The sequence below is a fragment of the Prionailurus bengalensis genome, chromosome B1 (genome assembly GCF_016509475.1).
Source record: "Prionailurus bengalensis isolate Pbe53 chromosome B1, Fcat_Pben_1.1_paternal_pri, whole genome shotgun sequence".
NCBI lineage: Eukaryota > Metazoa > Chordata > Mammalia > Carnivora > Felidae > Prionailurus > Prionailurus bengalensis.
This window is the reverse complement of record NC_057344.1, coordinates 149,140,895-149,212,983: the sequence shown is the minus strand read 5'-3', so window position 1 is coordinate 149,212,983 and position 72,089 is coordinate 149,140,895. Positions and strand designations below refer to the sequence as shown.

The 72,089-nt window shown below is 39.5% G+C and overlaps 3 protein-coding genes and 1 non-coding gene across 4 annotated transcripts in view; 2 read left to right on the top strand and 2 right to left on the bottom strand.

Moving 5' to 3' along the window:
* The window catches only part of AMBN (ameloblastin), a 16,831-nt gene extending 9,184 nt beyond the window's left edge, over positions 1-7,647 (top strand). Inside the window, exons 6-12 of the mRNA XM_043556483.1 lie at positions 445-555; positions 2,212-2,448; positions 3,572-3,610; positions 4,102-4,161; positions 4,257-4,301; positions 4,744-4,788; positions 7,027-7,647. Coding sequence (XP_043412418.1) covers positions 445-555; positions 2,212-2,448; positions 3,572-3,610; positions 4,102-4,161; positions 4,257-4,301; positions 4,744-4,788; positions 7,027-7,563 — 1,074 coding nt within the window. The 3' untranslated portion in view covers positions 7,564-7,647. The remainder of the gene's footprint in view (positions 1-444; positions 556-2,211; positions 2,449-3,571; positions 3,611-4,101; positions 4,162-4,256; positions 4,302-4,743; positions 4,789-7,026) is intronic.
* A 26,741-nt stretch (positions 7,648-34,388) lies between these two features.
* TRNAR-UCG lies at positions 34,389-34,473 on the bottom strand. Its single transcript has one exon. It is a non-coding gene; the product is annotated as a tRNA-Arg (tRNA).
* Positions 34,474-38,488: 4,015 nt separating this feature from the next.
* ENAM (enamelin) lies at positions 38,489-50,501 on the top strand. Its single transcript, XM_043554749.1, has 8 exons — positions 38,489-38,542; positions 40,346-40,414; positions 40,537-40,581; positions 41,295-41,336; positions 42,728-43,000; positions 44,110-44,172; positions 45,633-45,683; positions 47,643-50,501. The coding sequence occupies exons 1-8, from the start codon at positions 38,489-38,491 to the stop codon at positions 50,499-50,501; spliced, it is 3,456 nt and encodes a 1,151-aa protein (XP_043410684.1).
* A 10,938-nt stretch (positions 50,502-61,439) lies between these two features.
* Positions 61,440-70,448, bottom strand: JCHAIN (joining chain of multimeric IgA and IgM). Its single transcript, XM_043572531.1, has 4 exons — positions 70,309-70,448; positions 66,222-66,348; positions 64,044-64,124; positions 61,440-62,422 (listed from the first exon to the last, which is right to left on the bottom strand). The coding sequence occupies exons 1-4, from the start codon at positions 70,370-70,372 to the stop codon at positions 62,218-62,220; spliced, it is 477 nt and encodes a 158-aa protein (XP_043428466.1). The 5' UTR covers positions 70,373-70,448; the 3' UTR covers positions 61,440-62,217.
* Positions 70,449-72,089: the final 1,641 nt, after the last annotated feature.

Genomic DNA, 72,089 nt, shown 5'->3' with positions numbered 1-72,089 from the left:
GATATTATTAATAGCAACATTGTAATTCATAAAATTTGTTTGTGAATAGATATTATCCTAAGTATTGAAAGAACAAATGAGTAATTAAGATAACCTAAAACAAAATAAGACCCTTGGATGGGATGGTAGGTAAAACAATATTTAATGTTCTTGAGTAAGAAAAAAATCCTTTCTAGCACTTCAATTTTATTGAACAGCCCAAAATATGAGTGCTTAAAAAGCTAAATCTCAAGTAAGTTTATGGGAATCTTGCAGTCTGTCTTAGGATGGAAAGTATGTCTATTGGAAGAGAGCATTTACCTGTCCACATTAAATTCACCGATGTCACACTTTTGCTGTCTCCACACTTTCTATGGATTTTGTAGAAAATTAAAACCAAGTTTAAGTCACTACTGAAATAAAAACATGTGTTTTTTTTTCTTTTTTCCCCCTACATGTCTTTAGTATTCAAGATTTGGTTTTGGAAAGTCATTTAATTCTTTGTGGATGCATGGTCTCCTGCCACCACATTCTTCTTTCCCATGGATGAGACCAAGGGAACATGAAACTCAACAGGTAGGTTAATTGCATCAATGTGCTTGAAACTTCACGCTGAACAATATTTGCCTTCTCTAACTTATCATATACTAGCTACAGACAGATAATAATAATAATGAATAAAAAATTATCCAAGTATTAGCAAGTCAAAACCTATAATTGTTTTTAGTACTTAGGAAAAATTAAAATAAAGTGGTCCAAACTTTCAACTTATTTGTATATTTATTTCAAATAGGAAGATATGGCCTCCAAAATATAAGAGGCCTATGTTAATGACATGAGCCATAACAAGAGAGAAACTATCTTCAAGATGGAAGCAGGCTATATCCTGGACAATTCTCATCTTAGTCAAGAGTCCCAAATAATTATTCAAAGTCACATTTAAAATGATGCCAAAGGGGCGCCTGGGTGGCGCAGTCGGTTAAGCGTCCGACTTCAGCCAGGTCACGATCTCGCGGTCCGTGAGTTCGAGCCCCGCGTCGGGCTCTGGGCTGATGGCTCAGAGCCTGGAGCCTGTTTCCAATTCTGTGTCTCCCTCTCTCTCTGCCCCTCCCCCGTTCATGCTCTGTCTCTCTCTGTCCCAAAAATAAATAAATGTCGAAAAAAAAAAAAATTTTTTTTAAATAAATAAATAAAATGATGCCAAAGTCCTGGTTAAAATATCATGAACCCTACAGTAATCAATAAATACATCAATCAGTTAACCATTATTTTTTTGGTGCCTAATAAATGCATAAGCCAAATTATAGATTGGGAGTGAAAATGAAAACATTTAAAAATGGCTCCAAGGTTCATGAAGTTTCAGATCTGATTGGGAGATAAGATAAGACAATGTATTACAAGGTGTTAAATTATGAGGTATCGGTAATAAAAAGCCATAGAGTTTAGAGATGGGCAGTAGTTGAAGAGGCAAAGCAGAGCCAGATTGTTGTGAGATTTCCATACCACTTTGAGGAGCTTGCAAATGATTTAAAAATAACAGGAAGCCATCCACCACAGTTAATTTCAAAAAGGAGCAAATAAACATGGTTGTTTTAATAGGAACTTTTGATTCCAGTGCTCACAATAACATTATTCACCAAGCCACATTTAGTGGGACAATAAATAATGTTAGTAGTGACTATTTCTCCACTTGATTATTTCCAAAATGGACTCCATAATGCAGGAATTTGATTGGTATTTTACTTAATTATCACTTCTCTCCTTTCATTAACTCAAAACATATATTATTTACCAAGTGCCAGGCACGTGTTAGGAACCATGTTAAGTGTTAGGGCTATAAAGTCAAAGAAGACATATTATTGTCTCTCAGTTGATGGTGGGCAAAGATACCATTGTAATCCAGTGAAAAAGTGGTAAAAGAGACATACCTAGAGGCAGCTTTGGGAACTCAGAGGAGGAAACAACCATTCTACCAGGAAGTCCAATAGTTTTCCATATTCTTCAGCACAGATAGTTCCAAAGGAAGTGGAGGAGACAGCCACACAAAAGACTGCCCCAATAACATTGACTTTACATAAACTGGTGCTTCCTAAATGAACATAAGCTTCAGGCCAATTCCCCCAGACTCTCTTGCAAGTAGAAAGCTTCCCAAGCCCTTTTGTTTTAGAAATTCTAGACACCACAGTTCAGTGAGCTATCGCTTCCTGACACTCCTTTCAAATTTCTCTGCAGTATGAATATTCTTTGCCTGTACATCCCCCACCTCTCCCATCGCAGCCATCCCTGCAGCCTCAACAGCCAGGACAGAAACCTTTCCTCCAGCCTACTATTGTAACCGCCATCCAGGACGCAGCCCAGAAGGGAGGACCTCAGCCTCCAGTTTACCAGGGACAACCGCCCTTGCAGCAAGCAGAGGGGCCAATGCTTGAACAGCAGGTGGCACCATCAGATAAGCCACCAAAGGCCGAGGTAATTCTTTCTCAAAAGTCCAATCAGGATTGCCCACTAACTGGAAGGAAAACTGATTTGCAGAGCATATTTAAATAATCGGAATTTTCAGGCATAATTTATGACAATACAAATATGTTTTTTTTTTCAACGTTTATTTATTTTTGGGACAGAGAGAGACAGAGCATGAACGGGGGAGGGGCAGAGAGAGAGGGAGACACAGAATCGGAAACAGGCTCCAGGCTCTGAGCCATCAGCCCAGAGCCCGACGCGGGGCTCGAACTCACGGACCGCGAGATCGTGACCTGGCTGAAGTCGGACGCTTAACCGACTGCGCCACCCAGGCGCCCCAATACAAATATGTTTTTAAGCAGCTGACATATCTGTCCTTTGCCATCAGAAACAAGGCATGGATTCTAAAAAGATCCTGTGCCTCTTAGTTTCTTAGTCACATAAGATGAAAGCTTTCAGGGGAAATAGGACAGCCCAGAGAAGTCTATGCTTCCTATCATCAGGATCTTTTTCAGCGTTGGAAGGACTGAGAAGACTGATTATCCCACAGCATTGCATGTAGTATTTTGGATTATTATTTTTCTATCTGGTGGAGAAAAAACAATCATGCAATAATGTAGAGAAAAGAGCAGTAATAAGAAAAGGAAGCTACCATGTAACTAGCATGCTGCAGGCATTTGACATTCCCCCATGTCACCCTGATTAAAATCCTATAAAGATAGATATTATCATCCTTTTTAAAAAGAAGATAGACTGGGGCACCTGGGTGGCTCATTCAGTTAAGCATCCAACTTCGGCTCAGGTCATGATCTTGCGGCTCGTGAGTTTGAGCCCCGCATCAGGCTCTGTGCTGACAGCTCAGAGCTTGGAGCCTGCTTCAGATTCTGTGTCTCCCTCCCATGCTCATGCTCTGTCCTTCCCATGCTCATGCTCTGTCCTTCTCTGTCTCTCAATAATAAATAAACGTTAAAAAAATTAAAAAGAGAAGACAGACTTTGTGTCCTGCCTGACTAAATGAAAGCGAAAATCAGGAAATTCATTTTAGATTGCTTATTATAGTCATAAATAAGTTAAGAGTATGTCCAGTTCTACTTTTATAGTTTAGTAATTTTAATATTCATCTATGATGCAGCTACCAGGAATGGATTTTGCTGATCCACAAGGCCCATCAGTAAGTACAGATCTCAATGAGATACTTTATTAAGAAAAATATCTATACTTCAAGAAAGAAGAGGGGTGCCTGGGTGGCTCAGTGGGTTAAGCGTCTGACTTCAGCTCAGGTCATGATCTCACGGTTTGTAGGTTCAAGCCCTGTGTCAGGCTCTGTGCTGACAGCTCAGAGCCTGGAGCCTGCTTCAGATTCTGTGTCTCCCTCTCTCTTCCTGGCCCTTCCCCACTCGCACTCTGTCTCTCTCTCTCTCTCTTAAAAATAAACATTTTAAAAATAAAAAAAAAGAAGAGTGAAAATGTTTAATTGCCCCATTCATTCATGAATATGAAGTATAATGGGTTCCTTTGTTTTCTTAAATATTAAATACTTATTTGTTAGACTAATCCACCTGAAAATGCATTTCATATATCACTTAGAAATGGCTGTAATGGGAGGTTTGCCTGTATTATAGCAAAAATGAATTACTAATTCTGTTTTTCTATCACTTAAAGGTGTTCCAAATAGCTCGTTTGATATCTCGGGGACCAATGCCACAAAATAAACCTTCTCCAGTAAGCTTTTTAAAAAATATGCCTCTGCTTATAATTTACTTGAACATTTTTCCTTGGAAAATGCATTTTATGATGATTATTGTATTTATATTTAGCTTTATCCGGGAATATTTTACATGTCCTATGGAGCAAATCAATTGGTAAGTCTGTAACCTACAAAAAAATATCATTTTAAATTAAATATTATCTTAAGAGCTATAATTATAAAAATCTAGGCTTCACACAAAAGATTCCATATTCTCTGAGTGCCTAATAGCAAATGAAATGTCAAGGAGGCACACTTTCTATTTGAGTAACTCTAGCCAGACACACACACATACACACACACACACACACACACACACACACATATACAACAGCATTTAGGAAAGTTAAATTTTCTATCTGAATTATCCAACTTGGCTCCATGCATTTAATAATGACTCACCTCTACACTTTACCCTGCCGTTGGACATGGCATTAACTTTAAGGTTTAAGGAAAAAGTTAACTTTTTACTTTACTTTTAACTTTGTCTTGAGTAGCTAATGGGATAATAGGAACCTACTGACTGGTAATAAGATGCACTGTTTCTTTTTGAACAGAATGCTCCTGCCAGACTTGGCATCATGAGCTCAGAAGAAATGGCGGTGAGTAATGTCCTCAAACTGTTATGAAAATAGTGGTCAGGGCAGAACAGTCACAAAAGACTTGCTGCAAGAGGCATTGGCCATAAATGTCACTGAATATACAGCACAGGACTCAGATTGTTCCACTCAGAAACCAAAACCTTGATTCTTAGGCAACATGCAAAGATTTCGCCACATTTCCATCAGTCATTTCTGAGTCATGACCATTCTAGAACATAAGATTTTGCCCTGTTTCTCGAATATGAGCAGAGGAGAAACCTGTCCTGAAAGGCCATTATCATTGAATGCTTCAAACCAAAAAAAAGACACACATGATTTGTACAGAGTTCCCATTTCTTCTCGGACCAAATAAATTCAAAACAACAAATTCAACAGCTTTGCAAATAATTTAGACCTCGACATTGAGAGACAAAAAAGAAAAAGAAAACAACTCTATGTATTATGTTATCCTCACCCCAAGTGTAGCCACCATCTGTCACCGCACAACACTGTTACAATGTATACATGAACCTAACATGATGTTGTGTGTCAACTATATTCAGATAAGAAAAAGAAAACTAACCGAGTTTAAAAGGTGATTAGTGTAAAATTCAAAGTGCGTTAATAAGTTAATTTGAGCATATTCTTTTTCTATTATCCATGCATACGACAACTTTAAATTTTGAGACCAGTAGACTTGCACAATTTCATATTTTCCCCCAGAAATTTCCACCTGTTACCTGTTAGAGGACAAAACAAAATAAATACCATACTAAATTAAATTGTTATCAACTATAGATCCTATCAAATGAATAAATACTATAAATATGCTATCACCGAAAGAAAACTCTCATCCCAACATTCTTTTTTTTTTAATGTTTATCTATTTTTGAGGGAAAAAGAGAGGCAGAGTGAGAGCAGGGGAGGGGCAGAGAGAAAGACACGGAATCCAAAGCAGGCTCCAGGCTGTGAGCTGTCAGCACAGAGCCAGACATGGGGCTCAAGCTCACAAACTGCGAGATCGTGACCTGAGTCAAAGTCAGATGTTTAACTGACTGAGCCACCCAGGTGCCTTTCTCATCCCAACATTCTTGAGTGCCTTCTATGAACTAGATGCATAGGAAGACACTATAGAGGCAAGACAAATTATATAAGATTTCTGTTCTCAAGGAGTTTACTCTCTAATCAATGGGAAAGTTAGATACAAGGGCAGATAGTGTCAAAATGTTGTGATAAGGGCAAACAGACCTATAAGAGAGGTAAAGGGGAGAGGGAGTTAGCCCCGGCAAGGGGTTCGCAGTGCCATCCCTCAAGGAGATGATGTGAGAAGCTGAGATTTAGAGAGTGGAGAGCCAAGAGAAGGTAGGAGAAAAGAATGCGGTATCCACATACTACCAACACAACTGGCTGAAAATTCAAGTAAGCGTTAATTATCATCTTATCATTTTAATTATTTATATTCTGCCTCATGCTTAAAAGATTTTGTAGTAGCTTATGAAAAGCCCCCAATAAAGGTCACCAAAAAATTGAAGATAGAATTTAAAATGAGTAAAAACTGTAAGCAATTAATTAAATGAGATTACTAACATGCAAATTACAAAGCCATACAAACATTGTAAGTAGCCCAAAATTGGAGGTTGGATATTTTGGGGCAGCAAAGGCAGAAAAAAAGAGACCTGGTATGTTCTACAATTCTAACCGTCCACAGAAAGAAAATATTTCAGTTCCTCCAGAGAGATCAAGCTTCTTTTTCTGACACATGTTCTAAAAATAAAAAGAAAGAAAAAGAAAAGGAAAATCTTAGAGAGGGCTTTGTTCATTTGAGAAATGATGTTGAGGTGGTTTTCTAAAATATCCCTCAACAAACTCAGCAATGGACCAGTTTTTGTTTGTTTGTTCATTTGTTTTATGATGGCATTGCCTATTTTGGCTGCTTATTGTTTTCTTAACATTAAATTTGAACTTCCATTTGCCTGTAGACTTGGTTCTGCCCTGCTTCCCCACTTCTCTCCTTCCTGCTTTCATTCAGACTTGGCAAAGGGTCTCCACCTGCCTTCCACCTTTCCAGAAAAGTGCAAAATCCTCTCCTTTATATTTCAAAGCCAGTTTAGTGAGAAATGTGCTTACCCAAAGCTGTCAACTCACTCTTTGTTCCCTAACAGTTTTTTATGATTTCTAGGTGAATCTGACCAATTGTGATTGTGTGGTATACTTAATAGTAGGTGATAACGGTACCTTTGGTAAATGGTCTATTTCCAGGGAGGCAGAGGAGGCCCCATGGCCTATGGAGCCATGTTCCCAGGATTTGGAGGCATGAGGCCTAACCTTGGCGGGATACCCCACAATCCAGCCATGGGTGGGGATTTTACTCTGGAATTTGACACCCCAGTCGCCGGAACCAAAGGCCCTGAGAAGGGCGAAGGAGGTGCACAAGGCTCCCCTAGGCCGGATGTCAACCCGGCCGATCCGGAAAACCCAGCTCTCCTTCCAGAGGTAGCACCTGGTGCCCTGGGAGGGCTTCTTGCTCACCCAAAGGGCAACGACCCCAGCCTGGCAAGAGGTCCTGCAGGGCAGAGTGGGGGACCCCCCAGGGTCACCCCAGCAGAAGCTGACCCACTGATGACCCCTGGATTAGCAGATATTTATGAGACCTATGGTGCCGATGTGACCACACCCCTGGAAGAAACGCCCACGGATACCACAGCCATCCCAGATACTCAGCAAACATCCATGCCAGAAAACAAGGCCCAGCAGCCCCAGATCATGCATGATGTGTGGCATTTCCAAGAGCCCTGAGAGCTTTGAGATTATCAGCTACTTTCTGTATGCACAAGCTCCCCAGCTTTGTCCCTATAGTATATCTCTTTACTGAAACACTTACTACCCTGCCACAGCAAAGGCGTTAAAAATACTGAGCATATATTAATAAATACAAGTGGCTAGAAATAGTGTAGGTCCCCTTCGTGCTTTCATTCTCTTATTGAAATAAAATGTGTTGGCTTTCTCTGTGATTTAGAAATACTATTAATGTCATCAGAGCAAGTTTAAGGGTCTCTGCATGTGAAAATCACTGTTTCTTAGCTGTCTTGGCCACTATAGAATTTCTCTCTCCAGCATGACACCGTCATATCCAGGAAATGCGACATTGCTTTGGAAATTTTTCTCCAAGCAAAGGCACATATTCTCAGAATTATGAGAGACACCATTCAAACATTATTAAACAGGGATGGGTGAACAATCCCTGACTGGTATTAGTGGGTTTGGTAATATTGGATTTAAAATTCTCATTGTAGAGTATTTTATTTAATCTAGTAAAAACACTTAGCTTATTTTAAATAAAGAATTTTTCTCGTTGAAAATATCAGGAATTATATGTTTATTATTTACGTATATTCAAATGGTTAAGAAAGGCATGCTCATTCCCTACCTTTGCTATTCTTTAACCCATTTTATTTAATTTGTTCATTCTTTCATTGAAAGTTTATTGAGTATCTACCAATGTCCTAGGCACTGTGCTAGGCAACGGGCACACAGTCCCTTCCCTCACAGCTTACACTGGGCATGACTGACAAGAAGACAGACAACCACAGTTTTTGTTTTTATGACAAAAACAGCCATTCTGAACCAACTCAAGTATTTTACATACATTATCTCACAACAATACTGCAAAACCCACAACATACGTGAAAAGTGCTATGAAAATGCCAAGCACGGGGGGGAGGGGGGAGAAAAAAAAAAGAAAGAAAATGCCAAGCACAGGGTGCCACCGAAGCCACAGAGGAGATGGCCTCACCCAGCCGGAGAGGCATTGGAGGGGGCTGGGAGGGATCAGACAAGTTTTCTCAGAACCGTTTGCAGAATAAGGCCGCCAAGAGGAAGAAACACAAGAAGAGTCATGTGGGTGCCACGTGAGATTTAGCTCATTCCTGTGAAGTACACTGTGGTAAAAAAGGGAATCAGCAAATGATTGCTACTTGTCACCAAAGCTAGGTATTCAGTCAGGGCTATTTGCCTAACTTGACAGTTTCCGAGGCCAGTTCTGGTCACCTGTGAAAAGTAGCCTCCCACCCCATTCTGTCCACCCCCTCCCAGGTGGCCCAGCCAGGCCTTAGCCTCTCCAGGATCTAGATTCCCGTCCCTCCCCGGTGGAGATTCTGGGGATACAGCCCAGGAGATGAGCTCTGATGCCTCCGGACCTGGGATACTCCAGGAACCACAGCAGGACCGTGCAGCCACCCCTAACGTCTCCCCCTTTTCAGGCAGAGCTCCGCTCACCCCTACCCTATGGCTAGAGCCCGAGGAGACCTGCAGGAGATTAAAACTGTGTCCTGTAGCGGCTCTGGCAAAGGTGCGAGGGTTGGAAAATGAGCCCCACCGTAGCCAACAGGTGCCCACTGAGTCCCACCTTAGCAAGCCAGACAGTCTCCTAAAAAGCAGGATAGTAAAACACATCCAGACAGACACCACATGTTGTCATCTTTGAGTCTTTGGGAATGAGACCCAATCTCCCCGAACCTGAGTTTTCATCTCCATCATGGAGCTGCAAGCCAACTCACCCCACATGGTTGTTGTGAGGTCTATATGAGATGGATAGCGGTGGGATAAAATTGCTGAGTCATAGTGGTTTCCACCTTTTCCTGCTGATTCTTTCCAGAAAGAGAACCCTGCAAAACAATCAGTAAAGAATAGAATGGAATTGTTCCCATTATCTGAATGTGTGCTTTTCCATTCACACTCCACAGCTAGCCTTTTGACTTCTTCCTTATAATTCATAGCATGCATTTGTTTGTTTTTATTTTTTTAATGGTTTTTTTTTTATTTTTGAGAGAGACAGAGCATGAGTGGGGGAGGAGCAGAGAGAGAGGGAGACAGAATCCAAAGCAGGCTCCAGGCTCTGAGCTGTCAGCACAGAGCCCAACATGGGGCTTGAACTCACAAACTGTGAGACCGTGACTTGAGCTGAAGTTAGACGCTTAACCAACCGACTGAGCCACCCAGGTGTCCCCAGAGCATGCATTTGTGACATCACATATGCTGGTTTCCCTGGTGAATCATATCAAGGGCTCAGAGGTGGCCTCTCCATTTGTAGCCTGGGCACTGAACAGTGTTAATAGTTAGATCAGTTTGACAAAGCGGGGATACAGTGTTGTTGAGCCCTTGAATAACCTCTTTCCCTGCCACCATATCCACTTCAAACACTGCTCCAGTGAGCAAACACCAAAGTGGCCAAAGAGGCTAAATGTCACCCACAGGAAGAACCATCTTCATTATTGAGAATTTCCTCCGCCGTGGCTTCCCTCTATCGGGCATTTACATGAGAAACAAGTATGTTCATACTATAGCCCATCCTGAGAGTCCTATCCAAATAGCCTGCCTTCTAGACCTCCTTAATACTAATTTTCCAATTTTATTATCTTTAAGTCCCGGACCAGCTGACCAATCTGGTGCTGTGCTGAGTCAGTGTAAATCTGTAACTCGAGCCATCTCCTCTTCCAAACAAAATAGACGACCAGACACACCTCTTAAGGTCCTGCCCACCGAGTGGCATTGTGGTGCACTAACCGTGTACTTCCAGCTGATGCTGGAATACAGTACAGAAATGCACAAACCGGCAAACATTCTTTCCTCTCCATTAATTGATCATAGATGGGTGGTCACAGGACTGATTCCCCAAACTGGGACACTTTTGGCAACAAAAAGTGGTGTCATGAATGATAAATGAATGTTCACAACAGGTATAAACCAGTACTAGCTAGGGCAAACCTGGACATCTGGTTTGGGGAGGGGGGGGTATTTTGTTTTTGGCTTTTTTGGTCATATGGAACTCCCCATGAGGCTAACTGTGTGGATTGAGGAAAGGTATCAGAGTCATAAAGAGAAAGTACGTGGACGTCTGAACCAATCACTTGTGCAAGTTACTTGAGCCCTCCAGACCTGCTGAAACCTGGCGTCATATATATCGTTCCCACTTACAGTGGAATGCTGCTGTTTATACTCAGTTTTATGGTTTCAGTGGATCCTATACCACCTAGTTCAAGATAGGCAACTCAGCATAATCACTTGGCTCGCATAGCCCGGCATGCTGTCTCTACCAGGGTCCAGTAGCAAGGCAAGAACTTCTTTTCACAAAGAAAACCCTAAAGTTCTGTGCTGTTATTCTGCCAGCGCTTGCCAGAGGTTCCCTGCAGCCACAGATACTTCCCATCCATTTGAGTCCCTGCGTCCTAATGCACAAGTGACAGGGAAGCTTCTGTTACTGAATAGACACCTTTCTTGCCCTACGTTTCACTTAACACTGACAGCCATTCAAGTGATAACAGTTTGTGCTACATGTTATCTTCAAAACACAAAGAAGCCCCACATGTATTGTGCTTTTCTCTTCTTGTGGGGTACTGGGAGCTGCCACAGTTTGCCTTTCACTTTAGCTATCCTGACATGCCCAGGACTACCAAACGTCTAGAAATGTCAGCAGCCCTGTGGACTTTTGCAGTATTTATCTTCCACCTTCTGGCTTGCTATTCGTGCTAATCAAAACCTGTTGCACTGTGTCTTCAGCGTAATGGACTGGCATGGTTTCTTATGTGATATGAAGGTGATCCAGCACCCTTAGGACTGTATTATGACAGTAGGAAAAGTGACACAGCCCTGGGGCAAGACAGTTGAGGTTTGTAGTGTCCCTGTCTTTTAAAAGCAAACTGCTTCTGGTTTTTCTTACTGATTGGAATAGGATGCAAGTATATGGTGGATCAATAACTACATAATAGGCCCCAGGAGTTATGCTGATTGGCTCCAATAAGGGTGCCACACCTAGAACTACAGCTACAACTGGCATCATCAGCTGACTGATTTGCAGTAATCTACCATGATTTCCCAGGACCCATCCAGCTTTTGCATCAGCCAAACAAGTGAGTTAAATGAGGATGTGGAAAGACACCTTCCCTGTATCCCTCGAGACTTCAGTGGTGACACTAATCTCTGCAATTCCCCCTACAAGACTTACCATCTGGTGGGGGGGGGGAGGGGAGGGGAGGAGAAATTGCAAGAAGAGACACAGCTCCAGGAGCTTCCTTCCTACCATTACAGCTTGTGTTCCATTGGTGTAGGAATCTATGTAGGATTCTGCCAGTTATAAGATACATCTATTCTCACTATACATTCTGTGACTGGAAAATGAATTACAAGATAAATCCATTGGCTCCACTGTCAGATGGACATGGACCAAGATTCCATCTCTCATCTGATTTCTATAAGCTTTAATTGGTAAACTGTGAAGGCTTTGCCTGTTCAGGACCACCATCTAACAACCTGCTGGAAGTCTGGGTATTTCCCTTCCCCCACTCCCTCCCACATGCCCTAGAACACTGTGTCAGTTTCTTCTGGAGAAGGTTTAGGGACACTACAGCATACACACGTAGTCTTTTCTCACAGGAACCCGATGTCCCCTTGACTGGGGGGCTGTAGGTCTGGGAACTGGATAAGACACTGTGAGTCCCACTAGGTGACTTGAGTTAGGCTCAATGAACCTAGATTCTTTTTGTCTTCTCATGTCAGGCCACATCTTAACAGAATGTCCATCTATTTTTATCGAGAAACCCATGATCTACTAGGCATCATCACAGATCCTTGCTGGTCAAAGCACTGTGATTATTATTCCATCTTGTGGCCTACCATGGTAATCACATCCTCTTTATCTGAGGGATAAATACCACCATCGGGCCTCTCCTGTCACAGAATCCTATGTTTCCCATTGAGACCCCATCATCATATCTGCCCTACAGAGGAGAAAACCCCAGAGCTCATTATGCCCTAGTGAAGAAAGTATTTTCTGGACCTTTCTGGAGACAGGAGGGTGGAGAGCTAATCTGGAGCAGTAAACATAACAGACCTATTATGCCCATGTGTCTCAGGAGTAGCACATCTGCCACCAGTATAAAGACAATAGTTTGGGGGTGTCTGGGTGGCTCAGCTCACTGAGCAGCTGAATCTTTTTTTTTATTTTTACTGTCATTGAGCAGCTGCATCTTTTTTTATTTTTTTTTTCAACGTTTATTTATTTTTGGGACAGATAGAGACAGAGCATGAACACAGAATGGGAAGCAGGCTCCAGGCTCCGAGCCATCAGCCCAGAGCCCGACGCGGGGCTCGAACTCACGGACCGTGAGATCGTGACCTGGCTGAAGTCGGACGCTTAACCGACTGCACCACCCAGGTGCCCCTCTTTTTTTATTTTTACTGTAAGCAAGCTCTTATTAAACAAAATTCTAAGTGTATACTTTAAAACACTACATTATGCTTTAAATTATCTCCCAGAAGGAAGGTCTGAGGTACAGAAAGAATGAATAGTAAAACTGATAATGGCAGATATTGTTAAACAAACATTCAATGTAAAACAATAATAATAATGTCTAGGGGCGCCTGGGTGGCTCAGTTGTTTAAGCCTCTTACTTTGGCTCAGGTCATGACCTCACGTTTTGTGAGTTCAAGCCCCACATCAGGCTCTCTGCTGTCAGCACAGAGCCTGCTTCAGATCCCCTGCCCCCCCCACTTCCATCCCTCCCCCGCTCATGCTCTCTCTCTTTCTCTTTCAAAAATAAACTTTGAAAAACTTGGGGTGCCTGGGTGGCTCACTGAGCAGCTGAATCTTGATTTCAGTTCAGGTCATGATCTCACAGTTGTGGAATCGAGCCCCACATCGGGCTCCACACTGGGTGTGGAGCCTACTTAAGATTCTCTCTCCCTTGGGGCACCCAGGAGCACCGCACTCATTTGGTTGAGCATCTGACTTTGGCTCAGGTCATGATCTCTTCATTTGTGCCTTTGAGCCCCACATCTGGCTCTCTGCTGTCAGCCAGGAGCCTGCTTTGGATCCTCTGTCCCATCTCTCTCTACACCTCCCCTGCTTATGCTTTCTCACTCTCTCTCTCTCTCTCTCTCAAAAACAAATAAAAATTTTAAAAAAACAAATAAAAATTTAAAAAAAAGATTCTCTCCCTCTGCTCCTCCCACACACATGTATGAACACTCTCGCTCTTAGAGAAATAAATAAATAAATTCAATAATTTTTATGTAGTACAGGAATAATTTTATTTTTATGTATATTGAGTGATTCTGGTTTCCCACTAACAGATGCAAAAGTGAAGTTCCTTTTATTCTATTTTTTTAAATTTTTTTAATGTTTATCTTTGAGAGAGAGAGAGAGAGACAGAGCATGAGCAAGGGAGGTGCAGAGAGAGAGGGAGACACAGAATCTGAAGCAGGCTCCAGGCTCTGAGCTGTCAGCACAGAGCCGATCACGGGGCTCAAACTCAGAAGCCATGAGATCATCACCTGAAATGAAATCAAACACTTAACCAACTGAGCCACCCAAACACCCCAGAGGTTCTTTTTATTTTTTTTTTAAATTTTTTTTTCAACATTTATTTATTTTTGGGACAGAGAGAGACAGAGCATGAACGGGGGAGGGGCAGAGAGAGAGGGAGACACAGAATCGGAAACAGGCTCCAGGCTCTGAGCCATCAGCCCAGAGCCTGACGCGGGGCTCGAACTCCCCGACCACGAGATCGTGACCTGGCTGAAGTCGAACGCTTAACTGACTGCACCACCCAGGCGCCCCGGTTCTTTTTATTTTTAAGAGTGTATTTATTTTTGAGAGAAGAGAGAGAGAGAGAGAGCTAGCATGAGCAGAGGAGAGGCAGAGGGAGGCAGGGACAGAGGATCCAAAGCAGGCTCTGCACTGACAGCAGTGAGCCCCATGTGAAGCTTGAACCCACAAATCACAAGATGACCTGAACCAAAATCAGACACTCAACAGACTGAGCCACCCAGATGCCCCAAGGTTCCTTTTAAAATAAATGTCTTTTCGTGTTTAAATAAAAATATTAAGTAAATAGTACAGGTTATAATAAGATATGATAATCACAGGGGCAGTATAAATGACTATGTCGATGAATGAAGTTTAGGAAGACACTGATTTAATTCGATCTTCTCATTTATGGATGAGAAGATTCAATGCCCAGAGAGCAATTTGTTCTTCAAGTTCTAGTTGCTGTCAGAGGCCGAAAAACCAAGGCCTTCAGATGCCCCACTCAATGCTCTCCCACATGGACCCTTCATAGCAGTTGAACTTCCATTTGAGAATCTAGCAAAAGCTAGGAGTCATCTTTCCTTAGGAAGAAAAAGAAAGAAAGAAAGAAAGAAAGAAAGAAAGAAAGAAAGAAAGAAAGAGAAAAAAGTAAGTGGAGAGAACACAGAAAATTCTGCCAAAAATTTTCAGTGCTTACTCAGACGGCCTAAAAGTCTAATCATTCAAATACACACCAGTATATGGTAATGCATGAGCTGAAGCAAATATCCAAACTGACCCCGAGTCACAATCTGAATTTCATTAGGACTTGAATATACTCTCTTTGGGAAAATAAGTCTCAAACACATAGAAGCTCTGACTCCCTAATTGTGTTCCGCTTCCATCCATAGAACTCAGCACTGAAGGGTTGACTTGTAGAGACAGCCTGTGCGAGCAGCCAAATGACATTCACAGACAGACTATGCTGCATTTTGCAGACGAGACCAAACTAAAAGTTTAGACAATTCCTTTCTTCCATAAACATGAGAGACGGGAGGGAAAGTAGAAGCACTGGCAAGCACCCTGCACAGAAGGCAGACATTAGAAACAAACCCCCAGCTCTGAGAAACCGTCATTATGAGGCTGTTGGTCATAATACTTTTGCTGATGCCTCCAGCACTCTCCTGTACTTTCATCTTTCCCCGGGGGTCAGCAGCTTTCCACTCAGAGACCTGCCTAACAACCGGTTTGATAATGACTTAAAGATAAGCTGTAGTGAGCACAGGGAAGGAAATGACTGTGGGTTTTTCCAGAGTGGATGGGGATTTACATTCTAATTTATTCACAAACTAGAAATGCGCAGGTGATATTTAAAGATGTGTTTGAAAAAACTGACATAAAAGAGGTCAACCCTAGAGTTAAGTGTCTAGCATACTTTGAACATCACTCCAATATGACTGTCTAGGACTAGTCTATCCCTGCGAAGCAAGGAGGACTGAGTCCCAGATAACAGAATACAGGCAACAACCTAGGAAAGAAAGAAAGAAAGAAAGAAAGAAAGAAAGAAAGGGAGGGAGGAAAGAAGGAAGGAAGGAAGGAAGGAAGGAAGGAAGGAAGGAAGGAAGGAAGAAAAGAAGAAAGGAGGGAAGGAAGAAAGAGGGAAGGAGGGAGGAAAGAGAAAGAAAGAAAGAAAGAAGAAAGAAAGAGGGAGGGAGGAAGGAAAGAAGGCAGGAAGGAGGGAGGGAGGGAGGAAAAGAATAAAGGAAGGAAGGAAGGAAGGAGGAAGGGAAAGAAGAAAGGAGGGAAGGAAGGAGGGAAAGAAGAAAGGAGGGAAGGAAGAAAGAGGGAGGGAGAGAGGAGAAAGAGAGAAAGAGAGAAAGAAAGAAAGAAAGAGAAAGAGGGAGGGAGAGAGGGAGGGAGGAAGGAAAGAAGGAAGGAAGGAAGGAAGGAAGGAAGGAAGGAAGGAAGGAAGGAAAGAAGGAAGGAAGGAAGGAGGAAGGGAGGGAAAAAAAGGAGGGAAGGAAGGAGGGAAAGAAGGAGGGAAGCAAGAAAGAGGGAGGGAGGGAGGAAAGAGAAAGAAAGAAAGAAAGAAAGAAAGAAAGAAAGAAAGAAAGAAAGGAAGAAAGGAAGGAAGGAAGGAAGGAAGGAAGGAAGGAAGGAAGAAAGAAAGAAAGAAAGAAAGAAAGAAAGAAAGAAAGAAAGAAAGAAAGAAAGAGGGGCACCTGGGTGGCTCAGTCGGTAAGCATCTGACTTCAGCTCAGGTCATGATCTTGCAGCCCTGTGAGTTCCAGCCCCTCGTCAGGCTCTGTGCTGACAGCTAAGAGCCTGGAGCCTGCTTTGGATTCTGTGTCTCCCTCTCTCTTTGCTCTTCCACCACTCATGCTCTGTCTCTGAAAAATGAATACACCTTAAAAAATTGTTTAATATAAAAAAGAAAAAGAAAGAAAGAGAGGGGGAGGAAGGGAGGGAGAGAGGAAGGAAGGGGAGTAGGGAGGGAGGGAAGAAGGAAGAAAGAAAGAACAAAAGGAAGGAAGGAAGGAAGGAAGGAAGGAAGGAAGGAAGGAGGGAAGGAGGGAAGGAAGGAAGGAATCCTGATTGAGACTGTCTCTCTGTCTTGGATTTCTAAGGCTTTCTTTCATAGACACCCAGTGCCCAAATATGCCAAGCAAGCTACTTTCAAGCCAAGTTTATGAAATGTAGTTTTTCCTTTAACAGCAGATTCTTAAAAACGTATCATTTGTCTCTTTTTTTTTTTTTTTTTTTTTTTTTTTTGCGGTTTTAGAGACGTTAGCACAAAGCATACATTTTTATAGAAGATTCCATCCTGATTCTAAGGACTGTCACCTAGTCAGTCCCCTGGAAAACACACTTGTTCAACAAAGATCTGAGTGAACACCATGCATTAAACACTGTTCTAGGCGTTAGGAAAACAGCAGTGAACAGAGTGTCAAATCTGTGATACAGCATCAAGTGATGATAAGCCCTGTGAAGAACACTAAAGCAGGGTGAGGAAAGAAAGAGAAAGAAGGAATGATGGGGTGGTCACGGAGGGCTCCCTGAGGAGGTGACATTTGAATGCAATGATTTCAAAACTAAAATGTCCTTAGAGAAAAACTACTCATGCACACACTTGTAAATTTTTTAAAATAAAACGCTGAATGCTAATTAAGCTACATAACTTGCTCAAGGTTGCACAATTGCAACCACAATTGGAAGCCAGCCTGGATGCAACATTTCTAGTCTGCTATTCTCTGCCACCTTCTATCACAGACTGAGGCATCTTCTTGGTTTTGGTGTTATACAGATAAAAGAAAACACATAAATTAACCCTGACTCCGTGCCTGGATTTCATTAGAACTTGAGAACATCCTTTCATGCATAAATACTACACACCAGGGGCGCCTGGTTGGCTCAGTCGGTTAAGACTTCAGCTCAGGTCATGATCTCCCGGTTTGTGAGTTCAAGCCCCACATCCGGCTCAGCGCACTGCCATCAGCCTATCAGGGTAGAACCCTCTTGGGGTCATCTGTCCCCCTCTTTCTGCCCCTTCCCCACATGTGCTCTCCCCAAAATAAATAAATATTTAAATAAGAAAATAAATAAATACCACACAGCAGTATAACTTATTCAAATCCCAATTCTGCCCTTTCTGGCTATGAGCCCATTACTTAACCTGTGTGTGTCACAACTTCCTTATCTGAAAACAAAATAAAACACTCAACACTAAGAGAGGTAATGACTTGCATACTAAGCACTCAGTAAATGCTAGGTATCCTTTTAGAACTGCTGATGTAGATAATATCATCTATATTACAACTATAGCAATTATTTGTTTCCTATTTGTTTACAATCTGTCTCCCCCACCAGCCCTCTGCTAGCTAAGCTCTCTGATGGCAGGAATATGTTTGTCTTGTTTACCTCAGGGCTCCCAGACCCTGGAACAGTAACTGACTCAGAGTGTGTGCTCGGTAAGTATATACCAAATAAATTAGTGTATTTAAAATGCATAATTACCATAGTCATTGGAAAGGAAGCAAAGCTAAGGAGACTTTTTGCTGGTAAAAACTGCCAATGCCTACTTTGACTTAATGAGGCTTTAATCTAGAACTTGCTATTTGTTGTCACAAGTGAGGGCTCTAAGTAAGCCAATACCTGGCTTTACTTAATAGAAGCAGCTTCATCTATGTGGCCCCTACTTCATACCACTTATCATAAGAGGCAAGCTTAGGAGCACCTGAGTGGCTCAGTTGGTTAAGTGTCTGACTCTTGATTTGGGCTCAGGTCATGATCTCACAGTTCATGAGTTCAAGCCCCACACTGGGCTCAGCACTGATAGCACAGAGTCTGCTTGGGATTCTCTCTCTGCATCTCTCTCTCTCCCTCTCTCTCTTTCTCTCTCTCTCTCTCTCTCTCTCAAAATAAAAAAAATTAACTTAAAATAAAAAGCTTAGTTAAGCTGCTGCAATGTTCTTAATTGAGCTAACACATTTTGAGCACCTGCTAGGCTCTGGCACTGTGTTTAGTCCCTAGAAACACAACAGCACCAAGACGAATAGGTCACTCAGATGCTGTGGCAAACGCTCCTATCTAGATAAGCATTCAAAGGACAGAAAGCTGCCTCTGCCGGGAAAGAAGAGGGAAGTTTCAGAGATTCCGTTTCCAAGTGGAGGAAGGAAAGCAAGAACTCTAGGCTCAGTAAACCACACGTGTAGATGGACAAATACGAGGGAAGATCTGGCAAATCTAGGGAGGGGAAATGGAACAATATGGCAAAAGTGTCATGATGTCAGGGATAAAAACAGGAAAAGACAGATTATGGCTTGTATGCCAGGCTGAGGAGTTCACATTTGTTCTGTAGCTCCCAGAGAAGAGTGTTCTATGACACGAACGGCTGTGAGTGAAATTAACCCTGATAGCAGTGTGGTGGGCAGGAGGGTGTCCTTGGATGGGGAATGGCTAGAGGCATGAACCCTGTTAGGGCTGTCTCTGTCCTCTGAGTGTTTCTTCCTGTCTCTGTTTTGTCTTCCTAATGTGTGCACACGTGTGTGTGTGCGTGTGTGCACGCGTGTGTGCGTGCATGTACAAACCCTGGGGTGTATACCTCTCTTCCTCTCTGTTTCTCTTTGGCTCTCTGCTTTCTATCTCTCTCTCTTTGCCTCTCCCACTATCATTACTTAATGTATTGAGTCTCAAACATGGAATATACTAACAGTTGCTAAGAATTGCTCAAAACAAAATATCACGTGGCAAAATAGACTCTACATTGAAAGTCAGTGCCTCCAACACTGAGCCTAACCAGCAATGAAACCCTGGAAAAATCACCTAATCTCTCTAGGCCTTAGTTCCCTCATCTGCCCCATAAAGGGGATGATTTTATTTAATTCCACAAGAATGTACTGAGTGCCTAGTATGATCTAAGTACTAGGGATTTAGTAATGGAAAAACAGACAAAAGCTCCTACTTTTACTGTAAAGGAAAGATAGACAACAAAATCTAAATTAGAAAAATATGTGTAAATTGATGATAAGTACAACAGAAAAAAAAGCAGAATGGGAATTAGAGAAGATGATGGGGTGACCATTTTCATCAGGTTAAGCATCACTGAGAAGGTAGCATTTGAGTAAAGATCTAAAGGAAGCAAGAGAGTGAGCTATGTCAATTCTGGGAAAAAGTATTCCAACCAAAGGGCACTGCCAGTGCAAAGGTCCTAAGGCAGAAGCACACCTGGTATCATGATAAAGTAACAATACCAGTATGGCTGGAGCAGAGGAAGGATAGAAAGTAGGAAGAGATGGACATCAGAGATGTGAGGTCAGATCACATATGGCCTTGTGGCCATGTAAGGACCATCTTTGATGCAGACTGAGATGGAGAGTCATGATCTGACCTATATATAATGTATCACTTTGGCTGCTGATTTCAGAATAAACTGAAGAGGAGCAAGAAGCAAGCAGAGCAACTACTAAGATGGTAACATTGGACCACAGTGGATGGACTTGGTGCAAAACGTCTGATTTTGGATCTGTTTTGAAGGTAAAGCTGGCAGGATTCGTCCAGGAATTAGAGAAGGGTCAAAGAACCCCAAGATTTTAGGTCTGTGAAACCAGAAAGACAGACACATCCCTTTAGGTGATTCTAAAGTATCTTCTGGGGCACTTGGGTGGCTCAGTCAGCTAAGTGTCCGACTTCGACTCAGGTCATGATCTCGCAGTTTGTGGGTTCTAGCCCCGCGTCAGGCTCTGTGCTGACAGCTCAGAGCCTGGAGCCTGCTTCGGATTCTGTGTCTCCTCCTCTCTCTGCCCCTCCCATGCTCATGTTCTGTCTCTCTCTGTCTCTCAATAATAAATAAACGTTAAAAAAATTTTTTTTTTAAATAAAGTATCATCTGACTCTGAAACTCTATGATTTGGAGACGCTTTTTCTCTTTTTTCCATGGTGGAAACTTCCCCTGAATGGGAAACTAGTTCTTAACAAATTGAAAATGTATGATATCTCTTTTAAATTATTTTCTCTCCTCAGAAAGCCTTACAATAAAAAGAAAAATCTATGACAGAAACTTTCTTTAAAAATCATGAAGGAAAGGGGAGGAGCCAAGATGGCAGAACAGCATGGAAGTTTTTTGTGTGTCTCATGTCCATGAAGTACAGCAAGATCAAATACAGCCAGACTAAACCATCCTACACACCTAGAAAACTGATTGGAGGATTAACACACTAATCTGCACCACAGAATTCAGCAGGTACATGGCTCAGAGAGGTGAACTTGGGGAGAGGGAAGCTGGCGGTGGGCAAGGAGCTGCCTTTGCAGGTGGAGACAGGACAGAGACTGGGGTGGGGGAGAATACGGGAAAAACACCCCTCCCCAAAAGCAGCTGGAGAGAAAGTGGAAAATTGGAAACAGCCGCAGGGACTAAACCTAAAAGGGAGAAAGAAGAGGGTTTAAATTCCATTAAGACTGTAAACAAGGGCAGCGCAAAGTCTGCAACCCCACAGCTGGATACCTGGCGGTGTTCTGGTGGGAAAGGCGAATCCCCAGGAACAGAGTGGGGTCTGGAGGTTCTCGGGCCACACGGGGAAAAGCAGTTCCACTGCTGGAAGGACATTTGGTAGAGACCGTTGAAGCCACCTGGTCCCAGCAGACCCCAGAACACGGCCACATTCGCTGGTGCTGGAACAAGGTGGTTAAGGGTGAAGCCTGGTGCCATATGTGTGTTGTTATTTTCCATAATCCCTGAAAAGCTGCTGCTACACTATCTCATGAAATTTTTGTGGGGCAGGATGGCACCTGGCCGCAGTCTCAGGGCACCAGCAGCAGCAGGGTCCAGCGAGCATTCCTGGGTGCAGCTGACATTCAGTCATTGCTCATTCGGCCATTGCTCGGTGAGACCCTCCCGCAGAGGGGCAGAACGGGTCAAAGCCGCAGTCCTTCTGAAGTAAGGGGCTGGGGAAAACAGCCGCACCTGAGACAAAACTCTGGAGAGAGGTACTGCCTGGGGCCTGGTCACGGAGAGTGAAGAAGCGGGAGTGGATGAAAGCTGAAGACAGAGGACGGGTGCACGATTGCTGATCTGGGAGAACAGACTGGGTACCTGGGTGACTCCATTTTCACCGCTACTGCACATGCGCGTACGCAACTACAAGCGCTGCAACACTCCACCCCAGTAGGCTAGCAGCGCCATCTAGTGGAGAATGGAGCTGTTACACTGAGCCCCGCCCAACTGGGCCAACCTGGCTCTTCAAGAACAGAAGTCTCACCTCCTACTTAGTTTATGGACTATAAAGCACTACATAGTCTGACTTCTAGGGGAAAACGAAGTAATTTCAGTCCTACTTCAATCCGTTAGCAGGTCCATTTATTCAATTTTTTTTTTCTCTTTTACACTTCTTTTCTATTTCTTGAATACAGAAAAAGAAAAAAATCATTTTTATTTTCAATTTTTATTAAAAATATTTTTCTTTGATTTTTTTACTGTATTTTTATTTTGTGTAAATTTTTTCAAATTCTATCTTACTTCCATCATTCTATTTTATTTTTTTTTTTAATTTTTTTTTTTCAACGTTTATTTATTTTTGGGACAGAGAGAGACAGAGCATGAACGGGGGAGGGGCAGAGAGAGAGGGAGACACAGAATCAGAAACAGGCTCCAGGCTCTGAGCCATCAGCCCAGAGCCCGACGCGGGGCTCGAACTCACGGACCGTGAGATCGTGACCTGGCTGAAGTCGGACGCTTAACCGACTGCGCCACCCAGGCGCCCCCCATCATTCTATTTTAGTCTACTTCAGTGTATTCACTTATTCAAATTTTCAAATGATTTCCTTGTTTTCTTTTTCTTTTTCCTCTTTTTCATTTCCTTTCTTTTTCTTGAATGCAGAAAGTGGAAAACTTCATTTTTACTTTAAATTTCTATTAAAAATATTTTTCTTTAATTTTTTACTATATTTTTGCTTTTATGTAAATTTTTTTAAATTCTATTTTACTCCCATCATCTCATTTTAGTCTACTTCAGTGTATTCATGTTTTCAAATTCTCAAATGATTTTCTTTTTTTTTTTTTTTTTTTTTTAATTTTTTTTCAACGTTTATTTATTTTTGGGACAGAGAGACAGAGCATGAACGGGGGAGGGGCAGAGAGAGAGGGAGACACAGAATCGGAAACAGGCTCCAGGCTCTGAGCCATCAGCCCAGAGCCTGACGCGGGGCTCGAACTCACGGACCACGAGATCGTGACCTGGCTGAAGTCGGACGCTTAACCAACTGCGCCACCCAGACACCCCAAATGATTTCCTTTTTTGTTCTCCCTTTTTTTCTCTAATCTGTCAAACCACTTTCAACACCCAGACTAAAACACACCTAGGATCTAGCATCATTTATTAAATTTGTGTGTGTGTACGTGTGTTTAATTTTTAATTTTAATAAATTTTAATTTTAATTTTTTTATTTACTTTTTCTACCTCATTAATTTCTTTTCTCCCTTCAAAATGACAAAACGAAGGAATTCACCCCAAAACAAAGAGCACAAAGAAACGACAGCCAGGGATCTAACCAACACAGATACAAGCAAGATATCTGAACCAGAATTTAGAATCACAATAATAAGAATAGTAGCTGGAGTCAAAAATAGATTAGAATCCCTTTCGGCAGAGACAAAAGAAGTAAAAAATAGAATGAAATTAAAAATGCTATAACTGAGCTGCAATCATGGATGGAAGTAGAGGCGGCAAGAATGGATGAGGCAGAACAGGGAATCAGCGATATAGAGGACAAACTTATGGAGAATAATGAAGCAGAAAAAAAGAGGGAGATTAAGGCAAAAGAGCACGATTTAAGAATTAGAGAAATCAGTGACTCATTAAAAAGGAACAACATCAGAATCATAGGGTCCCAGAAGAGGAAGAGAGAGAAATAGGGGTAGAAGGGTTATGTGAGCAAATCATAGCAAAAAACTTTCTTAACCTGGGGAAAGACACAGACATCAAAATCCAGGAAGCACAGAGAACACCCAGTAGATTCAACAAAAACCGACCATCAACAAGGCATATCATAGTCAAATTCACAAAATACTCAGGCAAGGAGAGAATCATGAAAGCAGCAAGGGAAAAAAGTCCCTAACCTACAAGGGAAGACAGATCAGGTTTGCAGCAGACCTATCCACAGAAACTTGGCAGGCCAGAAAGGAGTGGGAGGATATATTCAATGAGCTGAATCAGAAAAATATGCAGTCAAGAATTCTTTTTCCAGCAAACAAAAATTACAGGAGTTCGTGAAAACTAAACCAGCCCTGCAAGAAATCTTAAGGGGGACTCTCTGAGGGGAGAAAAGATGAAAAAAAACATAAATAAATATATACATATATATATATGCCAAAAGCAACAAAGATTAGAAAGGACCAGAGAACACCACCAGAAACTCCATCTCTACAAGCATCATAATGGCAATAAATTCCTATCTTTCAGCATTCATTCTAAATGTCAATGGACTCAATGCTCCAATCAAAAGACATAGGGTAACAGAATGGATAAGAAAACAAGATCCATCTATATGCTGTTTACAACAGACCCACTTTAGACCTAAAGACACCTTCAGATTGAACATAAGGGGATGGAGAACCATCTATCATGCTAATGGTCAACAAAAGAAAGCCAGAATAGCCATACTTATATCATACAATCTAAACTTTAAAATAGACTGTATGAAGAGATGCAGAAGGACATTATATGATAATCAAGGGGTGTATCCACCAAGAAGACCCAACAATTGTAAACATTTATGTGCCAAATGTGATAGCACCCAAATATATAAATCATTAATCAAAAACATAAAGAAACTCATTAATAGTAATACCATAATAGTAGGACACTTCAACACCCTACTCACAACAGTGGACACAGCATCTAATCAAAAAAATCAACAAGGAAACAATAGCTTTGAATGCCACACTGGACCAGATGGACTTAACAGATATATTCAGAACATTTCATCCTAAAGCAGCAGAATACACATTCTTCTCCAGTGCACATGGAACGTTCTCCAGAATAGACCACATACTGGGACACAAATCAGCCCTAAGTAAGTACAAAAAGATCAAGGTCATACCGTGTATATTTTCAGACCACAATGCTATGAAATTTGAAATCAACCACAAGAAAAAATTTGGACAGGTAACAAATACTTGGAGACTGAAGAACATCCTACTAAAGAATGAATGGGCTAACCAAGCAGTTAAAGAAGAAATTAAAAAGTATATGGAAGTCAATGAAAATGATAACACCACAACCCAAAACCTCTGGGATGTAGCAAAGGCAGTCATAAGAGGAAAGTATATAGCACTCCAGGCCTTCCTAAAGAAGGAAGAAAGATCTCAGATACACAACCTAAGCTTACACCTTAAGGAGCTAGAAAAAGAACAGCAAATTAAACCCAAAACCAGCAGAAGACAGGAAATAATAAAGATTAGAGCAGAAATTAATGCTATCGAAATGAAAAAAAAAATCAGTTGAACAGATCAATGAAACCAGAAGCTGGTTCTTTGAAAGAATTAACAAAATTGATACACCACTAGCCAGTTGGATCAAAAAGAAAAAGGAAAGGATCCAAATAAACAAAATCAAGAATGAAAGAGGAGATATCACAACCAACACAACAGAAATAAAAACAATAGCAAGAGAATATTATGAACAATTATATGCCAATAAAATGGGCAATCTGGAAGAAATGGACAAATTCCTAGAAACATATACACTACCAAAACTGAAACAGGATGAAATAAAAATTTGAACAGACACATAACCAGTAAGGAAATCAAATTAGTAATCAAAAATCTGCCAAAAAAACAAGAGCCCAGGACCAGATGGCTTTCCAGGGGAATTCTACCAAACATTTAAGGAAGAGTTAATACCTATTCTCTTGAAACTGTTACAAAAAATAGAAATTGTAGGAAAACTTCCAAACTCTATGAAGCCAGCATTACCCTGATTCCAAAACCAGACACAGACCCCACTAAAAAGGAGAACTATAGACCAATTTCCCTGATGAACATGGATGCAAAAATCCTCAACAAGATATTAGCCAACCCACTCCAACAATACATTAAAAAAATTATTCACCACAACCAAGTAGGATTTATACCTGGGATGCACGGCTGGTTCAATATCCACAAAACAATTAATGTGACTCATCACATCAATAAAAGAAAGGACAAGAACCATATGATCCTCTCAATAGATGCAGAGAAAGCATTTGACGAAATATAGCATCCTTTCTTGATAAAAACCCTCAAGAAAGTAGTGATAGAAGGATCATACCTCAAGATCTTAAAAGCCATATATGAATGACCCAACGCTAATATCATCCTCAATGGGGAAAAACTGAAAGCTTTCCCCCTAAGGTGAGGAACAAGACAGGGATGTCCACTCTTGCCACTGTTACTCAACATAGTAATGGAAGTCTTAGCCTCTGCAGTCAGACAACACAAAGAAATAAAAGGCATCCAAATCAGCCAGGAGAAGGTCAAACTTTCACTCTTCACAGATGACATGATACTCTATATGGAAAACCCAAGATTCCACCAAAAAACTGCTAGAATTGATTCATGAATTCAGCAAAGTTGCAAGATATAAAATCAATGCACAGAAATCGGTTGCATTCCTATACACCAACAATGAAGCTACAGAAAGAAAATTCAAGGAATCAATCCCATTTACAGTTGCACCAAAACCTATGAAATACCTAGGAATAAATCTAACCAAAGAGGTGAAAAATCTATACACTGAAAACTATAGAAAGCTTATGAAAGAAATTGAAGAAGACACAAAAAAATGGAAAAAGATTCCACACTCCTGGATAGGAAGAACAAATATTGTTAAAATGTCAATACTACCCAAAGCAATCTAAATATTCAATACAATCGCTATCAAAATAACACCAGAATTCTTCACAGAGCCAGAACAAATAATCCTAAAATTTGTATGGAACCAGAAAAGACCCTGAATAGCCAAAGCAATCTTGAAAAAGAAAACCAACTCAGGAGGCATCACAGTCCTGGACTTCAAGCTATACTACAAAGCTGTAATCATCAAGACAGTATTGTACTGGCACAAGAACAGACCCTCAGATCAACGGAACAGAATAGAGAACCCAGAAATGGACCCACAAATGTGTGGCTAACTAATCTTTGACAAAGCAGGAAAGAATATCCAATGGAATAAAGACAGTCTCTTCAGCAAGTGGTGCTGGAAAAACTGGACAGCTACATGCAGAACAATGAACCTGGACCACTTTCTTACACCATACACAAAAATAAACTCAAAATGGGTGAAAGACCTCAATGTAAGACAGAAAGCTATCAATACCCTTGAGGAGAAAGCAGGCAAAAACCTCTTTGATCCTGGCCGCAGCAACTTCTTACTCAACACGTCTCTGGAAGCAAGGGAAACAAAAGCAAAAATGAACTACTGGTACCTCATCAAAATAAAACCTTCTGCACAGCAAAGGAAACAATCAGCAAAACTAAAAGGCAACAGACAGAATGGGAGAAGATATTTGCAAATGACATATCAGTTGAAGGGTTAGTATCCAAAATCTATAAAGAACTTATCAAACTCAACACCCAAAAAACAAAAAATCCAGTGAAGAAATGGGCAAAAGACATGAATAGACACTCCTCCAAAGAAGACATCCAGATGGCCAACAGACACATGAAAAAATGCTCAACATCACTCATCATCAGGGAAATACAAATCAAAACCACAATGTGATACTACCTCACACCTGTCAGAAAGGCTAACATTGACAACTCAGGCAACAACAGATGTTGGCGAAGATATGGAAAAAGAGGATCTCTTTTGCATTGTTGGTGGCAATGCAAGCAGGTGCAGCCACTCTGGAAAGGAGTATGGAGGTTCCTCAAAAAACTAAAAATAGAACTACCCTACAACCCAGCAATTGCACTACTAGGCATTTATCCAGGTGATACAGGTGTGCTGTTTCAAAGGGACACATGCACCCCCATGTTTACAGCAGCACTATCGACAATAGCCAAAGTATGGAAAGAGCCCAAATGCCCATCGATGGATGAATGGATAAAGAAGAGGTGGTATATATATACAATGGAGTATTATTCAGCAATCAAAAAGAATGAAATCTTGCCATTTGCAACTAGGTGGATGGAACTGGAGGGTATTATGCTAAGTGAAATTAGTCAGAGAAAGACAGAAATCATATGACTTCACTCATATGAGGACTGTAAGAGACAAAACAGATGAACATAAGGGAAGGGAAACAAAAATGATATAAAAACAGGGAGGAGGACAAAACAGAAGACACTCATAAATATGGAGAACAAATTGAGGATTACGGGAGGGGGGATGGGCTAAATGGGTAAGGGGCACTAAGGAATCTACTCCTGAAATCATTGTTGCACTACATGCTAATTCATTTGGATGTAAATTTTAAAGAATAAAAAATAAAACAAGTTAAAATAAAAATAAAAATAATGAAAGAAAAATGTCCATTGTTTAAAACCCCAATCTCTTCCAGTTACTTATCTTTTGAACACTAAATTATGCTGGGTCCTTACATTTCTTGTAGATAAAGCAAGTATTGGATTGCTCATCAGAGGAAAGCAAAAGAACCAAGATGGGCCTAAAGCCAGAACAGAGGGAAATTGCCTGCGGGCAACACTCTGACTCCCTAACTCTGGTGGCCCCAGTCAGTGCCCTTCATGCCACTGTTGGCCAAGACCTGTGATGGCGGTATTGTGGCAAATGGAAAATGGAGGCACACAGACCTCTGTGCAAACCTGCGCTCTGTCTGTGTAGCCTCAGCCCATGTTTGTCACTTACTCGCTGTGAGTCTCAGTCTGCACCATCTACCATTCAGAGTTTGAATACAATATATCTGAAATACATAACTTTGTCCCTAAGTCCCATGTTAAATAAATGAGTAGCAGCTCCTTGGAATCCAAGGAGTTGATCTAACATCCTGCGGGTGGGCTCATGAGATTCATGCGCTATGAATAGATAGGTGAGTGTGGGTGGTGATGGGTGGGAAAGGGAACCCACCTTATACAAAAGCCATAAACAGAGAGCTGCACCCCATGTATAGGACCCTGTTTAGGGAGAGGAGTTTGAAATGTGTGCACCGTTTCAATGTAATTGTGTCAGTGTAGTGGCTAGCATTTCTAGAGAAAGTGATTAGATGATGTCTGGTAAGAAATGATGTGATAGACTCAACAAGCTTCAACTTACTCAATTATCTAGTCTGCTCTAACTGTTCATTTAAAAGCTGATTCATCTTGCCCAGCATGCAATACACTCCCAGTACCAAGACAGAGCCTCTTGCTTTCAAGAGAAGGAAGAATTTTTTTTTTTTTACTTTCCATGCAATTGAGCTTTAAAAAACTATAATTTGTGTTTGCATTTGAAACTGAAACTTCACAAACCATTTCGTGTAAGTTCACATCCCACTTCATTTTTACAGAGAAGTCCTTTATAAAATCTTGGTCCTGGTGTCTTGACACCACTGGTGAAAACATGCATTCCATGTAAGTCTACACTATTTAGAAAGACACGGTTAACCACAGGCAGACCTAGGTTCAAAACCCCACTTAGTCTTGGGCGAGTTATTTAACTTCATTAAGATTTCATTTTTTCAGAGGCTCCTGGATGGCTCAGTTGGTTAAGCATCTGGCTTTTGTTTTCAGCTCAGGTCGTGATCTCAGTTCATGAGTTAGAGCCCCATGTTGGGTGGGCTCTGTGCTGACAGTGCAAGGCCTGCTTGAAATTCTCTCTCTCTCTCTCTCTCTCTCTCTCTCTCTGCCCCTCCTTCACTTGCATGCTCTCTCTCTCTAACTAAATAAACTTTAAAAAGAAAAATTTCATTTTTTTCAATGGTAAAATATTGGGGAGGGGGATCCTAGTACCTACTTCATAGGGCTTTTGTGAATATTAGATAAATCATCTAAAGCCCTTAGCACAGAGCCCGGCACATAGTAAGTGAAGCTATTATTCTTAAATATATTTCAAAGTGCTATTACTATTATTACTGTAAAACAATGGTAACTAGGCAAGATTTATGGTCACAATTTTATTTCATTAATTAAATGTTTGTAGCTATCTCTTTTTAAAAGGTGATTTAGACAACAGCAAGAAATAGTAAGGTTAGTAAAGTTAGCAGGTAGGCACAAGCATAAAAGAAGTACAAACAGGCTCAATTTTGGGTCAGAGGTGATTCATCATCAAATTTATGAAGCACCAGGCCCTTCCTTCCATGCCTTAGAGGGGCCCAGGTAATTTGTTCACATGACTATCAGTTTTTATAAAATTTGCCCACAATTAGCTAAAATGCTGTTTCTTTCAACTCTCGTGGTCCCTCAATTATGATTTTCCTAAATTCAAATGGCACTGGAATAGCATGGATATTTGGGGGAAGTTGCAATGGGGAGACATTTAGTTTGGGTTTAGTGCTATATATATCTATATCTATCTCTATCTCTCTCTCTCTCTCTCTCTCTCTCTAACTGTATATATATATATACAGTTAACTCTTGTATCTACTTAAAATATTGCTAGCCATCCCCATGTAGAAATGGCTTCCAGAAATGTTCCTGCTTCCCGACCTCTACCTGCCTACCCATTCTTCCTGTGACTCAAAGGTGCAGGACGAGAGAACATATTGTGGTATGAATATGTCCCTGACAGCTGACACTAGAAATATGTATGTAGAGAAGGAAAAACAGGGCTTGAAATGTACAGGTGTTATGATAGAGGTTAGCAGTTAGTAAAAATACTGATTTTTCCAGATTTTGTGATGTTTGTTGTATTTGTCACCTTTTTAAAACCTGAAATTTGTTGCAATTTCATTTATTATCTAAACAAATGTTTTTTGTGGTCTTTTTCCTTAAAGAAAGCCCCCAAAATTGTACTAGCTTAGGTCTCACATTATCTCGATCCACCATTAATTTAGCACCAAATTCAGCTCCAAGCTTCCTAGTAACCAGAATGTCACATACTTAGAATTATGGCAAGAGAGGAAATAAATCATGATAGTTGCAAGAAAAGAGATCAGTATTTCTCAAGCAAGATACAGAATGGAAGGTCACTGGTCTGGATTCCCCCAGTAGCCATGTGACTCCAGAAAAATAACACATATCAAGGAGAGCAAGGTTTTTCATGAAATACAATTCTAGAAGAAATTTCCTCTGTAGAATTGTATGGAAGGTATATCAAGTGACGTGGTGCCGCTTTCAGCACTGTCTTACGGAAAAGTCCTCCACTAGGTTCCAGATGTGTTTGACTAGCCCTGCTCACCTCTTGAGCACTCACCATCTCCCACTGCCCTCAGTCCTGGAGTTCTTTTCCAGCCATTCTAGACATCTCTGCATTCCTCAGATTCATCTTCTCATTCTTTCTCCAGATTTTACCAATGCTGTTCTCTGCCTTCCCTACGTTCCTATGCTTGTCTGGCTACCTTCAACTCAAGTGTCAGTCTACAGCTTACATCTCACATCCTCTGGGATGCTCTCCATAAAATTATTCTTATGTGCTCTGAACTTCTCCAGTTTTATTCCTTATTACACAGGATTATAACCAATATCACAACGTCTACATCCATTATTGCATAAATAACTCCCTGAAGGTACAGATTCTATCCATGGTGTTCACCATTATAACACCACTTATGTGCACCATGCCAGCACATGGGCACTTAATCACGGCATATGTCTTATGCCTCTCATCTGTGAGCTTTAGTAAATGTAACTTAATGAAGGTGATTTTTTTTTTTAATTTACTTATGTTGAGGGTAGGGGGGATAGCATGAGCCGTAGAGGTGCAGACAGAGAGAGAGAGAGAGAGAGAGAGAGAGAGAATCTCAAGCAGGCTCCACACTGTCCATGCAGAGCCCCACGTGGGGCTTGAACTCACAAACCATAGGATCATGACCTAAGCCAAATCAAGAATTGGACGCTTAACCGGCTGAGCCACCCAGGCACCCCGAAGGTGATTTTTTTTATTTTTTTTAATGTTTATTTATTTCTGAAGGAGAGAGAGACAGAGCATGAGTGGAGGAGGGGCAGAGAGAGACACACACACACAGAATCTGAAACAGGCTCCAGGCTCTGAGCTGTCAGCACAGAGCCGGACATGGGGCTCAAACCCACAAACCACGAGATCAAGACCTGAGTCAAAGTCAGACGTTCAACTGACGGAACCACCCAGGTGCCCCCCGAAGACGATTTTTTTTTTAAGGAGCTAAACTAATCTAGAAGTATGGGCTACCAATAGTATGATTTTTTTTTTCAACGTTTATTTATTTTTGGGACAGAGAGAGACAGAGCATGAACGGGGGAGGGGCAGAGAGAGAGGGAGACACAGAATCGGAAACAGGCTCCAGGCTCTGAGCCATCAGCCCAGAGCCTGACGCGGGGCTCGAACTCACGGGCCGGGAGATTGTGACCTGGCTGAAGTCGGATGCTTAACTGACTGCGCCACCCAGGCGCCCCACCAATAGTATGATTTGATCCAGGGACAGATCTCATAGTTTTCAGGAGTGGTTCAATAGCTCTTTTTCCAAAACCACTTTTCTCAATCAGGCATTTTATCAGAACTGAACTGCAAATAATTTAGGATTCTCTTAGACTGAAAGTCTGGCCCACTAATATTCCACTCTACTGAGGAAGGACAATATCATATGCGTGGGAAAACAAATAGACAGGTTCTTGTTAAAGAAACGCTAGAAAGTCTGATTCCCAAAGTCACAGGGTTGATGAGTGATCAATCAAGAACTACAAACTAGATAGTCTGACTGCCTGTGATTTTTCTCCACACTTAACATTGAGACACCTAAATAGGGACAATGGCAGCCATTGTTATGAAAGGAAAAGCTAGAAAAGCCGTGTCTTCAACCCATTGCTTCAATTTAGACCAAGACAGCAAGGAGTAGGGGACAGAACAGGGGCTCTGGAGCCAGACTATCTGGCTTTAGCCACCTACTGGCTGTTTAACCATGAACACACACACTATTGAATCCTTTTGCATGTTGGTTTCCTTATAGTAAAGTGCGTGTAATAACAGAACCTACCTCTTAGGGTTGTGGTGAGGAATAGAGGAGTTAATCTATTAACTTAGAACATCACTCAGTACACAGCAAATGACCAATAAATATACTATTGCTACCATGAGACAGAATCACAACCAACTTATAAGAAGTATAAGAAGCAGAAAAACATCTAATCCATATGAAGGACTTAGGAGGAGTCAGGTATTGTTCTAAGCACGGTGTACACATTACTCAGTATTTCGAATCCCAAGACCTGTGTTTTTAGCCACTGGGTTACATTTTCTTCTCAGGGTGAAGAGGGAAGAGAGAGAAGAAGATAGTCTTCCCTAGATTCTGTATCATTTAAAACTGACCTTGAGTACATACAAGAGAGTCATTACTCAGAGCTCCAAGAAGTAAACACTACCTCTGAGGGTGGTCCAAATAAATAACCACCCACCAGCAGTAACTCCCTGACATCACAGAATAACTTTTTTATTTGAAGACTAAAAGCTGGATTTAAACTGGGTAAATCTGATAAAATGTATGACCCTGTTTCTTTTTTCTATATTCTATTTATGTACATTTGGTTGCTCTTTGAGGGGGGGTGGGGGAGGGGATATTTGCTTTCCTTTTTTTGTTTTTTGAAGTTAATTTATTTTGAGAGACAGAGAGAGCAAGTGGGGGGAGGGGCAGAGAGAAATAAAGGGTGAGAGAGAGAGAGAGAGAGTGCTTATATGAAGTATAAGAGATACTTATACTCTTATTATAGTCCTGATCTGAGACTTGAACTCACAAACCGTGAAAGCATGACCTGAGCCAAAACCAAGAGTTGGACACTTAACCATCTGAGCCACCCAGGCACCCCTGTTTTCCGTATTTATATTGTTTTTTTTTTTTTAATTTTTGTTTTCAACATTTATTTATTTTTGGGACAGAGAGAGACAGAGCATGAACGGGGGAGGGGCAGAGAGAGAGGGAGACACAGAATCGGAAACAGGCTCCAGGCTCTGAGCCATCAGCCCAGAGCCTGACGCGGGGCTCGAACTCACGGGCCGCGAGATCGTGACCTGGCTGAAGTCGGACGCTTAACCGACTGCGCCACCCAGGCGCCCCATATTGTTTTGTTTTTAATGAATAAGCACAATGAAATGAAACATTCCTCAAAAAGTACTTAGGGAATATGTCAGTGGTCAGTATTAAAGCAGCTATTAAGCAAGCTCATTCATATATCTATTTTCTTATAAGATTTATTTGAGCCATGTGCTATGAACTTTAAACGAATTATCTTGTTAAATTCTTAACAAACCAACGAAGGAAATACTATTATTACCTTCCACTTTACAAATGGAGAAACTGAGGCTAAATCGCTAAAGCAATTAATTCACTTGCCCAAGATTTTTTTTTTTAACGTTTTTTATTTATTTTTGAGACAGAGAGAGACAGAGCATGAACGGGGGAGGGGCAGAGAGAGAGGGAGACACAGAATCGGAAACAGGCTCCAGGCTCTGAGCCATCAGCCCAGAGCCCGACGCGGGGCTCGAACCCACGGACCTCGAGATCGTGACCTGAGCCGAAGTCAGACGCTTAACCGACTGAGCCACCCAGGCACCGCAAGATTTTAAAACGAGTAAGTCATGGAAGTTGAAGTTCAAACCCCATGCTGAGTTCTGACTCAGAAAACTTCCTTCTCTAATATCTGGTGCAGGATGAGTGGGCCCCTAAGCTGGGGCTTCGCATGAAGAGGCCACTCAGGAAATGTTTGTAGAATAAAACATTGTTAACCATTTAATCTGTAAGAGTTCAACACCACCTCCTCTTTTCCTATGTTAGAAGAGTGTCTCACATGTAAAGCCTGAGGATATGCTATATGAACAGTTCCCAAAGAGAAGTCAAGGTTATGAGTTCTATACTTAGAAACTATGTAGTCACCAGTAAGAAATTTCTAAGACCCTATTTGTCTCAAGTATTTCATTCACGAGTCCTGCAGTGTTAGATAGAGTGTTATACTAATAATAATCCATAGAACTTCAGCTCCACAGTTGTGTTTAAATTTTTTTTCAACGTTTTTTTATTTATTTTTGGGACAGAGAGAGACAGAGCATGAACGGGGGAGGGGCAGAGAGAGAGGGAGACACAGAATCGGAAATAGGCTCCAGGCTCCGAGCCATCAGCCCAGAGCCTGATGCGGGGCTCGAACTCACGGACCGCGAGATCGTGACCTGGCTGAAGTCGGATGCTTAACCGACTGCACCACCCAGGCGCCCCTCCACAGTTGTGTTTAGATGAGGATCTATGTGCTCTGAGAGGTACTGCCCTGTTTCCATTTGAGTCCTTAGTGAATCATTACAAGGTGTAATGTGGAATCATCAGAATACCTTCATGTACTGATCAGTCGCTGATCATCACTCAGTGCCTACTACATGCCAGGCACTTTGCATGCATTATTTAATCTACTTCTTAGCAGAAACATACTACCCCATTTTACTACACAGAAAATCAAACAGTTGGATATTTGTGGAAGGTTTAAACTCAGGTCTGCTAACTCCAAAGCCTGGCCTCTTTCTACAATATCTACAGTAAGAAACCAAAAGACTTTTCTGTTCCCACCAGCTTCAAATCTAGGACAATGAGAAAAATCTTATTAAAATCAATTAAAATCTTATAAATCTTATTAAAATCTATTACATCGATTATTTAATAATTGGAGAGAAAAAAGTGGGGAGGTCAGACACCTTTGGAGGATATGGTTCTCCTTCAGGGAAAAATAATGCATTTATACAAAAACACAGAAATTCATATATATAATTTCATACATTTACAAATCCCAGTGAAGAGGTTAAGAAGACTTGCTTATGGACAAGAAAAGAACACAGAGAAAAAAGAAAGGAGATACACTTAAAAATGTTTTTAAGCCAAATCAAGAGAACACAGAGAAAAAAGAAAGGAGATACACTTAAAAATGGTTTTAAGCCAAATCATTAACATGTTCACTAGTAATTGTAATTGTTTGGAGGGAAAAAGAATTTATAAAATCAGCAGAGATGATAGCAGTAAAAGGGAAAGGTCATAAAGGACTGGTTTGGAAGTATTTTGTCAAGTGAAGCACTTCTTCGGTGTTCTGGAAGAAAAAAGAGACTTGATTGTTTCCTAAATCCTATCCACCACTACTAAGAATTCATCCATTCAAAGGCTCAGCTGGATATTTAAGACATGAATTATTTCATGACCACTAACCAGCCTTGTGGCAGAGGGAACAAGGGTAAATAAAGAAAGCGATCAAAAGGAGGGCCGCCCTGCTGGTTCAGTCAGTGGAGCATGTGACTCTTGATCTCTCATGCGTTCAAGCCCCATATTGGGCCTAGAGCTTACTTTAAAAAAAAAAAAAAAAAAAAAAAAAAAAAAAAAAAAAAAAAAAAAGGAGGTTTAGTGGCCACTGGAGCTAACCTAAATGACTAAGGCCAAAATCAGAACTCCAGCATCTACATGAAGGGCACGGGCAAAGGCCAGTGTCACCCAGCATCACGATTCTCATTTCACCTACAAGAAAACACTGTCCCCTAGGTGTTCTACCACTTGCAAATTCATCTCAATGTGCACAGAGCACAAACAGTATTATAGCTACTACCCAGTTTCTACAAAATCAAAGACAGGCAGGCACTTGCAGCAGATATCCCTTTGTACATCTTGGATTCAGACAGGCTTAAAAGGTATTTAGAACTTAAAGTCAAACATTCTGGTGCCATGTTGTTCTTTGTGGTTCTAAATTCAGGGAGACGGCAGGGAGTGGAGGGGGGGGTGCTAAGAAATGCAATGTTATTGGGCCTGAGAGGAAGGACACGGCAGCTCTGGTGCCTTGGAAGGACAGCACCCTTTGGAACCACTGGATTGAACTGACGTGCACCATCATACCAAGTAGGAACCGGTTTTTGGCATTAAATTAAAATATTCTTAATTTTTAAATGCCAACACGAAAATAAGTAAGCAAAGATCACCACTACAAATATTTTCTCTTGTGGAGCCGTAAGAGAACAGGAGAATCCCAAGTAGAGCAAAGAGAGCGATTTGCTCTTGTTAATGAAAAGTATAAATTTTCCATTTATTTGGAAGTGAAATCTTTATTATAAAAAGCCAGATATCAAAAAACATTCATAACATAACCCCTTCAGTGAATTTCTTAACTCCTATTTTCATGAGGTTGTGTTACCATGAATAGCTGAGAGTTCATTTATCATTTTGCATATCTGATCTAAAACTTGGAATCCCAAGTGACTCAGTTATATTTTTCTTCAAAAAAAACACTATGTCCTGGTAGCCTTATGTAATACAAATCAAATGAAGGCACTGAGTTGTCCATGGGTATAACATTTCACCTAATTTTAATTATATGTTAAATAAATACTAATTAACTATATTAAGTTTATATTTCTACAGCTATATCTATATATCTATATCTATAGAATTAGAATTAGAGATATAGAGATAGAATGATAGAGAGAAAGAGAGAGAGAGAGATGCATGTAGGCCTGCATTTTGATGATGGTCAATGATTTATCACAGTAGAATATAGTTAATATTCACTTTTGTTCCCTAAATATCTTTGCATAAACAAAGTTTCTAAGCTTGAAAAACCCCAAATTCATCAAGGAAAGCATCTCCCAAATCTTACAGCTGTAAGCTCATTTTCCTGGACTGTTATTATACATAATAAGAGACTTGATTTGACAGCTCCTATAATAACACATTATAAATTTACACTGGATATGTTTTTTCACCTTAAACTCTTGTGATGGCAAAACCATTTTTCTCAAAGCTGATTGGTTGTACAGGTCTACAACAGAGCTTAAATGTGACCTTGCTATCCCAAGCTTTCTTACAGGAGGAATCTTTTTATTTTAAGCCTTTTTGTTAAACAACATGACATCTTCATGAAGAATTTTTGTTTTATTTCCAAGAAACAAATGTGTCTTGCTCCTTGAGATCTCCCCGGCTTCAGCAACTTGTAGGCATTTCCACTGTAGACCAGTAAGACTATATTTCAAAGACAGGCTAACAAAGTCCAAGTAAAAGTTATTTGTTATATATTGGAGCTACTAGCTGGCATTGGGTGAGTATTAGAGATTGTCAACATAAATGATATAGTGCCAAAGAATGAACTTAATTCATAGATACTGGTTGACTTCCTTATTGCATTCTTTGATCTTGGTTGTATAGTCATTGCTGCATACTGATCTTCTGATAAAACTTTAAACTCGTTGGTTTATTTGGTAGATTTGTTTTTCTTCTAACTTTTCTTCCAACCTACTTAGATCTCATTTAACACTATGCTTTCATACATCTTCCTGTAGAGCAGTCAAGTTTTGTCAGCACTGCGTTAGAAATACCTCAAATACTGTTCCTGGGTCATTTTCTCTCTGATTTAGCTTTCACCCTTCTCTTAAAGCAATAGAAGACTCAGTTTGATTGTTAAGTCCCTCTAGTAAGGCTCTGATTGGATAAAATAACTAATATGACATGCGCTGCCTTAGAGCTGAGCTTTTGCTATTCATTTCATTTATTTGTCTCATTTCTGTGTTTGACCTTCGTCTTATACCAAATCTGTATTTTTCAAAATTTGAGTGAAAAATGTTGCTGCTCCAGCACAGCCATGGAGCCACTCTTCCTAAGCTAGATAACTTGGTGAGAATTTATATTCATTTTTTATAACACAGGTCACATATCAAACTAAATATTGTCAGAAGTATGCTTGAGAGGGTAAAACACTATTTAAATATGTCAGAAGAAACAAAGAGCATCTGAGTTCACAGATGGGACAAAGAAGTAAGAACTTGCATAGTCTCTGTACTCCACAGCAACCATTATGAGTGCTATTTTCAGTTAAAAATAAACTTTCATCCAATCATGAACTTCTAGAGAGAGAAGGAAACTATCAGTCGTCCAGTATAATATATTAATTTTACAAAAGAGAAAGTGAGTGGCATTTTGTGTTGGCAAAATTCCTACTTACGTGTGTAACATTATCAGGAGTCTCAGTGACAGCTACTACAGAGATTAAATGGATGGTTAAGTAAGAGAGAAATTAAACATCCAACTGCCCCCAAAATCTTGGGCCATGATCTTAGAAAGTAGATTTAGAAAGGAAAGCATTCACCAATATCCTCTTTATTAGCTTCCTCATGTTTTCAGCTTATGCTGAAGACAATAGTCTCAGTTGTTATTTTTAATTCTCTACAATGTCATGATTCTGAAAATCCTTAATTAGCAGTAAAGACATTTACATGTTACTGCTTCCTTTGTTTAACTGAACTCTCCCAATTTCTCTGATATGTAAAAGGTTATTGATTGCACCTATAATTTAGGAAAATGCTGAAGTGTCCTTTAATTATATTGCTCCTATGGGAAGCAAACAGAAGGGTGAGCATTTGGCTCAAAATACTTCTACGCACATTTCATGCCCAGAAAAAGGAAAGAGGAATGAAAAGACTGAGCAACTACTGGTATCTATGTGCTGGTTACTATGCTAGGAATTGTGCTGTATCCGATGTACCAAGAAATCAATCATTCTGATTAAAACCTTCATTTTCTTCTATTGTACATGCAAATAGGGCAGAGTTTTCTTAAAAAATTACACAAGTAAATGTTTCAGAAAAAAAAATTGTTCAAAGTTGTAACTACAAGTCTTAATTATACAAGGCTTGCGTAATTAACTGGAGCGGGATAAATGAAATCCATGAAAACATTCTCAAACTTCACACATACGTCTATAACTTCAATCTTTTCCTCTATATGTTCAATCAAAGTGTCTAACAAAGAGATAAAAATATCTTTGCCTATATTTTTCTATTTCTCTGACCAGCCCTTGAGCAGAAGTGAATTTTTAAAAGATAAAATAATTTTTAAAAAAGCAATAATAATAATAATAATAGAAACAATAGAGGAAAGAAGAAAAGAGTAGGATTCTGGAATATTCCAGCTTATTTAATTAGCCTCTACATAATGGAATGTTGTCTATGGCATCTTAGAAAGTAGCTAAAAGTACTGATTTTGGATTGCACCTTCACTGAAACTGAGATTATTCTGAATGGTGATTATAATCAGACATTACTATGCCATTCTAAACCAGCCTAGCAACAAGAACTCAAAATCAGCAATATTTATATATTTCAGGTAAACTCCTAACTTCTGACGTCCATATTCCAGTGCTATAAACCATCTCCCATCTTCTCAAGGATCAATCTTCTCCCTCCCTCTCTCTCTCTCTCTCTCTCTCTCTCTCGCTTCTATCTTTCCTTTTAAATTAGATCCTTTTCACAGTTTAGAACAGTATAAGGTAATAACTAGTAGTTTCTTAACGTAAAGTAAAAATGGCGGCAGAGGCCCCCAGCGTGGTCTGTTTCTACGCTCTCCTTGACAGAGCTGGGCAGAATGCCGCCAGTGAAATTATTTCATAATCCAAAAATAAAACCCAGTTTTGTATTCCAGGTACCAAGTAGAAAAATGAAGATTCTCCTGGTTTTTCTAGGTCTGCTTGGTAATTCTATTGCTATGCCAGTGAGTATTGAGTTTTTTAGGACTTGTCCTTTTGTGTTCTGTTGTTAAATAGCTTGGAGATAATTATTGGGTTTATTTCAACTTATGTTCTGAATTTGTCACCAATATTCTTTCACTTCCAGATGCAAATGCCCCGAATGCCTGGATTTAGCAGTAAAAGTGAGGAGGTATGTATATTCAGTCTCTGGGGAGAAGTTTTTGTAAGCCCTGTCCTGAGAGTCCATTAAAAAAGGGAAAACTTTTTGATATATAAAATTTCTTGAGAAAAAGATGGAGGGAGGGAAAGGGAAAATTTGAAAGACTTAAACTCTCAAATCAAGGCAAAGTAGTAATTTCATCAGCTCCATACTACCTATGTACTTCATTATTCCTTGCCAAGGTAAATGTTAATTTCCATTCAGGAATAGCTAATGTTGGCTTCTCTGCTAAGTTTTCAAGCTAGCAAAGGTAGATATTTGTACCAAGAGTTTTTAGAAGGTAGACACATAGGCATATAATATCTTCGACATGATTTATAGCCAAAATCATTAGCCAAATTCAACATACATCAGAAAGGAGAATCATCTTTTTCATAGAATTATCACATTCTCAAGTCCCGAATTCCAAAAGTTGAGTAGAACATTCAAAAACGTCAGAGTAGGCAAGATTTTTATTCTCTATTATTCTATATTGATTCTTCTCAAAATAAAATCCTGACTTAAAAATTAGTGACATGGGTTTTTTAATTGCATACTTATTTTAAACCCATGCATAAATAGTAAAAGATATGACTGTTGTACATTAAAATCAGAAATTCAGCTTATTTCTGGTGATTTGTAGATTGGTTAAATAATAAAATGTTTTCACTTTGTATCACATTAATGGATTCCTTTGGTCACAGATGATGCGATATGGTCAGTTCAACTTCATGAACTCCCCACATGTAAGTTCTGCTTTGTGTTATTTCTGATAATTTCTTCTTTATATATGGATAATTACATTATAAGGTTTGTCATAGCTAATAAAGATACCAACAGCTATCCACATGCTTTAATTACAATATAATCATTATAAGAGTTTTAAGGGGGAAATATCATTTTGCCTGTCTCCTTACCCCAGATTTTCTTCTTTTTCATTACTGTTATTCTCTCATGTAAAAAAAAATCATTTATTAATTACCAACATTCTTTGTATCCAAGAGAAATTGGTTCTGGGGAAAGATCACACAACATGTGTTCACAAATAATAAGGACAAAAAATACTCCAGGTGTGTGGGGAGGTAAATTTTATTTGGATTATCTTGAAAGATAACACTAAATTTATGAAATAAGTTTTTATCTTATCTAAATAAATTTCAATTATACTTACCACTAGTGCTAATTCTTAGAACCAACTAAAAATAAATCACGTATCAGTTGGATCTTTTAGCATAATTTTTCTGACAAAGTTGTATGACTACCATACTATATGTCACTTTTGACTTTTGTGATGATCGTGAGAACCATTGGGAGGAAAAATCAAGGACTTCAATTCAATTTTCTCTTCAAAATCAATTTTCTCTTAATCCTTTATTCAAGTCATTCTCTTTAAAAGCTTCTCACCTATAATCATCATCATTGTCAATTTTCAACTACTGATTGGCACAACTCTTTTAAATTCTCACTCTTGGTTTTACTGTGTTTAGCTCTGGTGTTAAACCAAAGCAACAATGTTTGAATGGGAACTGACATTGTAGGAGGTCAATTCATATATTAGTTTCTTCAGATCATGACCACCTTTGCTTCCCTTCCAACCTTGAAATTGTGGAGATTCTGATCATGAAAATGGAATTAATGAAAATTCACCAGTAACCAAAAACCATAAGTACCACGTAAGGATGTTTACACAACAGAGAATTTGTATTCTCCTCTCTTGTTCCTTGTTGCGTTTTTTTTCTGTTTGTCATTCTTACTTCATTTATCTTCTTTTTGCTTTTTCTCCTTTTCCAGCCTGTAACAAGTCACAGTTTTGAATCTGACACCAAGTCCTCTGTAATCAATTATATGACTTCTTATGGGAGTCAGCACTTCAGAGTTAGAAAATTATCAGCCAAATTCTTAAACTTAAATTTCTCACCAGTTCTGTCTTTTGCTTTGTTTGTTAGTTTTCTAGAAGACTGAAATTCATTTCTGTAAGACAATATTTAAAGAAATACTAAAGATCTTGAGGCTTCCATTGTTAAGTTTCATAGAATTTTTGAGATTTTGCCTGAGTTTTAGAGAGTGACATTACAGGCTGAGGAAAGCTGGAATCTCAGCCCTCCTATGGTTTTACTGTTATTTGCTACCCTCACAGATGGCACAACTGGGCCCCTTGTATGGGAATGGTCTGCCTCAGCTCTTCCCGCAGTATCAGATGCCCATGTGGCCTCAACCACCACCAAACACGGGGCGCCCACAGAAACCCTCATCTCCTTCAGCACCCAAACGCCAAAAGAGCAAAACTGATCAAGCCCCAGAGACCCAGAAAACCAACCAGCCTCAACCAAAAAAGCCACCACCAAAGCGGCCTTTAAAGCAGCCATCACCTACCCCAGCACAGCCAGAAGAGGAAGCCCAGCCACCTCAGGTGAGGCTTGCCCAGCAAAATTCCAAACCAGAGTCAACAAATGGGCTCAGAGGGATTTGGAGAGCCATACCATCCCCACATACACACTTTCTCCAATGTTGCTCAAGACACATACTGCTATGTATGAAATAGAATCTTCAGTTTTGCCACTTTCTTCTAACATGATGCTCCACTGCCTATCCAGAATTGTCTGCCAAGTTACCCCAGCCTTTGTTTGATTAAAAATTACCAACATATGTATATATCTATATACAGATAGATAGATACCAAAAAAATTGTTTTAAATCTTTAAAAAAATTACCAAAATACTGTTGCTTTAAAGAAGCTCTTTTTATTTTTATTTACCATGCAGAGGCAGCATGGTATTGTAACATAAGCACTAACAGAAGAATCAGGGAACAGAGATTCAAGTTCTATCCCCAGCCCTTATTACTTGTGTGATCTTGAGCAGTCACTTTACCTTTCTGGGCTACAGACTCCCCATGAGTAAAGAAACAATTTCTAAGTCTCTTCCAGATCTATGCTTTGATGATCTCAAATAGTGCCCTGAAAGGTAACACTGCTTCCGGTACTTCTGGGTGGCATAAATAATCCTGACTTAAAGGAAGAAGATGTGCAAATGGTTTCTCAAGATATCATCCAACGTGGAGCTTCCAAAATGCTGTCTCTTAGTCGATTAACAGACACTATTTATTTATTATCAGACACTATTACAGATAAGAGAACACAAAATTAAATGAAAAGACACTCCTAGACCATTTACCAACTGAGAGATTTTGGGCAAGTGACTTAACTTCTCTGAACCTCAGAATCTTCAGTGAAAAGGAAATAATGTCTTCAGCACATGTCTTCTAGGTTTATATGAGGATTAAATAAGTTGACCACTACAAAATGCTCAGTACAGTACCTAGAACATAAGTGTTCACTAATACTAATTGCTATTATTATTATCATTATCATCATCTCAGCCCTAAAAATAGAAAATTGCAGTTTAATGCAAAGGGAGATGCAGACTCTCAAGTTTCAAACAATTGTATTTAATAGGTTTGTTTCATTTTCCATTTATCTTTCTCACTTCCACATCACTATGGTTCTTTCTTTCTCTTCAGGCATTCCCACCATTTGGCAATGGGCTATTTCTCTATCAACAGCCACCATGGCAAGTTCCACATGTGAGTTTTTTCTTTATACTAGAAGTGAAAAATAATATTAACAGGTCATATCTCAAACTAATATGAGTTCATACTCTCTAAATGGAATCCGTATGCCAGTCAGTAGAGAGTATGAAAAAAAAATCATCACATCATTAATCATGTAGGGAAAAAAATTTTTAATGAATATTTTACTCAGACAAATTGGAGACATGAACAATCACCAAACAACTACTAATAACTTAGTCAATGAATTAATTTTAAAGGATTGCACTATTTCGCTACTATTCCCCCACTTCCCTAAGAGATTAGAAAGCACAAAAATTATCTTCATTTAATGTAAAGGGGAAATTGAGACAAAATGGAGTTTGCAAATCATGAGATACGCTATGCTTAGACTAAGGTCTTTCTATCTTTTATTATTTCTTGCCACAGATACCTCATTATAAAGAATATTGCAAAATAGTATTTATGAGAATCCTTTAAAGTTTAAAATCATTAGAATAAAACTATTGAAATTGCATCACAGGCATTAAAAATATAAATCACAAAATAAACTATTTGACGTAAAGAAAAGTTTAAAGGCCAGTTGCTATTAAAATACCAGAAACAACAAATATTTGATGACTTTTTATTCAGCTATGGCACTGTTGTTGTTGGGTTTTTTTGTTTTTTGGTTTTTTTGGTCTATCATTCTATAATCAAGACACCTTCTTATCAATAAGGAACAATTCATTTCAAGGAATAAGAGTTCCTTACTTTTTTTCCTTAAAAGAGTGTCTTCCTTTCACTGGCCATACTGAACTAAAGAAACTAAGGCAGTACCAGGTGAAGATTTAAAAAACAGATAAGTGTAATTCTTATGCTGAACTATTACATCATCCACATAGGACTTCCTGAAGGTCTGCAGGAGTTGGACTGATTTCCTGAACTCTCTCCCCTGATCAAACATTCAGCCTCCAAGTTTGATTAGGAAAATAAACCTTGGTCAAATAAAAAAGTTATCGTAATAATCCAGGAGAATTGGTGGTTTGTCATCCTAAATGTGACATAGACTCTCTGAAAATAGCGTCATTATTTGATCTCCATTATTACATGTTCTAATATGGATGTTTGGATCCTAATAACACTCAAATCACACTCTGTGTGTGTGTGTGTGTGTGTGTGTGTGTGTGTCTGTGTGTGTCTGTGTGTTGGAGCCCATGGGATGGGGTGACTGCTAGGATACACAGCCATACATGGTATTTTGAATAAGATAATCTAGAATTCAGCTGAAACCTTTGTATTTACCAGTATTCACTGATGGGTTATAATTTTAATTAATAGTAGACTGTGAGAGATAATGACTCAAAAGCTAAAAACTAATAATGCTAACACCCAGTCACTGACTCGAACTCTTTTAAGACACCCTGAGTCTTACAAACAAATGGTAGCATAGAACGTGGTTTCCTCTTGCATTCATTGTGGTGTTTACCTTTCAGAGGGTACCACCAGGTTTCGGACGTCCACCAGTCAGCAATGAAGAAGGCGGGGTGAGTACAAGTAAAGCTACCTTCTCCCCATTAGTCTCTGATTTTTAATTCCTATCTATTCAAAATGTTAAATTTCAACACATGAATTTGTAGCTCAAGTGCCCATGATATAAGAAAAACATCCAGTAACAAATATAAATGTGATACATCATTTCTCCTCTATAGGTACTGACCCCTGTCCCTCCCTCTCTCCCTCCTTTGTCCTTCCTCTCTCTCCCCGTCCCTTTTTCTCACTTTTTCTCTCTCTAAAAAGGCTAACCTAATAACCTTTGCTCCAGGTTGGTACTGGACTCTAGACAGTGATGGGGCAACTAAGAGAAGGAAGTAAATACATTCTAGAAAGTTATTCCTAGAAGGGAATTAAGTAATCATCTAACTCCTTCATTATACAAATAAATTGAAGCCCAAAGAAGATAAATTACTATTCAATTTCGCCCACTTTTTGCCTTTTCCATTCATCTGTAGAGAGACATTTAGATTCCATTGTGAATATCTGCAGTAGTAGTTGTGATTTGCACCTGCACAAAGTACAAGGGGGAGGAAATGAGCCTGGATGTAATAATTATGGGCCAGATGATTATAAAAAATTATTATTGGTGGTGGTGGTGGTGTTATATAATGTACAACATTTGTTAGATTCTTACTAAGTGCCAGGCACTGAGCTGTACATATTTATCTCTCTTTTGACCCTCATGGCAACTTATAAGATAGATATTATTTTATTACCTTGAGTTTACAAATAACCAAAGTTATAATAAACTGAGGTTAGCCCAGGATCATACTATTAATAGTGATGAAACAGGGATCTTAACCCATATCTGCCTACAGCTCCACTCTTTAGACCATGCTGTGCTGCTTTGTATGTTGTGCTATGGGATTTAGAGTGTCTCCTGTAAGGTAAGGGCAACTTTAAATAATATTTAAAAAGGAAAGTGACATGGGGTGCCTGGGTGGCTCAATCAGTTAAGCATCTGACTCCTGTTTAGGTGATGATCTCACGGTTTGTGAGTTAAAGCCCCACCTCCGGCTCTGTGCTGACAGCGCAGAGCTTGGAGCCTGCTTCGAGTTCTGTGTCTCCCTCTCCTTCTGCCCCTCCCCTGTTCATTCTCTCTCTCTCTCTCTCTCTCTCTCTCTCTCTCTCTCTCTCTCTCAAAAATAAATAAACATTAAAAAAAATTTTTTTAAAAAGAGGAAAGTGACAGAAGGTTCCCCCAACCTCTACTGTTCTGATAGCAATGGAGAGGAAAGTACAATTACACTCAGAGTAACCAGTAAGAAAACTATTGCAGCAGTTCAAGAGTACTGGGGATAAAAAAAAGAGGGGACAGGATGAAAGTTCAGATTTTATAGGACTTGGTTATTAATTGGCTGGGGGAAATAGAGGAGAGTAGAAACCTGGGAAACTGGGTAGATAGTGGTGAATGTTGCTTAGATATATAGAAAGTTGGAGAAGGAAGTTTGGGGGCAGATAGGTCCAATTCTGGGTACATTCAGTTGGAGGTGCCCAATGAGATCTTTAGTGACCCAGTCTTGCTGTTTCAGCCTCAGGACATAGTGTCATGGGCCAGACTTATGGCTTTGGGAGTCACTGATATATATCTGCATTGAAAAAAAATTGGCCTGCAATAGATTACTCAAGGCAGATATGTAAAATGAGAACAGAAGAATTAGAAGGACAGAAAATGGAATCCTTTAAAAAAAAACACCCCTCAGATTTAGGGGTCAGGACTAGGAAGACAAAACTAAGAAGTGAGTCAGAAAGTTAAAGTACCAGAAGAGAAAACTGGAAGGGAGTTGGGTCATGGAAACCAAGGAGGAATTAACTTTCAAGAAAGGAAGCATAGTCAATGGTTTTAAAAGAAGCATGTGGCTCATTTCCCTATCACATTAAAAAAATTCCGAGCAACACCATGGTGCAAAACAAAGAGTAATTACCAATTTCCATCTTCTTCCCTACAGAATCCTTATTTTGGATATTTTGGATATCAGGGATTTGGGGGCCGTCCTCCTTATTATTCAGAAGAGATGTTTGAACAAGATTTTGAAAAACCCAAAGAAAAAGATCCTCCTAAAGCAGAGAGTCCAGCCACTGAGCCCTCGGGTAATTCAACAGGTCCTGAGACTAATTCTACTCAACCAAATGCACCTGGAGGGAGTCAGGGCGGAAATGACACCAGCCCAACAGGAAACAGTGGCCATGGCCCAAACACTGTGAGTAATCCTACAGCTCAAAACGGGGTTATCTCACCCCCTACAGTTAATGTTTCAGGCCAGGGAGTACCAAGAACTCAAATCTCATGGGGACCAAGTCAGCCAAATATTTACGAAAACTATCCAAATCCTAACATCCGAAATTTTCCTGCAGGAAGACAATGGCGTCCCACTGGTACTATCATGGGGCGTAGACAGAATGGGCCTTTTTACAGAAATCAACAGGTTCAAAGGGGTCCTCGGTGGAACTCCTTTGCTTTGGAAGGCAAACAAGCATTTCGTTCAGGAAATCCAATTTATCGCAAAGCTTATGCTTCTACTGCAAGAGGCAATTCTCCCACTCATGCAGGAAATCCAGGAAATGTCAGAAGAAAGCCTCAGGGACCAAATAAACACCCTATGGGAACCAATGTTGCTCCTCTGGGTCCCAAACATGGTACTGTTGTCCGCAATGAAAAAATCCAAAATCCAGCAGAGAAACCAGTAGGTCCAAAAGAAAGAATAGTCATTCCTACAAGAGATCCATCTGGCCCCTGGAGAAACTCTCAAGATTATGGAGTTAATAAATCAAACTATAAACTGCCTCATCCTGAGAGTAACATGCTAGTCCCAAATTTTAATTCTGTTGGTCAACATGAAAACTCTTATTACCCAAAAGGAGAGTCCAAAAGAGCCCCAAATTCTGATGGACAAACCCAAAGCCAGAATTTGCCCAAAGGGATTATTTTGGAGCCAAGAAGAATCCCTTATGTATCAGAAACTAATCGACCAGAATTAAAGCACAGTACGTATCAACGTGTATACCCTGAGGAAATCCCTTCCACTGCAAGAGAACATTTTCCTGCTGGAAGAAATATTTGGAATCATCAAGGAATCTCTCCACCTATTAAGGAAGATCCCAGGATGCAGGAAGAACACTTACTTCATCCTTCTCATGGCTCAAGGGGAGGTGTTTACTACCCTGACTATAACACTTATAATCCCAGGGAAAACTCACCATACCTTAGAAGCAATACATGGGATGAAAGAGATGATTCTCCCAATACTATGGGGCAACCCAAAAATTCACTGTACCCCATGAATACTCCAGACCTGAAAGAAACAGTCCCTTATAATGAAGAGGACCCAATTGATGCAACTGGAGATGAAACTTTTCCAGGACAAAGTAGATGGGGTATGGAGGAGCCGAGCTTTAAAGAAGGGCCAACAGTTAGGCACTATGAAGGCGAGCAGTATACCTCAAATCAACCAAAAGAATACCTTCCCTATTCCTTAGATAATCCATCAAAACCCAGGGAGGATTTCCCTTATGGTGAATTTTATCCCTGGAACCAAGATGAGAATTTTCCATCATATAATACAGCTCCCAGTGCACCATCACCTGTGGAGAGCAGGGGCTATTATGCTAATAATGCTGTTGGACAGGAAGAAAGCACTCTGTTCCCCTCTTGGAACTCCTGGGACCATGAGATTCAAGCCCAAGGGCAGAAAGAAAGAAGACCATATTTTAACAGAAACTTCTGGGATCGACCAACAACTTTACACAAAGCTCCCCCTAGTCCACCTCATGAGAAAGAGAACCAGCCTTATCCTAGCAATTCCCCAGCTGGGCTTCAGAAAAGTCCAACGTGGCATGAAAGTGAGAATTTGAATTATGGCATGCACATTACTAGGATAAATTCACCAGAGAGAGAACAGTTGGCTTTCCCAGACTTAATTCCTCCAAGTTACCCATCAGGTCAAAAAGAAGCACATGTATTTCATCTAAGCCAGAGAGGCCCTTGCTGTGCTGGCAGCTCCACAGGACACAAAGAAGATCCACTTGCTCTACAGGACTACACTCCATCCTTTGGTCTTGCACCAGGGGAGAACCAAGACACCAGTCCTCCATATACAGAAGATAGTCATACTAAACATGCAAGACACACCATCTCCCCTCCAAGCAACCTACCTGGCCAAAGAAACAGCTCAGAGAAAAGACTGCCTGGAGAAAGTGAAAACCCAAGTCCTTTTAGAGATGATGTGTCCACCCTGAGGAGGAACACACCATGTTCCATGAAGAATCAGCTGAGCCAAAGGGGAATTATGCCCTTTCCTGAAGCCAGTTCCCTTCAATCAAAGAATATGCCTTGCCTCAAAAGTGATCTTGGAGGAGATGGGGACAATGTTTTGGAACAAATATTTGAAGGCAACCAGCTCAATGAAAGAACTGTTGACCTTACTCCTGAGCAGCTTGTTATGGGTACACCTGATGAAGCCCCCAATCCAGAAGGAATCCAAAGTGAAGTACAAGGAAATGAGGGTGAAAGGCAGCAACAAAGACCATCAAGCATCCTGCAGTTACCATGCTTTGGCTCCAAATTGGCAAAGTATCATTCCTCCAGCACTGGAACTCCATCTGGCATTGGAAGGCAAGGCCCATTTGATGAAGATCCGATTACGCCTACTCAAAGTCCTAACTCATTGTCTAGGTTAGCTACTGGGGCACAGTTTCAGAGTATAAATGTAGACCCACTTAATGCAGATGAACACATTTCATTTGATTCCCTTCAAATAGAGACCAATCCACAGGACCATGTGCAAGACTGCTTACTACTTCAGGCCTAGGGATTATCCCAACCAACCATTCTTTGGGGAAGAAAAATACCTGATATTCTATATCTGATATTCTACAGTGGTTTCCCAACTTTTTCTCCCAACCCTCTTGGTTATCCTTAAGTTTTTCCCCATTCCAAAAATAGGAGTAGTGGCCCAGGTGATGCTGGTGAGATTGGGCCCTTGGGGGTTGATAGATTCAGTACTGTCACTAATTAGCACAGACCTTAAAAAGCAGCAGAAAGGCTATGACCTTCATCCTTGAAACGTGGAAGCCACTTGTCTGGGTCAATTTCTCTTTGTTTGCTGAATCTTCCCTTTTCTCTCAAAGTTCCATACTTGCAAAATTCTCTGGTTTTGCAAGACAGAAAGGCAGATGAAATTTCCATTTTATGTATGGAGATCTATACATCAGTATAATCCAAATGATTGTACACTTTTTTCTTGTGTTGGTCTTTCTCAGTTTTTTTTTTTTGCCCTAGTTAATATTCTTTTGACACCTTTTTTCTTCTACTACTTCTCTCTTCATCATTTCCTCTCTTCCTTCTGTCTTTTTTTTCTGTCAACTGTTCTGTATTTTGCTTCCTATTTTTGTCTTCCCTATCTTTCCCACTTTATGTCACATCTTACATACTAAGCAATCTTCAACCCTCACTAGTCTTTATGTCTACCTTTTTCATTATGTTTTTGCCTCTTCCCACCTTCCTGTTCTCTCTCCTAATGGGTCGCTTGTCAACCAATCCTTTTCTTCTCTGAATTTTATATTTATCTTTTTCACTGCTACCCCATTTTCATATCTTAAGACCACATATCTCTGTTCCTTTTTGTATTCACTCTCCAAATCCTACCTTCATTTTTTGACCCAGGCTAACCATCATTGTAGAATATATTTCAGAAATAGGAGACACTGGTACCTACTCTCGTTTTTAATTTTTTTATGGCCTTTACCAGGTAGATACAGCTTAGCCAGAGGAAGACATTCAAGAAGTGTGGGGAAGACATGCTAGTTACCTAGAACTAGAGGCCTGGAGACAAGGCTTAGGAATGTGGGGAGGGAAAGACTGCAACTCTGGGACTGAGCACCCAGATTCAAAGTGTGGGACTTGGGGTAACTGGGTGGTTCAGTTGGTTAAGCATCCGACTCTTGATTTCTGCTCAGGTCATGATCTCACAGTTCGTGATTTTGTGCCCCACGTGGGGCTTTGTACTGACAGTGCAGAGTTTGCTTGGGATTCTCTCCCTCTCTCTCTCTCTCTCTCCCTCCCTCCCTCCCCTGCTCGCTCTCTCTCTCTCGCCCTCTCTCTCTCTCTCAAAATTAATCCATAAACTAAAACAAAGTGTAGGACTTGCCACACCCCATCACCAATGCATACTCTGCAGGATTTGGAGAGTACATTTTAGGAAACACCATCCTAACCAAATAAGAGAAACATCCAATGGTCAGTTTTCCTTAACAGCACAATATAAATGATTCTACCAGTGTATGCTACTACCAATGTAAAGACTTATTCTTCATGTCCTAGCAGAATTATTTGCAGACATATTTTCTTTGTATCCTGATTAAATGGTGTAAATTATTTTTAAAGTAGATATCTCTGTATTTCCTTGCTTAGAATATATATCTAGGTATTTTGTTTTGTTTTTTAATAACAGCATTTTGGCCTACTATCTGTCTATTCCTTCTTAGAGGGGGAGAATTCTCAGAATTATCTAGAAAGTTACTTCCAACTCTAAGGAGTTTCTTAGGAGAAGATTTCCTGGGACAGATTTCATAAGAAGATCTCAGAAATTTGAGAATATACAATGTTGAAAATTTCAAGAGGAAAGGAATCTTGTGCTTTGAGTCTTCTGAAGTTCTTAGCACAGTGTCTTGCACATAGTAGATAATCAATAAATATTTATTGATTGACCATTTTTAAAAGGGCTTTCAAAGCTCCCATGAAAATCGTGTGGTGTGCTTTTCCTGTGGGCAAACCATACGGGATACCGAATTAGCCACGTCATACTCTGTAGCTTTATATACTCAGCAACATAGAATCTCAGGATTAGAAGGGGTCTTAGAGGTAGATTATGCAAGCCATCCACTAGTTGCTAAAACCCACCACCCACACTTTTATATTTTAATCACATACTGAAAAATCATTAACTTTTTCTATATAAAACTGTCTCTTAAGAATTATCCTCATTAAAATAAAGCTACAGTCTTGTTTCACTTTCTTTCCACATGATTTTTAATCTAGATATGAATACTTTCATTTAAAATATGCATTCACTTGAATATTTTATAAAATATATGAATCATATATTTGTTTTGGCAGATACATTGACACATCTTCATCCTTGAGGTGCCATAGCTTAAATTATCATCTAAGATTTCCATAATGTGAAATGTAAAAGCACAGTGGGACAAAAATATCTATTGAATCTGAGAATATAGAGTGGAAAAAAAAAAAAGGCGGGACGGGGGGATGTCCCTATCGAACATCATTCTAGCTCATCAGCTCGAGTATCCTTGTACTGACAGAAAACCAGGCCTGAGTTTCTCACAGTAAACTGATTATCCTGTGTGCCATTGGTAAGTTATTAATCAGCTTTCAAAGTCAGCTCTACGGTTAAGGTGCCCACACAATATGGAAGGCTCTGATAGTGATCCCCCCTTCCTCTAGCACTCATACCCTACCACTACAGCCCCACTTCTATAGTGAGTTCCTGTGTCTAGAGGCTGTCATCCACTGGTTCTAAAATGACTGGATATATCCTGGCAGTGTTTTTAGTCAATAAAATAAAAAAAGAACAAGAAAATAATACCTAAGGATAACAAACACAGAAGACAATCCAGCAAAACTAACACACACCTGCTTTCTAAACTTTTCTGTCTCGCAGCCTACAATAGATTTGTCTAGATATTGGCCATATATCCAGTTGGCTGGGGGAAATCATACATTTGTTAATTTTAAGGAGGAAGAAAAGTAGGATGATGAAATGTGTGTACAGGTACCTCTGAAAACTGAGCTTGGTAGGCATTATCATGGAGCTTCTTCCTCTGGGTTTCAGGTCCCCTGAACAAGTTTTACTTTAGTCACTCATATCAGAGTCTTAACTTTATACGCTTTTTAAAGAAAATTCACAAGACATGACGTTTGAGTTACTTTCATTGCTTGCTTTGCCATATCTCTGCCTTTGCTTACCCCGCTCTCCTTCAGTCATGACCCTAAAGACCCTAAAGAAGATCCATCTTGCCCTCAGGAAACCAAACTTTGTTTCTAAAAACCAAAAGGGGAACTAGAAATGTGGGACTTAAAATCAACAGCTCTGTCCCTCCTTCACAAAACCTCAAAGATTTCACTGTGACTCAGGCCCACTGCCCAATTAAAACTCAGAAGAAAACTACACCTGATGGAAAACAGGTCATCACCATCTCACAACGGAATATAGCTTTTGGTTTTGGCCACCTGTTCTTCCTTGTCTCTGTACCTCAGCCCTAACCCAATAATATCAGCCACTGGACCTTTTCTCTTACTTTAAATTCATAGCCAGAATCAAGATTCAGCTAGTAACAAATAAAATTCCATGCTGGCGGAGGAAAATTCTTCAAATGGAGAAGGAGGCCACGGAGCTGTAATCAACACAGATAAAATTGTGAAATCGATGAAGCTGCCCTCAATGCCCCCAACACCTCCTCAGGCAAGGTCCTCTGCTGTTGTATTGCCCCATTTCATCTGCCTCCATTTCTGTGCTTCAGCAGAACTTGGACAGTCATTTCCTCTGAGCTTATCCAAATAACCATGCCTCATTCCTTCTGCACCGCACAAGGCGGGTATTGGCCGTTGTTAACTTGGCAAAAAGATTCCTTCCCAAGTGTTGACCAATATGCAGTCCTCCCAAATCCTCCAGCATGCCCTTAAAGAGTGAATCTAGGGGCGCCTGGGTGGCTCAGTCGGTTAAGCGTCTGAGTTCAGCTCAGGTCATGATCTCGCGGTCCGTGAGTTCGAGCCCCGTGTCGGGCTCTGTGCTGACCGCTCAGAGCCTGGAGCCTGTTTCGGATTCTGTGTCTCCCTCTCTCTCTGACCCTCCCCCATTCATGCTCTCTCTCTGTCTCAAAAATAAATAAACGTTAAAAAAAAAATAAAAAAAAAAAGAGTGAATCTAATCATGGCCTAGTTACAGAAGGATAATAGGATAGTGGTAGGAAATTTTATTTGGTTAGGACCTTGTCAGTCCCTTAGCTATAAAACCATGCTGCCAGTTGTCTCCCCAGCCTAGGATTCAGGCTCTTTCTGGCAAAGTTGCATTCTATACCAGCATTGTTCAAGTTTTAACGCACACCTGAATCTTGTTAAAATGCAGATTTTAATCTCATCATCTGGAGTGCGACCTGTGATTCTGTATTATGAACATGCCTCCACATGAAGATGAATCAGCCAGTTGGTAGACCAAAGTTGGAGTGGCGAAGTGCTAGGCTATTTTCCTGTAAATAAGGGACAACTGCACACTCACCAGGGTAGGAACAGAAGGGTCTTGACCACTGAATATCACCAATTTGAGGCGATATGCATAAATGAAGCATGTAATTGGATTAGAGAACACAAAGAGAAAGAGGAGCAGCCCAATCCTAATTTTATATCATATTTCTTTCTCCCTCTGTCTTTACGACTCACCTATTTCAAGAAAGTTCTACTTCCATTCTATTTCATTATTATCTCCTTCAAGACTACCCCAGCCTTAACACCCCCAACTTCCCTGAGGGCTCATGGCACATTATCTTTTATATTTAATCACACATTGTTTTGTTTTGTTTTAATTTTTTTTAATCTTTATTTTTGAGAGAGAGAGAGAGACAGACACAGAGACAGAGTGTGAGTGGGGGAGGAGCACAGAGAGAGGGAGACACAGAATCCGAAGTGGGCTCCAGGCTCTGAGGTGTCAGCACAGAGCCCGATGCGGGGCTCGAACTCACAAACCATGAAATCATGACCTAAGCTGAAGTCAGATGCCCAACCGACTGCGCCACCCAGGCGCCCCTTAATCACACATTGTTTTGTATCATGTGTTTTTTCCTGTGTTCGTTCTGCCTATGCAAGGGGAAAAAAACTCCTAAGAAGCGAGGCCCTTATAACAACTGGCACTGTGCTGAGCACAGAATGGATGCTAAATAAACATCACTTTTTCTTTAAATATATTTTATAAATGAATACAAGGCCAGAATTTCCCAAATGTTAATATAATTGATTAAAAATAAAAATTAATAATGATTAATATTTTTCTAATTACAAGATACACACTTGTTATTGAATATTTGGCAAATAATGAAAAGTAAAATGTAACAAATAAAAGTAACACATAATCCTAACATCTAATGTTAGTATTTCCTCCTATTTTCTTCTATGTGTGTGTATGGAGGAAGGGAGTCTTAAAATAATTCTTTTATGAAATATCCTACACTTCCCTCTTCACGTTTTATAAACAATTTACACACAATTAAAAATACTTAAAGCTTCACTCTCGTCTGTGAAATATTCAGAAATATGCCTATACTATATTCCCTTTGATACTAAAGTTTCTTACAAATTTTCGCTATCATAAATAATGCTGTGATAAATATCTTTATTCCTCTTTGTCCATATTTTTTATTATTTCCTCAGAAGTGGAATTACTGAGGGAAATGGTCTGAAAATGTATTTTAGACAGGATAACATACTATGTCAGAGCATTGGCTTTGGAGTCTGAGAGTCTTGGATCCAATTATAGGTTATCCATATACTATTTGTAAAATATTATAAAGATTATTTCATCTCTTTGTATCTCAGTTTTGTCATTTGTAAAATGAAGATAGTATTTCATAGGGCAGTTACGAGTATTAAATGAAAGGTGTGTTAAAATGAATATGCGTTGTACTTCATAAATTAACCACCAGGGGGCAACAGAGGATTAGAATGCTAAAGTTGTAGGGTCTCAAGCAATTCCCCAACTGTAGCTGCACCTGGGAATGTTTTGAGACTTGCTATTTCTCCCAATGCATCCCAGAACTACTTAATCCGAATCTCTGGGGTGGGGCCCAGCAATCTGTTACCATGAGTTTTCCAGGTGAGTCTCATGCATGCTAAAGTTTGAGAATCACTGATCCAATACATATTTACATTTTTCTCTCATTTGTTGCCTGAGCAGAGAGAAAAGCTGAAAAACAACACACAAAAACAACTGCAATTTACAGAAGGTTACTGAATGCTACAACAGCTGTACTAAGTAATATAAATACATTATGTATATTGGGGTTTTTGTATTTTAAAAAACTGTAAGAGAGTTCATTCCCATTCTTCAACCTTAGATTCAGTGAACTTGCCCTTGGTGACCTGCCATTTAGTTACTAAGAAGAGTCTGTATTTCCACCCAGGCCATGGGTTTACCCACTATACTATACTGCCACCCCAAAGCCAAGACCTGGGCAGTACATCGAAGGTTAATTTTCCTATCCAGCTGCTTCTAGATTAGGGAGTCCGTGCATGTCTGGTTATGAACGTGTATACGGTGGTATGTTTGTGATTGCAGAAGTGTAATTATGCTCCATTTTGAATATCAAGTTATATAAAACAATTAGAAATGACAATAGTCTTAAAGTGAAAACTGAATACTTGGCTTGGGTCTACTAGTTTCTAAGGGCTTGATACAAAGAAGCATTACTTTTACTGTTAATTAATGCAATATTTCTTTACCGGTGCTGAGTGTGCTCATTTAGGCAAATGGCTACCTTTCAAGAACTATACAGAAGGAAAGCATTCTCACCAATAATATCCATTATGCCTGTCTTTTAAAAATATTCACTTAATTCAGAGGTGCCTGAGTGACTCAGTCAGGTGTCCGACTTCAGCTCAGGGCGTGATCTCACAGTTCATGGGTTTGAGCCCCACATCGGGCTCTGTGCTGACAGCTCGGAGCCTGGAACCTGCTTCGGATTCTGTTGTCTCCCTCTCTCTGCCCCTCCCCTGCTTGTGCTCTCTCTCTCTCAAAAATAAACAACAAAAAATTTTTTAATAAAAATGTCCACTTAATTCATATTAAAAAGGAAGGACAAAAAGTTCAAAAATAACTGACTTCTGACAGATCAATGAATTGATTAACCTCAAAATGCTGCATGAGTTGTAAGAAAATGTAGTGGGCATAAATGACTGCCAAGAGCCTCTGATAACCTTTGTTAAGGCTATAGCAGTGATTCAGTTTTCCTTGTCATTTACTAGATCAAGTGAACCAGTCAAATTTTTAATTACTCACTGGATAGGTTTTCTCGTTTACAATATAAAAGTGACACCCAAAAAGTCACTGTGTGGGTTACATGAGAGGACATAGGTGAATCACCTGGCGTGTGAAAAATGCTCAGTATCACCATTCTTAAATCAGATACCTCATAATTGTCCACTAATTTAGACCCTGAAGAAGCAGAATCCAAGATGAGATTAAAGGTGCAAGAGATTTATTAAGAAAAATACCTGTAAGAGGAGATGGGGTGGGAGCCCAAAAAGACTGGGACAACTGTCAGAGCCTCATGCGGGATTGACCCGTGTGGAGGAAAGAGGGTAGGAAGGAAGGTTGGGTAGGTAGTATTTAAAGGTGGGCAGTACCAGGAAATGTTTAGTGAATCTGATAGGGAGTCCTCAAGTCAGTCACCCCTCAGAGGAGTCCTATGCCTCCCAGGAATGAGCCTGTCTTAGTATCCTTGCCACCCTCAATCATTATGGGGTGGAAGCAGCCCACGGACCTCTCCCACAAACTAGAGCCGTAAGTCAAATAAGCTTGCTGCAGAGCCAAGAGTGGCCTTTCACAGCTGCCTTGTCTACACTGATTCCCTAGTGTTTCCCTGATAACAAGCAAATGTATGAATGAATTTTAATCTTTCTTCAATAACTCTCATTTAAGAACCAGCAGCTACTCTGGATTTATACTGAATGGGTTAATGTTCAATAAAGCACTTAGATTGGTGTCTAGTACATGGTAAGTGGCCAAATTGTTATGAACATGCAAGGTCTTAGAGTTTAACTGAACTTCTGAAAGAATGAAGACCTATAGAACTTATGTTTGCTCTTAGGTTTTCTATTTCGGCTGTCCTTTAATGAGGCAATAGGGCTGGAATAAGACTGGAATCTTTCTTACAAGGATCTGCTACGTGCTAACCAAAACTTTTTCTGTTGGGTATGCAGAAAAACTAAGGCAAAGATGGCAAAAGAACAGAGGAGCCTCTTCAGAAACAGTGTCCCCCTAAAAGTTCTCATCACAGGGGGAAAAAATTTTGTAACTATATGAGGCGACAGATGTTAACTAAACTTATTGTGGTAATATTTCACGATAGATACGTATGTAAAGTCATTATGCTGTACACAGTGTTATATGTCAATTATATCTCAATAAAACAACGGGGTGGGGGCGGATAGAAACGTGGATTCCACAAGCCTCTCGGGAACTCTCCTGGTATAATCTGAAACCAGCCTCTTGACACAGAGGACAGGGAGAGACCAAAGAAAGAAGCAGACCGTGTTGGTAGGCGGCAATTTTAACAATAGCAAAGGGAACTTACACACAAGGCTTGTCAAGATGAATGGATCCCCACACCTGCCCACCAAATCTTAAAAGCTTATAAAGAGGCTTTACCTGGGCTCAAACACGCATGCCATGCAGGTGTTTTCAACGCCACATCACTATCTCAAGGCGATGTACCTGGAGCAGCCTCTGGGAGAAGGAAAGGCGAGGGGAACCCACGTTCCAAGGACAGGGGATGGAGAGAGACGCCTCAAAGTGCCCAGGTCCTGCCTAAGGGTCAATAGGTGGTCACATCTTTTTTGATCACGTTCCCCAGAAGCCGCCCATAAATTCTTATAATGCTTCGGACCTTATTGCTTTGCCCTCATGAGATTCTGTCAGATGATTGTCATTATTTATGCATGTGTCTTATCTCCTCAAGTAAGTTGTATTCATGTTCATTCATTCAACAAATACTTATTGAGCACCTCAATGTGCCAGGCGATGTGCTGGGTGCTGGGGATACATCATTGGACAAAAATATCTGCCCTTGTGGACCTTATACTCTAGAGGGGGAAAGAAACCATAAATGTGATAAATAAGTAAATTATATAGCCTACTAGAGGGTGATAAGTGCATGGGGAGAAATAAACCAAGATAAGGAAATAGGGTTTGCAGTTTTAAAAAACACGGTGAACTTCATGAGATGACAATGAGGCAGAGGTCTAGGGAGTGAGTGGTGGTGACGATTTTGAGGGCACTTACCACAGCTTAATCACCAAAAAATATAGCATGGTTCCTTGCACGTGATAAATATTTAATAAATGTTTACTAATTAAATAAAATTCAAAGACTTGGCTAAAACCACACACTAGATCAAAGATTAGTCAAGAATGATGTATCTTTAACACATCAAAACTACGATCCCTACTGATCCCTAGAGTATCCCAGCCCTATCCAAAAAAAGCAAAAAAACGAGGATTTGGCATGCCTCGTTCTGTTTTTAAAATAGGAAGCAAAATACTGCTGTAAATTTGGTACACCTGCCTGGTGAAGGCCCCATTTCGAGATCAGAGAATGAGAAAGGCAGCGTAGGGACCATTTTGTCTACCCCCTTGCATTCCCATTTGCTCAACACCGCCACATCCAAAGAGGAAAAGATGAGGAAGAAATGGTCTTCTGCCTTCAAGTAGCTCCCTGCTTTACTAAAAAGGAAAGTGAGATCTGGAAAGCTTATATGTCTTGTCCAAAAATACAGAGCAGCCAAACTAAAACCCAGCTTTCAGTTTCCTAATGGGTTATGTTTTCCATAACAATTTCAACAACACAGCACTGGAATAAGTGAACCGTAGTGTCTGGGTTGCTAGGAGGTTTTACAAATGGACAGTATTCTATCTCTTTCTGTTAGTAAAATAAAATATCTTTAAAAGCCTGGGTTCTGGGTCACACACATTTAGGATTCTCATTCTGCCAGTTATTGGTAATCATAGTGCCTGCCCAGATAGGACTGCTGTAGGAATTAAATGAGATAAAAAATATAAACTCAACACAGTGCCTGTTCCATAAAAAACACTTCAAGAAGTGATAACTAGTATTGTGGCCATAAACATAAGACGACTCTGGAAATAGACAATGATACAAGTAGCCCAGGATATTTCTTTACCTGACTCCCCTTCTACTTCATTTCCCTTCCTTGTGAAAAAAAAAAAAAAAAAACAAAAACAAAAACAAAAAAAAAAAAAAACCAAAAAAAGCAAAACAAAACAAAACAAAAAAACAAAAAAAAAACACTGAATAATCAGTACAAACACAGTGGAAGTTATTAAAAATTACTGTTACCATTTAAAAAAAGAGACGCCTGCCTGGGTGGTTGAGTCGGTTAAGCGTCTGACTCTTGGTTTCCATTCAGGTCATGATCTCACGGTTCACGAGTTTGAGTCCTGCATCTGTGCTGACAATGCAGAGCCTGCTTGGGATTCTGTGTCTCCCTCTCACTCTGCCCCTCCCCCACTCGCTCACTCATGCTCACATGCTCTCGCTCTCTCTGTCAAAGTAAATAAAGTTTAAAAAAAGAGAGAGAGAGAGAGAAAACAGAACAATGCCTCTTCAGGAAACTTTTACTAAGCAGCCTCCCATTATTTCAAATCCAAAGTCAGCATTTACTTTCCACAGAACCCTGGGATATGTATGTCAACTGGCCTTGGCTTTCTGCCATAAGAAGTTTATGTGCCACGATAAACACTATGTTTGTCAAGAAGGACCTTGCCTTTTAATTTAATTCTAGGTTTAAATGACGAAGCTACTTCAAATATGTACAGGTATGAATTCAGTGATTACTGCATAATTATATCGTACTTACACACTGTCATCAGTAATAAGTTATATTTTAACTTATATACAACAAAGTTTCCACAATTTTTGTCAATAAATTATTTCACACAGGTATATGCTTATGAATCTATTTAATTATTCAAACTGTGCTAGAGAATACATATTTTGGAATACATATTTCATCAGAGTCATTTACAACATACATGATTTCCAATGGAAATTTCCTACACCACCCTGATTATCAAAAAAAGTCTGTGTCATCTGCCATCGAATCTGTGCTATGTCAAAATATATTTTTCAAATACGCATTTAATGATGTCACATTCAGCTCATTAGTCTCATAAATGGAGATCCCATTTTAAATTACTTTTACAAATATTTTGGAAACACGTTTTCCAATTATTATTTTTCTAGTGAAGACATATAATTGACCTATGTTTACATATAAATTTTCTCTGCACAGTGACACTTTTTAAAAAGAGAACAGTATGGAAGGTGCAAAAGCTCTGGCTCTCCAAGGCAATGCCAAAAAAAAAAAAAAAAAAGAAAAGAAAAGAAAGTTGAAATTTAATTATGTCTTCTGATTTTTACTCTTTTGAGTTTTATTTTCTCCCCTTGTTTCTTTTTAAATGCTAGGAATTATATTCTTAAGGGCATCTACCCCTTCGGGCAAGGATAATGAGAGACTTCACTACTTAGAGTTAAGAACATACAGTTGAAAAGTCATTTCAATAAAAATAATAATGTTACTATTTCAATTGGGGGGGTTAGTTTTACATGAAGGAAAAAAAAATCATTGTTTCAAATTCACTGGTGGTAAATATATTAACTTTCTGCATCGAAATGAAGAGCCTTTTAAGATAAGGAGCTATGCAGTCAGCAGTGACTTCAGTTAGTCAGGGTAGCAGGAATCCGGGGTCAAGGCTGTTTCCACCATCCTGGTCACACCACCATAGGTAAATGGGACCCGATTTGTGTAGCACTTGTTTCTGTCATAAGTGTAGCAGACCTCACTCTCTTCATCACAGATGTTGCTTTGGCTGGCCATAACTATTTGATTATCCAGCTCTACTTCCACAGGATCACATTTTTTACAGCTGAAAAATAAAAATACGTATTAGACAATATCCACCAGATGTTGTATCAGAACCTGAGTGACTATTCGTTTCTATCCACAATCAGCTGGCTCTTGCAGCTCTGACTTGACCACTAACAAAAGGTAGCTCCTTTCAGACCTCAGCTGCTCTACAATACAGAATAGTTAACAGGATTTTTCAGCCTTTAATATACAAAAATTCATTGAAAGTAAACAATATAAATTAATGATATGACAATATCATGGTTTTGTCTATACTGTACCTGACCTTCTAGTCTGTTAGGTTTGTTCCTAACCGTAAAGGAGAATTAAACAGGTTATTTACAGTGACAAAGAAGAAAGAAATATTTTTTAAGTGTATTTATTTTGAGAGACAGAAAGCTTGTGCATGCACGTGGGGAAGGAACAGTGAGAGAGGGAAAGAGAATCCCAAGCAGACTCCAGGCTGTCAGCGTAGAGCCTGATGCAAGCCTCGATCTCATGAATTGCAAGACCATGGCCTGAGCCAAAAGGAAGATTCAGATGCTTAACCAACTGAGCCACCCAGATGCCCTGGGAAGGAAAAAATTTTTTTTTAATTTTTTTTTAACATTTATTTATTTTTTTTTTAATTTTTTTTTTCAACATTTATTTATTTTTGGGACAGAGAGAGACAGAGCATGAACGGGCGAGGGGCAGAGAGAGAGGGAGACACAGAATCGGAAGCAGGCTCCAGGCTCCGAGCCATCAGCCCAGAGCCTGACGCGGGGCTCGAACTCACGGACCGCGAGATCGTGACCTGGCTGAAGCCGGACGCTTAACCGACTGCGCCACCCAGGCGCCCCCATTTATTTATTTTGAGAGAGAGACAGAGTATGAGTGGGAGACGGGCAGAGAGAGAGGGGGGGATACACAGAATCAGAAGCAGGATCCAGGCTCTGAGCTGTCAGCACAGAGCCCGATGCGGGGCTTAAACCCATGAACGGTGAGATCATGACCTGAGCCGAAATCGGACGCTTATCCAACTGAGCCACCCAAGGCGCCCCAGGAAGAATATTTTTAAGGAAAAGAAATTGTCTGATGTTGGATTCCATAGTTTCCAAAGTAACACCTACATGTTAATATGTCTGAAATCCAATTATCTAGCTATTAAGACAAATTGGCCCTTCCTGTACTAATGGCAATAATTTCTTATTTAGAATAAATTTATAGCTGGGGCGCCTGGGTGGCTCAGTGGGTTAGTCTTCCGACGTCAGGTCGTGATCTCCCGGTTTGCAAGTTCAAACACCGCGTAGGGCTCTGTGCTGAGGGCTTAGAGCCTGGAGCCTGCTTCAGATTGTGTCTCCCCCTGTCTCTGCCACTCCCATGCTCATGCTCTGTCTCTCTCTGTCTCTCAATAATAAAACAAAACATTAAAAAATAAATAAATAAATAAGAATAAATGTATAGCTAACTTTTATCTGTGATAAAGTTTTATAAATGTATGATATCTCATAATGAACACAGGAATTAATGTATTCAAAGCTCAAATTATATTGGTAAATGTTTATTCCTCATATATTCAGAAACATTCTTACTAACAAGTTTAAATAAAAGTTATGAACTTCCATATCTATATTAGTATGAAGGAGAAAATCTCTTACACATCGGACAAATTGTACACAAAGTTGGTTCTCAGTGGTGAGGTGGGATCAGAGATATTCTCCCTGTTGTTCAGAGGAACACTAAAAAAAGAAACAAAAGAGATCAAAATAATGAAACTAGCAAATATTGCTATTTTTGGTAATAGGTATATTGCTGGCACAGTACTTACTGTCTCATCAGCAGTTTAGTACATTTGTACTCTATAACACTCTACAAGCACTCTACAGTAATACTATTGCTCAGATTTCACTGTAATTTGCATATTTTAAACATTTCCCATTCAAAATAAATCTCCCAGAAGCTCCTCTGTCGATGATCTTCACTTAGTTGGCAAATCCCTGCTTTTCCTCTAAAAATCAGCTCAAGTTTTACCCTCTTTACAATGATCATTCTCACCCTTGAACAAACTCCTTCCTCTGTTGTCTCACTGACATTCATGTATGAAGTTCATGTATCTTTATTATGGCAAAGGCCATTTCATAGTTGCTTGTCTACAGAGTGGTTGCTGTAGTAGATAATGTAAGTTCTTTGTGGCAAAAACATTTATGCTTTCTCAATGCCTTTCTAGATGTGTGGCATGTAGAATGTGCTCAATATTTGTGGAATAAATGGACAGATATTATTATCCATATTTTAGGACTGCAGAAAGTATCAACTGGAGAGCTCTATGATCTACCCAAGTTCACACAACTACTAAGTAGCAAAGCTGTAACTGGACTCAAGATCCCTAGATTTGGTGATGTTCCGTGAAAAATTAGGTAGCCCTTCTCAACTAGTTGAGGTGATTTCATTAATGCTTACAATTTTTTCATCTATGTCATCATTCCTCCTCATGTGCACCCCTCCCTACCAAAGGACACAAAGGAAAACGTGACGATGAATTTAGCGATACCATCTACATACATGTCAAGCCAAAACCTTAGACACCGTCTCTAAGTCCTCCCTCTCTGTAATGACCCATATCTAATCCATCTACCAGTTCAACTGACTCTGATCCTTTGCAATCTGTGCACAGTTCAGGACGCCGCCGTTTCTTTCTTAGATCGTAGCAATATATTAGCCACATTATCGCCAAAATGGCCTCTAAAACACTAGCCTAATTTTCTTCTCTGCCTAAAGCCTATAGTGTCTTCACACAAATAACAGAGTACCCTTATGATGGCACAGAGGCACTTCATGATATGCTTCCCCCTCTCCAGCCCCATCTCTCACCATGCCACCCTCTTTACATGCCAGCTGTAAGCAGCTGCTTGCAATTCCACATATTTACTAGGCTTTTCTCATCTCCAAGTCTTAACAATAACAAAAGCAGTTAACAGTTCTGACATTTACTAAGTATTTACAGTGCGCCTGGGATTATGGTAAGCATGTTACATGATGATCTCATACGATTCCTTACAGCAACCATTTCCTTTCCCTGGAATGATCTGCCTCACCTACCAACCCTGTCACTGCACACACACATTTACCCAATTAACTCCCACTCAGCTAACAGCCACTTCCACCTACTAACTCCAAACACCTGATTCCCACCACCATTTTCCCTTCACCCTCCAGGACTGGACTGGGTGCCCCTCCTTAGTGCTTCTGAAATATCTTATGCTTATTCCTGTCATAGCATTTACAATACTGTGATTGCCTTTTAAACTGCTTAAAATTTCCTACCAGACTGTAGATTATTTGATGGCATGGGCTGTGTTTTATATAAACTGTTGTATCCCCAGCTCCAATCCTCACTGGCATTTAGTAGCAGTCAATAAATGTTTCCTGAATGAATGAATGAATGAATGAATGAATGAATGAATGAATGAATGAATGAATGAATGAATGAATGAATGAATCTATTCCTTATTAGAGTATAAGGCTCTAGTAATATCAGGAAAGACTTTAACTAATGAGAAAGATAAGTAATAAACATATATGAGGGTCTACTGTGGGTCAAACACTGTTCTAGGTGCTTTTGTCCATTAGCATTTTTAACTCTCACATAAAGTCTGCATGTCTATATATGTACATAGATAATTAACCTTTTTTTACAGTTTAGAAATAAGTTCTCCTAAGTACTGCACATCAAAAAGAGGGGTATAGACAGATATTACATTCAAACAGTGGTTAATATCTGAAAGTATCTCTGCTTACAACATGCAGAAATAAAAAAAATTTTAAATGCCACGTACATAATTCTGATGTTTCTCTCCACAATGTCTTCACTAGGATCTTCAGCAGAAGGGATGATCCTGGAAGTAATCCGGACACACTTACATTTGTTGTCAACGAGAACAGTCCTTTCATCTTCATCTTGGGCTTGAAGATAAAACATTATTAAGAAGAAAGGGGGGGAAAGGTCTGTTTATGGACTTTTACTGAGGTAATTTATCTTTTTTCCTGTAGAAAAACTAAGTTTTGTGGTTGATCAGTTTCAGCTTTCTCCATTTGTTCTCTTTCCTAATCTAAAATGCTAAGTGGAATCTTACAGCATCAAGAAGGAAATCCAAATGCACTCCAAACAAATTTTTTTTCTTTTTCTCTTGGACCAGTCTATGGGAACCTGGCTGAAGTATTTCTGATTTTCGTCTAATACTTTTAATAGAGGCACAGCTCTCTGAATAATGCAGCCTTGTAAAAATCGGTGCCAAATGACAAAATGATAGAGAAAACAAAAAATCTAGATGATATTTCTCTCAGACCAAAGTAATTATTCAGAAGTGAACAAAAAATAACTTCAGCCTTTATAGTTCCAGTTTGAAGTGTCACATCCTTCCTGAACCCCCACTTAAACTTTTTTTACTCCTTATATTGCATTAGAGTTAAAAACAGGCACGTTTTCTCCAAGATAACCTTACTTGGTGAGACTTTTAAATAGTCTTTACTATAATTTTCCTATCTTCTTTTTCATAATAACAATCAGGTGATCATGGCATAATGATTCATTCAAATAAAATAATAAGTGCTATATAGGTTAATATTTCTGACAGGAATTGTTTTAAAAGATATGGTATATATAGATGTAAAGTGCTATCAATTTGCAAAAACAGTTTAGAAAATATTAAAGATACAAGCTTTTGAATGGATACACAGATGACCATTAAAGCCTTAACTCTGACAATCAACATTTATGGTCTAATCTGAATATTGGAAAAAGAGGTCTGGTAAGTGTTGTAAAGAATAAACAAACAAAATTTTTATAATCAGGACTTGTATCAGTTAGCAAGTATTTGAAGAATTATAACAACTTTATTTAATAGGCTAATTAAACAATAATAATGATATTTGATATATTTTTGTTTTGTTTTATTAATTTTTTTTATTTTTAGATCATTGTAAATTCACAGGCAGTGATAATAAATACCAAAGAGAGAACCCATGTACATTTTACCTAGTTTCTCCCAGTGGTAACATCTTGCAAAACTATAGTATAATTTCCCAACCAGAATACTGAATTTGATAGAATTCACAAATTTTAGCTTTTATTTACTCAATGTAGGGTGCTTTAGAAAAACAAAAAATCTTATAACCCACTATAATAAAATTGATCAGGATAGATATAATTTTAATTGGAAGTCTAATTATTTCAGAGGTATCCCAGAACAGAGAGGACCTAATTGCAGTATTTCAGTCTTAATGACTAACAGTCATTACAAAAACATTTTAAGACCATTGTTTTGTACTTCAAATTGTTGGAAGTACTTTACAATGCATTATTATGGCATTATTCATAACTTCTTAATATGTCTTCTGATAAAAGTCTGTACAGTATTAAATATCTTTTTTTTTTTTTTAATTTATTTTTGAGACAGAGAGAGACAGAGCATGAACGGGGGAGGAGCAGAGAGAGAGGAAGACACAGAATCCGAAGCAGGCTCCAGGGTCTGAGCTGTCAGCACAGAGGCCAACGCGGGGCTCGAACTCACGGACCATGAGATCGTGACCTGAGCCGTAGTCGGATGCTTAACCGACTGAGCCACCTAGGCGCCCCAAAGTCTGTACAGTATTGCAGAAGAAACATTATGAATTCAATTCAACATAATAATAAAACTTTTCTTAACATTTTGAAAAGAATAAGATGACTTAAGTATTGTCTTTTCCCTACTCCTATATTCAAGACTCTTAAATGTTTTTCTCAATAAAATACAAATGAGTATGTAACGCCTGACCAAAAATACCGATTGAGTCAAGTATGTGACTTGTCTATTAAGTCTTAAATAGAAAATGTCTTTCTTTTATTTATAGCATATAATTTCTTTTCTTTTCAATTTTTTTTACTGTTTATTTACTTTTTGAAGGAGAGAAAGACAGAGCATGAGCAGGGTAAGAGCAGAGAGAGAGGGAGACATAAAATCCGAAGCAGGGGGCGCCTGGGTGGCGCAGTCGGTTGAGCGTCCGACTTCAGCCAGGTCACGATCTCCCGGTCTGGGAGTTCGAGCCCCACGTCAGGCTCTGGGCTGATGGCTCAGAGCCTGGAGCCTGTTTCCGATTCTGTGTCTCCCTCTCTCTCTGCCCCTCCCCCGTTCATGCTCTGTCTCTCTCTGTCCCAAAAATAAATTTAAAAAAAGAAAAAAAAAGAAAAAAAAAATCCGAAGCAGGCTCCAGGCTCTAAGCTGTCATCACAGAGCCCGACGCGGGGCTCAAACTCCGGAACCACAAGATCATGACCCAAGTCAAAGACGCTCAACCGACTCAGCCACCCAGGTGCCCCATATAATTAATTTTCTTACCAGAAACCTAGGAAAAAAATATTCCTGTTTATTACTACTTACTGTTATCATATAAAAATATTAGGCAACCTAATACATCTTCCAAGGAATATACAAATACAGTCAATGCACTTAAAAGATCCTAATATTCTCACTGACATACAGCATTTTTCCTAATAAACCTGTTAGTACCTGTAAATACAGTCAATGCACTTAAAAGATCCTAATATTCTCACTGACATACAGCATTTTTCCTAATAAACCTGTTAGTACTAGAATGTACCTTACTTTATTCCAAGAGCACCTGAGACATAGCAGGTGCTCAATAAATATTTGTTAAATTTAATTCAGTTCAAAAAATAAGAAAATATGCTTAACAACACATACTAGATATAAACATGAGTTTACTAAAAAGTGATTCTCCTATATAGGCAAAAGAGGATAGAAGTTAGGAGTGTGGTCTGTAGGGTTAGATGGTCGGGGTTCTACCTACCACATGCTTGCCATGTGATTGTAGCTAAGTTATTTCACCTTTCTAAATCTCAATGGACTCAACCATGTGTTAGAAATATTAATAGTACCTATCTCAAGTGATTACTGTGAGAATTAAATGGAATAGTATATGTAAAGCAGCTAACATAATGCCTGAAAAATAGTATGTACTTAAGAAATGACCGATCTTTTATAAATGTATCTATATGTATTTCACATATATGTTTATAGATATATAAACATGTTCATAAATGTTTATTTATATATTAGAGGTCCATATACTGTACATTTTTAATTCTACTATCTTTATGTTTAAATATTATTAGAAATTCATTATTTCTAATGCTAAATTAGCAAAAAATATATTTAAAACTACTTCTTAATTACAACATACCCTGTTCTGAAATGAGAGAAATAAGCTCAGTAAGTGTTAGAAACAGGCCAAATTATATCATTTCTAACTTTGCCCTTCTACATGAGCATTATTACATCTATGGTCAGGGTGTATTCCATTTTCTAAAGTAGTTTGAAAGGTTAATAAACAAAACAACCACAGTTGTGCCATCAAGTTATAGGCAACCTGTATAATATTAAACATTGTTAAAGTGTCATAAGAAATCTGTAGGCTCAGATTCAGGAAAGTTGTTAGAAGCAATATCAATCTCCCTGGGTAAGTAAAATCCCAAGCATTCTATATTGTAATTATTACAATTACAGTAATGATTATATCATGTCTCCAGAATATTCTCTTAAGGTACTCAAGGAGAGGATTACTGATCTTCAAGATTCAATATGAAAATTTATATAAGCATAGCTGTCAGCACTTATCCAGATACATATATTTTCTTATTCTCTAAGTTATAGTAGGCAAACAAATAAGAGGAAAAAAAGAATAAAAAGAATTACAATGAGTCTCATCTGCAGAAAGATCACTGCCCATATGAAGGTTAAGGCATGTTAGAAAAAAGTAGCCAGACAGCTAGCTAACTGAAGCACAAACACAAATGTTTAAAATTGAAGAGCAGATCTGTGTTGTATTTTTCCTTTTATCTGGGTTAATTTTCAAAATACCACATACCTGTCACAAGAACAGCCTTAACAAAAATGGCTAGGACTCCCCAGAAAAGCAAATGGTTCTTCATCTTGGCTTCACTTCTTTAGAAAAACTGAAGCTAAAAAGTCAGGGTTAAGGTGTGTGAAGTATAAGGAGTGTGCAAATGATGGTGCTTCTGCTTTCTTAAAATAACACCCTAGGCAGCTAACAAACTAAAAACAATCACAACTGCGGTTGGAATCTGAAATTTAAATGCAGCACTAGACAGAAGTGTATATCTCAGATTTCTGTATTTTCTTCCAAAGTAGCCCCTCCAAAGACCTACTCTGATGCAATTACTCTTTATTTCACATTTGCTCTATAAAGTTAAACCAGATGATTCATAATGATTTCAAGTCAAGAGTACATTAAGAATGTTTAAGTAGGGATTCCTAACTTTAGTCCCTACACAATATTGTTTTCAAATCAAATATGTGATATTTGTTATGCCTAGAACAGTAAATGAAGGGAAGAGAAGGAGAAGAAATTAAAGTCTTTCAAGGTCCCAATTATATCTTATGTCAACTTTTTCTCCTAGCCCTTAATTAACCAAGCTATCAGATTTAAATATACATATTATACATGACATATGTAATATATACATATTCTGATTGCTTTCAGTTATTTTATAAACTCAAACGTGAAATTGGAATTCAAAACAAATGGATACTACATGTATCAGTTGCCATTAATTTGACAGCGTAAGGCAGACCTTGTGTTTGATCATGTAGTAACAGCTTTCAGAATTATAAATCCATGAAATGATTTTCATTTGAGATGCCTCAACAGAAAACTCAATCAGTGCAGTATTTCTTGTAAGTTTTGGTCATTAATTAGTGTCAACAAACTAACTAACTAACAAATAAACAAACGCCTGAGCTTTTGGACAGGGCATCCCCCTACCCTCTGCCCCAACACGTTAGAATTTCCTGACTCTTAGGCAGGGTTGGTTCCACAAGCATGCTGGTTACATATATATTCAACATCAAGTCTAAGTTACTTTTGGTTCTCAGTTCTCTAATTTTTTAAGGATCTCTTAGAATTTTGAGAGGCACTAAAAAATGCTTCAGGATCATCAGCAGGCAAGCAGATGTCACAGCCAGCAGCAGAAGACAGCAGGATGAGAACTATTAATGGCTAGCACAGAATTGCACTCCTTCAGTCATGTACTGAGTCTAACAAGAACATGGGGCTGGGCCCTAGAACATACAATATTACTATACTGTCAACTTAACTCTCATTTTAATTTCTGCTATCATAGGACTTAGAAAGATATTTAGGGTTAAGAAAAACATACTGGAGTCACATGAACAATTGTATCTATTTGAAAAAAAAATCTGAAAGCACATTATTTTAATGTATGGTCAGGATGTCAAAACAAGCATCAACCACTTAAGACCTCCTCATCTTTAACTGTAGTTCTAAATAACTGATTTATTCATTCATTCCCAAAGAGAGTAATTAGAAGTTAGCTGCATACTTTTTTCTTTAGTCATTATGTCCTTGAAAATAAACTCAAGGCTAGACTGCCTCCCCAAAGCAAGCTGGATAAATCCCTGGGGACAAAATGTTTCCTCCAAAGCTTATTTTTTTATAAAAGCAAATATTATTTGATTGATAATTACTAAGCTAAAGAAAAGTTCTATATATGGTGTTTCTCTTCTTTCAATCTTACAATTTTGTATTTCTATTATGTAAACTATGCATCTAAAAGAAATTAATTCTGGCACAAAACAGACACTCAGATCAATGGAATGAACAGAATA

What these genes read in the sequence shown, in the direction of transcription:
- ENAM (XM_043554749.1), top strand. Translation starts at nt 38,489, where the DNA reads ATGTTGCTGCTCCAGCACAGCCATGGAGCCACTCTTCCTAAGCTAGAT. An exon ending in TTCCTAAGCTAGATAACTTG is followed by an intron (nt 38,543 to 40,345) that starts GTGAGAATTTAT and finishes TTTGTATTCCAG; the next exon opens with GTACCAAGTAGAAAAATGAA. An exon ending in CACCATGGCAAGTTCCACAT is followed by an intron (nt 44,173 to 45,632) that starts GTGAGTTTTTTC and finishes TTTACCTTTCAG; the next exon opens with AGGGTACCACCAGGTTTCGG.
- JCHAIN (XM_043572531.1), bottom strand. Translation starts at nt 70,372, where the DNA reads ATGAAGAACCATTTGCTTTTCTGGGGAGTCCTAGCCATTTTTGTTAAG. An exon ending in TAAGGCTGTTCTTGTGACAG is followed by an intron (nt 66,349 to 70,308) that starts GTATGTGGTATT and finishes TTTATCTTCAAG; the next exon opens with CCCAAGATGAAGATGAAAGG. An exon ending in GTGTACAATTTGTCCGATGT is followed by an intron (nt 62,423 to 64,043) that starts GTAAGAGATTTT and finishes TTTATTTTTCAG; the next exon opens with CTGTAAAAAATGTGATCCTG.